Source organism: Mesocricetus auratus, unplaced genomic scaffold (assembly GCF_017639785.1).
Source record: "Mesocricetus auratus isolate SY011 unplaced genomic scaffold, BCM_Maur_2.0 Super-Scaffold_4256, whole genome shotgun sequence".
Lineage (NCBI taxonomy): Eukaryota > Metazoa > Chordata > Mammalia > Rodentia > Cricetidae > Mesocricetus > Mesocricetus auratus.
Genome location: NW_024429182.1, coordinates 40683323 through 40755411, shown reverse-complemented (window position 1 = coordinate 40755411; position 72089 = coordinate 40683323).

The following is a 72089-nucleotide window of genomic DNA, read 5'->3' as shown; positions in this document are numbered from 1 at the left end:
CAATAGTGGAGAGACCACCTCAAATGCACATTCCTGATAATGAACTTGATGTCCATCACTTCTTAATATTACTACACTGATAACCAATTTTCCAAAACAAGAACTATCAGTGAACATTCCAGTCCAAACCACAGTTCACTACATTATGACTATGTTGTCATTTTCTGAAGTTCTCTTGGATGTCACAAGTAAGTCACATGTTTTATAAATATTATATCCATGTTTTAGCTTTTGCCATTGCTTTTCCAAGTTGACACAAGAGCCTAGCAAAGTACAGGCTTGTATCATTGTTTGCCCCCAAATGCTAACATTGTCAAATGAATTAATCATCAGGCAAAGCTCTAAAATGAAACAAAACCACCCAAAATAATGCAGAGCATGCTGGAAGGCTAAGATGAGCCCCTCCTATGATTTTAACAGAATGTTGTAAATACCTCCCAAGATCTTGTGTTTTTAACTTGTTACAGAATAAAATAAATAACAAAAATAAAAAGCTTCCAGTTGAAAAGCAATAATTTAACATAGTATAACAAGACAAAGAATGTACACAAACTCCATAAAAATAAAATATGAAGGCCTTTCCTCATACACATCACTTTATACTACAGAAGCATACTTTAATTAGCATTCATATCTCTGGTATAAGAATTCTACTACTAAAACAACTGAAGATTTTTAATATTATAAATATGTATGACTGTGAAACCAAGGAATATATTCTGCTGAAAGTTCTACTAATGCTGAATATTTTAATGAAACTTAATGCATTTTATACAAGTGGTATAAATTATCCACTTTAAAATTAGATAAAATCTATTTGAGAAATAATTATGAGTGTGTGTTCATTAGGTTGCAGTTGGAGGACTGCTGCATAAGGGCATTGGGTCACATCCTCCATCTGCACTCAATTCCAGGATAATGTCTCTGAGTGTGTTATGGCAATTGAATCCCAATATTTGGACAGTCCTAATTCACTTCTATTTCTCCTTCACAAAGCTATATCACTCTTAGAAAATACTTTGTTATAGCTGATGAGTGATGATATGTGTCACATGTACACTTATTTCAGTACTGTGTCATTAGAGCAGTCAACTCCTGTTCCATAGTGGTTTAAACCCTGTAGCATGGTGCTTTTATTATTATTGCTATACTGACTATGGAGATTTAGAAGGGAAAATGAAGAGCCATTTCAATATTTTTAAAGTTTGTTCTTGCACAAATTTTCTTTCATTTGCTGGTATTTCAGAAATGCTATCTGCTTCTATCACAAAATTATTGTTTGACTTTCTTTTGGGACTGCCAGATCATAAATAATGACACAGAGACTTCTTATTAATCATGAAATCTTGGTCTTTACCTAAAGCTTGCCCCAACTTGCTTTTATAACTTAAATTAACCTGCTTCTATTTATTTACATTCTGCAACATGGCTTTTACTTGTCTCTCATTTTGTAAATCCAACTTGTTCTGCATCTTGCTGGTATTTGCCACATGTCTAAATTAATATTCAGTTCCTCTTTCTCCCCCAGAATTCCTGCCTATGCTCTCTTGCCTAGCTATTGACCATTCATCTCTTTGTTAAACCAATCAGAAGGTGCCTTAGTGAAGATACATCTTCACAGTGTACAAAAAGGTTGTCCCATGACATTTACCTTTTTTATTGTCTAAGTAAAAAGGAAAGGGTTTAACTCTAACAGGGTAAAATTATATACAATAAGAATAATTATCAGGAAACAATTGCATTCACAATGTCCAGACCATTTGCATTTGGCATATTCAGAGAAATTACTCTACTATCTAGCTATTCTTGATGAGTACCATACCAAAACCACCCTCTATTATAACCTATACTACCATCTTACAAATATATTTTTAGACTCAAAAACATTCTCTTATATAAAGAATTTATGTCTCTCAACCTTATAAACTTTACATCTCTTTCTGAAATTGGCAACAAAGAAAACTGTCAGTATAACTATCTAGTATTTAATCACATCAAAGTCCCATGAAGGATATAATATTAACTGAGTAAATAGGAAATACTGAGCAAATGACTTCCCAAAGTACAGAAATCAGAAAGATTTCTGGCTGCCTGGATAGTCACCCAAGGTTCTCTGCAATGTTGAGACACCCATCTTTGACCAACATCCCTAGAATATCTGGCAGACTTTTCTGTGAAGCAGTAATTTTGAAGGACTGTCTTACCTTGTCTTGGCAAATTTAGTAGCTGACTTTGTGTCCTGCTTATCTAATTTGGATAGCATACTGTCAGCATTAGAGACAAGGGAAATTTCTTGCCCAGTAGCTGACTTTATCATAGATAAAAGAAAACTCCATATGGAGGTCCTTCAGTGCCCATCATCCTTTTTTGAAATAAATTGGTGCTGCCAGGCACAGATGTGCCTCACTGTTACAAAAAGCCGTGTGTTATTAAAACATCTGAAATTCCATATTCTGTAGGACTCTGAAGTTTTTGAAGACCATCTATTCATCTAAATTTCATTTCTGTTTGATCTTGAAAACATACTTATGTGACTACAAATTTGATTGGTATAGATAAGTAACTACTAAACCTACATTTCTTAATTGTTCTAAGTAGTTTACAAAAAGACCTTTAACGACTAGAACTATATATTACATTTTAAAATAAACTGTATAGGTACAACATATTAAACAAGAGTAGAAACATATATACAGTATGTTAAAACAAAAGTAACCTTAAATTTGTATAATATACAGAAATCCATATCACTGCAAAATATTTGCGATTAGTTTTTTGTTTTTTATTTTAAAAGCAGGTTGAATAATATACCCTTTTATTCTATCATTCCTCTATTTTATTTAGACATAGAGGGGGAAATAGTCTTAGATTATCTTTCTGTGCACTGTGAAGATACATCTTTTCCAAGGCACCTTCTCATTGGTTTAAGAGAGAACTGAATGTTCAGTAGGTAGACAGGAGAAAATGGATGAGATATCTGGGAAGAAAGCAGAGCAGGATATGAATCAAGGCATGCAGAGACATCAGCAAGATGTAGAGACAGTCAAATATAAAGAGCGGAGGAAAGGTTTAAAAAGGTTATATGCCACAACATATATTAATATAAATAGGTTAATTTAAGTTATAAGAGCTAGTTGGAGACAAGCCTAAACCAAAGGCCAAGCTTCTGTAATTATTAAGAAATCTCCATGACATTGTTTGCAAGCTGGTGGTTCCAAAAGAAAGTCAAACAACACTCAATAGTAACTATGAAGGTGATAGGCCAGCGATGCTTATATCATGACTTGTTAATAAAATGCATTCACGTATATATTTGCTTTATTTAATCACTGCAGTAATCTTGAACAGGGATATTTATCATGTGCAAGCTTTCTGCAAGGGAATAATGGTGCAGAGGTTTAAAAAGCTTTCTAAGTTTCTGCCAATAGTATATGGCAAAAAAATCAAAACATTGAGGTTTTAGTCACAGTCGAAACAGTCCTAACTGGTTGTTCTGAATATATGATAATTTGTGCTACCAAGTTTTTGCATGTGCTGAGTACCTCTTTCCATCATCGTTGGTGCCTCCTCTCTGCATTTGCTTTGTTGTTGTTATTGATCACACTGGGCCCAGAAGTTCCTCATGTTATAATGTTAGAGATACTAACAAATCTAACACTGTTACAACAACAACATCCAATAAAGCTTACTTTTACATTACTATGAAGGTCATAAGTTACCACGTAATTGTCATTTAAAGATGAAAAATCTCTAGCAAATAATCTAAAGAAGATATTCCCAAGACTGTCCTAACCAAAATATTTTTGGAAGGTGCAATAATCTAACTTTTTAATTCATCTTAATTTCCATAAAATTTCTAAGTCATTTTATACTCTAAATCTTTTGGTCTCTATATCCTTAAGACTTGGTGCTAAAGCATTAGGATTGGAGAGAAACCCCGTGTTTCCAGAGATGGCAACAATCCACACTTACTTTATTTCAACCATTTGAAATATAATCAGGTTCCCAGCCATGGCATGATTCCTTTCAGAGAAGAGAAATTATGAGGGATGGCTGATCTGAAATGGAATGCTGAAGGCTCTTGGGCTGTCTGTCCTCTGTTGTGAGAAAGATCCCAAATGGAAACAAAATGAGCTACACTTTGAAACTGCAGTCTGTGGGGAGTGCTGTATCTGCCCAGACAGGAAGAAGTTCAGGGCACTGTTTATCAAGCTGCTGGTTAGCTACTTAGGATAAAGTCTGTTCATCTAGAATGGGAAGGAGGAAGAGAGTACTATTTATCAAATTGTATTCTTCAAAATCTAGGTATATGGGTTGTGACTGAAACATACTGAGTTCAAATTTATAAGTTTATAGTCTGTAACAAATTTCATAGTTGACTCTTATACATATTAAATTTGGAGAAGTAATTGTTTAGGTCATCTTGTACTGTAGCCATAGAGAAATTAGGACACAATGTTTCAGAACACAGTTTCTTGCCACAAAGCTGTACATACAGAATCTAATACTTCTCAAATCCACACACACATAGCTATTCCTTTCAGCCAGTTTCACCCTCTTCAATGATATGGGTTTCTCTTTCTTGATCCTTTCCAGACTGAGATGAGAAATTAATCAAGAATTTAATGTCACAGCGCAAAGAGTTAGAATTTTCCATATTCATAGATTATTTTTCATATTTTCATACAAGTTTGAAATTCTAGATAACACTAAATTCATAGATATTTTCAGTGATTTCTTTTGAAATTTTAATGTCACTGTGGGGATTAGAATACTCCAACTTCTTACGTATGTAAACAAGCTATGTGGGTAAGAACAAAAGGCCAAAGCTCACAATCCAAACACACAGAGTGAAAAAAAAAATCAAACTTTTCTGGCTATTTACTTTGCTTTTAACCAGGAGCTATGGCCAGAATTTATCTTGTTGAAACATTGAAGGAAAGTGGTAAAAGCTAAGAACATGTGTCTGTATAGAAAAGTTTGGATAACAATTCCAGAACACTGAGATTGTATTGAAACCTTGGGGAACTGATGCAGTGTGGACACTGGAATTGTACTGGCAATAGAATAATGTGTCAGAGAAAAGTGAATGTAAGTATTATGCCAAAATTTATCATTGCTCATTTGAATTGTAACCATCCTGCTTTCAGGCCTATGTGTATATTTCTATCAATATACTCTATCAAACAAATGTTTATGAGTTAATTTCAAGGTTTTCATTTCCAAAGTTAGTAGGAAAGAATGAGAAAAGTGGTAAGAGGAAGGGTGGTAGTTGATGTAATTAATAACACATTTCATGCATTTGTGGAAGTCTCAAGCAATAAAAATTAGCAAAATGCTGAAAACATGCTTCAGTTTTCACATAAAAGTTGTCTGAATGACATATTGGCTGTTGATGACTGCTGAGGAGAAAGAGTCATTTTCCATTGTGGGTGGAACCAGTGGTATGTTGCCCATAATCTAGTGAATAATCAGTTGCTATTCTCTCTGGACAATGTTAAGTGGACTCATTGAAATATATTCAATGAGTGTTTGTGTGTGTGTCTGTGTGTGTGTATTTATAGAGGGGAACTGGAAATGTTGGAGGAGGGAAATGGTGGGAAGATATGACCAAATTATACTCTGTACATGTATGAAATTCTTAAAAATAGCATTTCTTATTTTTCAAGAGTTCAAAATCCAAACAATGCACTGAAAATTAGTGGTTGCATGTCTTCACTTGAGGAAGATAATCATAAAAAATATAGTATGAACAGTTATGCATATAAAATACTGTTAACATATCTTCAGCTTTGTCTTGCCAATTTTAATTTTCTTATTAAACTGTAGCTAAAACTTTTTGTATTGAAATTTATATACTGATAATGAAACAGTTTTTTTCTTGTTTATAATTGACTCTGCTCTCATCAGTCTCTGGACACATTGCACACTTTCAGGATGCATTATTTAAGAATAACAAGAAAGAGGATGCCAGAATAAAATTCTTCTGATCCCCTGTTATGAAAAGGAAGTAGCCCTCAGGTACTACGTTTCAAGGACCATGGTGATATTTCTTTCATCTTTCTATTTTTGGAATATGGCCAGAGCCAGAAGCAGCCATCTTGAAAGGCTCTGAAAAAGAATCTCTCTTCAGCATTGTTCTGATTGAAGGCAGAAAGCTTGTGGGCATTTAGGAGACTTTTGTCTAAATGAAACTCTTGTTCCTTTTAGAAACCCCAGAGATTAAACTGCACTGATGATAACAATTTAAACTTCTGCATCTGGAGTTATGAAATGACAAATTGCTTGCATGCCATGATTTCTTTCAAACCACAAAATGCTCTTGACTAGTGTTTCATGATCCCCTGGTGTGCAAAACCATCACAAAACTCTTCATTCTCCTTTTTCTGATGATCATATCTTTTGGGAAACTTAATAAAAGATGAGTCTGAAACACATATGTCCCTTTTCCAGACTTTAGCATAGCATTTCATTTGTTGAATATATATTTGAGGTGCAAAAAACCCCATAGCAATAATGATTCATAAAATATGCAAAGACTAAAATATTTGAAAATATTGACTGTATTGTAAACTTATATTGATTGGCTGAGACTGTTCTCTGTGGTCCTCATATACTGGCTCTTACTGGTTGACTACATGTAATAGTTATCAAAACGGGTGAAACTTCATGATGGGTTGAAATTTAAATCCTCTGATCTCTCATCTCAGACTTATCCTCATTCAATTTTATATTTCAATGTTTTTCTATTCCTCTATATCAAATTTCTCCAAACATCATGTATTACAACGATAGTTGTTCATTAACAATGAGATTTTCCAAGGTTCAAGAGTTCAGGAGTAGTTAATATAGGTAGTTTGGGCTCAGGTTCTCTTATGAGGTTCTAGTTAAATTATTAGTTGGGACATCAGTTCTACAAAAATTTTCTTTGAAGTCCTGTGTGTAGGCTCAGATTGTGGCTTTTAGCATGTGATCTCAGTTTTTTTGTCATGTTGGCCACTCTGTAAAGAAGATTGTGACATTGAATATGCAGGGGGGAAGAGGGTAGGGACTAGCTCATATTGTTTGCTTTCTTTCTTCCTTTCTCTCTCTCTCTCTCTCTCTCTCTCTCTCTCTCTCTCTCTCTCTCTCTCTCTTTTGGGAGAGGGTCTCACTATTTAATCCAGTGCTTTACACAATGAACTCACAGAAAATGTGCCTATCTCTAGTATTGTCTCACAAGTATTGGGATTAAAGTTCTGTATCAAAATGCCTGACATTTCCTTTATGTTTTATTTAAGATCAAATGTCTGAGTCACATACCTTTGCTTTGATTTCTTACATTATAGTTATTAAGTACAGTATCCACTAACCAGAAGAGACAAATATCATTGGGTGATATTGTACAGGCTGCATATCATATAAATATTTTTTCTGAAATGTATGATGCATATTCTTTCTGTATGCAAATCAATTATATCCCCTGAAAGCATCACATCTTCCATTTTAAAGCATTAACTCAGTGTCCTTGATCTTGCCGGTTAAATGGATTCAAGATTCTTAAGACATCTCTTACTATAAACTAAAAAATAAAATTGTCTTCTTTATGCACTCTATCTTTGATGAAGAAGCCAAGAGAATGGCTATGTGAAGATTGAGTAAAGGAGAGGGAAGAAACACTTGCTATTCAAGAGCCATTGGATGACAGCAGGTCTATCCACCTCACTCCCTTTGCTGATTTGAATTGAATGGAACCAGTAGGCTTATATCTTTGAATAATTAGTTTCTAGTTGGTAGAACTATTTAGGAAGGCTTAGTATGTGTGGTCTGTTTGGTAGGTGTGTTTGTGCCTTGGGGTGTATTTTGACCTTTCAAAGGAATCTTACCATTACCTGTATGCACTCTGCCTCCTGCCTGGGGTCTAGATATGAGATCCCAGCACCATGCGATCATACACCCTCCCATGACAGTCATGGACTTTATCTCTCTAAAATCTTAAAGCAAATAAAATGCTTTTCCTTTATAATTTGCCTTGGTCATGGTGTTTTATCACAGCAATAGAAAAAAAATCCCCTTTAATGGATCTATTCTCCATTCGTGACTATTGATTCACCTCCCACTAATCAAATTTACGTTTTATTTCCTTCTGGCCCAGAAAGGGTAAATGAAATGAACTCACAGATGGTTTCTCTGTTTGCTGTCTCTCTGTAGAATTTAAGATGACCAATCACTCACCTCTTTAATTTATAGACTGTCTCTTCTAATCTAAATAAAGAGAATTCCTATTGCTGCTTATTTTATGATTTGTGAGTCTTCTAAAATCTGGCTGATGAGCATATTCTAACATAAATCTTGTCTACAAATCTATTAGCAATGAATATTTCTTTGACCTGGGATTCTTCTGAGGGAAAATTTTCAAAAAGTTTTGAGAATTGTTGATTGAGAGGTATTGGTAATATAATTAAAATGCTTGTACAGCCTTTCATTTAAGTTCCACCTTTGCTATTTCTGAGGTCTAGAAAATCACTATATATCATACTTTGTATCATCTTCTGTAGGGTAATGCCTTTTTCTTGCCAGTCGCTTTGGTTTTTCCACCAGTCACCTGGGCTCTGCACGTTGTAGTCCCCAAATATCACACAGGACACTGTATTAATTATGAAGCTGTTGGCCATTTGCTTGTTTCTTACTGGCTATCTCTGACTTAAGTACTTACTCCATAATTGTTAATATAAGTATTTCTCTTACTGGAGAAAGGTTCTAAACTTCTTATCCCTATGTTGGCTACATCGTGACTTCCTGTGTTTCTCTTACCCAGAGTCCTCCTTGACTCCTAGTCCCACCTATCTTGCTTCCCTATTGGCCAACAGTGCTTTATTTACATATACACAGGACTTCCCCATCAATCTTCATGTTTTGATTTCTCAAGAATTCCCTGATTTTGACATTTATTTATAAGCTGTTTCGCAACTTTAGCATTGTATACCATTGAGAGAAGTTTCTAGTGGTGATTTCTTTTTCCGTAGTGGAGACATGTGCTCAACTCCCTTCTCTATACTGAGATTGCTCTATCTTTAGTTACAAAAATCATGCAGGCTGTCACAACCATCATGAATTCATAGGTGCAATGCACTACTATGTCCAGAAGACACTGTCTCATTGTAACCATTCAATATCTCTTGACTCTTATACCCTATCTTCCCCAATTTTTCTAATAATCATTGAGGATTGTGACGAGGGGTACAATATATACATATATAACATATATATAAACATAGGAGTATGTAAATGTACACACACATATACATGGATATATTTTTAAAGATACAAAAAGATATACATCTCTTTAAAACCATAAGAGAATACTTTCAACATAAACCTTGTCTACAAGTTCATTTGTAATAAATCCTTCTTTAATGTGGGCTTCTGCTGACAGAACATATTTTAAAATGTTTTGAAACTTTTTCAACTGAGAAGTAGTAGTGCTGAGAACTCTGAAGTCTTCTATTCTTTGGCTAGTGGTGGGGGGTTTCTGGTAATGTTCTGTTATCACAATCTGCTGAAAATAGAAACTTCTCTGACTATTTTTATTTTATAATTTGCACAAATTATATGTTTAGAATACTTATAGGGTGAAAATACTGAAACAAGTGTACCTGAGACACATTACTCCTATATCCTTTGTAGTGCTCGGTTAGTGTTTATACAGCCCGTTAATCTGTTTTTATCATGGAAAGCTTTGGTTTCTCATTCAATGATTTTTAGATTTTAACTTATTATTTTTTTACTTTTTGTTATTTTATTCTATACATTTTGTCTGCATGTATATATGTGCATCACATCTACATGTGATGCCCTCATAGCCCAGGGAAGGATGTCAGTCTTCTAGAACTTGAATTTAAAACATTTGTTAGTTACTATATGGATATTGAAAAATCAAAAATGGGTCTTCTCCAAGAACAGCAAATGCTCTCAATTTCTGCAGTATTTCTTCAGCCTCTCATTTACAGAGGCTGAAGTTTTTTTGTGTTTTTTTTTATTTTGAGAATGTAACATACTTACATCAATTCAGTTCTCTTTTCTCTTTCCTCTCTCCAACCCCTCCTATATAACCCTCCTTGCTCTTTTCAAGTTCATGACATTTTCCATAAATTGTTATTGTGTGTGTGTGTGTGTGTGTGTGTGTGTGTGTGTGTACATTATACAGATAAACATTTATTGCTAAATATTCCTTGATCAGCCTGGACAAAGTTTAAAACATCTTCCTGGCTATGGTGTTCTGAGTTGACAATTGTCTTTCAGAGCTTGAACACATCTTCAGGACCTTCTGGCTTTAAATATTTCTCTTAAATCAGTAAGTTTTACTCTGGCAGACTTGTCTTTGCAAGTGGTTCAACTTTTCTCTCAGATTTTAATATCCTTTTATGCTCTGCATTTTAATATTTTAGCAATCCTATGTGTGAAATTTCTTTTATGGTTATGACTAAGTGTTGATGGCCTTTGTGCATGGATGGGCATTGCTTTATTTAGTTTTGGGAATTTTTCTTCTACAGTTTTATTGAAAATATTCTCTATGCCATTACATTGATATACTTCAAAAGTGCTCATAATCCAAAAGTTAAGCTTTTTCATGAAGTGTCACAGGTCTTTAACTCTATGTTCATATTTGTTTTTAAATTTATTGTTGACCTTTATTGAGTGAGATTATATTTTCTACCTTATATTCTATCCTTGTTTGTTTTCTTCATGGCCCATTTGTTGGTGAGATTTCCCACCCAAGGTTTGTATTTGACTTGTGTACATGTTAACATTCACCATCATTTTAGTTTTTGTTTTAATCAGCCTTTTCTCTATATATATTGACATATTTGCTTGACTTCATCTCATCCATCTTTTGTTCCCTTGGAGTGTATTCATGACTTCTTTGAATTGTTTGAACATAACTATGATCATTCTTTTAAAGTACTTGTTAGATATTTCTCCCAATTCATTTCATTAGTGTCATTGCTAGTGATTTTTTAGAGGAAACATGTCTTGGTTTTTCATGTAGTTTTTATTTCTGCACTTGGACATGTGCACCTAGAGTCAGTTTGTTGGTTGAGATTTTCATTCATTATTTAATATATTATCATTTAAAAAATTCTAATCCTTTTTTCTTCTAGTGGTGGCATTTATGGTGATTTTTGGAGGAATAAATTCTGATATTGCTGAGGCATACTTTTCTGTTACGAAACTGCAATTTTCTCTGACGGCCTAGCTTGTGCTCTGTCAGTTAAGGCTTCCTACTTGTGTTTAACACTTTCTCTTTTAGCCTTGCTGAGAGTCTAATCTTGTCTCTAGATTGGTTCCTCAGATAATTTTGAATCTCCTGGGAAAAGTGGAACTTTCTGTGCTGCACCTATGAGCCTAAGCCATTATATCAAATCTCCATCTCAGCTGACTCGGCTGTGTCCTTTGAAGTTGTTACAACATGCACAAAAACCTCATGCATCAATAAATCTTACATGGATTCAGTGCTGATATGAACCCTTGGGTTCTGAGCAATTTTTAGCCCTTCTAGGAAATTTGGAACTTCTCATGGTCCTGTTGGATTTACTCAGAGATAAATTCTGATTTCACCCTAGGTGCACAGCTTCCTCTGAAGCCACTGAATAATCACCTTCTTTCTTTAAAGTAAATATTACCACTTTCACATTAAAGTATTTAATTTACTTTTGTCTTCCAAATTTAGTAAGAAAATATAGGTTTTTAACTTTAATATCAGTTTCTTTCATTGATTCCTCTACTATTCTTTCCTCTGAGAAAAGTGCTATCTATTGAATGTTTCAAGAACTTTTGTAAAAAGTACAAGTTGTATATCATTTTTTGTGTATTATTCAAATGAGAACTTTTTGCTTAAACAGATGTCTAACAGTGCATTAACTGATCTTTCCTAATTCTGAATTTTTCCAAGTGTTTGTCAACATTATGTGTTATAAATTTTTTCTTTTCTTTTTGTCTTACTGAGAATAGATTCTTTTCTCATAGAATATATCCTGACCACAGTTTCTCCTCCCCCCATTCTTCCCTGCTTCATTCCACATCTCCTCTTCACGAGATCTACCCCCCCTCCATTCCCTATGAGAAAGGAGGAGTCCTCCAAGAGACAACAGCCACATATTACAAAACAAGATACAGTAAGACAAGGCAAATGTCCTCAGAGTAAGACTGGATAAGGCAACCCAACAGGAGGAAAAGAGTCCCAAGAGCAGGCAAATGAATTGGAGATGCATCTACTCCCACTGTTCAGAGTCCCATAAAAACACCAAGTTGACAGCCATAACATATACAAGAGACTCCTGGTACAGAGTCATACAGGATAATTGCTTGCTATTTCAGTGTGCGTGAGCCCAGATGAACCCTGTTTAGTTGATTCAGTAGGCCGTGATTTCCTGGTGTCCTCTATGCCTTCTAAGTCCTGTCATCTTTCCTTGCTCTGCTATCTTTCTAGGGGTTCCCCAATCTCAGAGGGGAGGAATCCATTGGAGACCTCCAATTTACACTTTGTCCTTGTGTCTAACTGTGAGTTTATGCACCTGCTCCCATCTCCTGCTAGAGGAAGCCTCTCTGTTGATGACTCGAAAAGGCACTGATCTATAACTATGGGAGAATATCACTAGGAATCATTTCATATATAGATATAGATATAGATATAGATAGATGTATTCAGATGCATAAGCACTTTTAAAATTTAAAACTGTCTCTCATTCTCTCCTTAGTTTCTAGAACCAGTTTTCAACGTTATTCTTCCATTAAACACACTGGTTCTTTTCAGAAGGCTCTTTACCTATAGAATACTAGCTACTCAGTATGTACATGTGAAATCTTCAGTGTGTATTAAAAATATAAAGCATTTGGGTATGTCACCTTTAACATTGCATACATTTTCATGAAAGCTTAGAAAATTTCATGCTGTATAAGGATACAGTAAAATGCAAATGGTCCTAGAAACAGATTTACATAGTGTTGATTCCCACAAATTCCTTAAAATTTCTGTACATGATATTAATGTTAGCATCTCTAGTATATATAACAAGCACAATATATTTTTGTTGACTGGTACTTTTAGCTAGTAGTATAGCTAGAACATGAACTCGCATGCTCTGTTTTCATATTCTATACTCTTTCCACAAAATAGAGTTTTCTTAAATATTTTGAGTTAAACATTCATGCCATATGTACTTTGCTTAAATCCCCATTGCTAGTGATTGTTTTGATGAGATAAGAACTTTAAAATGTTTTCATGAAACCCATGACATGAAAAAAATGGAGCTTTCAAAGCTTAACATAAATTCAACAGTTTGTTAGTAAAAGATTTCAGAGTAGTACTTTATTCATTTCTAAAATATGACTCTCTGGCATTACATACAACAACAGGTCAACAACACATATCATATCATCACATGATTGTTGACATGGTGTGAGAAAATAAACTTGCTAAGGAAAGTAGATAAAATGCCAGTTAGAATTAAAAACAGCACTGTTAAAACAAAATGTTACAGGCCTGAGAAAAAACCCAAGTTGGCATTTTTTGTTTAACAAGGTTGACATATTTTGTTCAAAATCAGCATAGTTCTATATCTGAATAACTTTGAAATTCTTGATTTGTGCAAGGATATCATTTTCCTAATATCAAAAGTCAAAAAAAGAAGTTAAAAACATTAGAAATTAAATATATTTATTTATTTTTATTTAAATTAGAAACAATCTTATTTTATGTATCAATCCCAGTTCCCTCTCCCTTCCATCCTCCCATGTCCCCCATCGACCCCAATCACATCCTTCTTCTGCTTCATAGAAATGGTGAGGCCTTCCATGGGGGATCATCAATATATGTCATATAATTTGAGGAAGGACCTAGACCCTCCCCCGTGTGTCAAGACTGTGGGGAATGGACTCCTAATGTCGACTTGTACACTAGGGATATTGTTCCACTACCAGAGACCCCATAGACTGCCTAGGTCTCCTAAATGACACCCATGTTCAGAGGGAATGTTTCCATCCTAAGATGGCTTCCCAGCTGTTAGTCTGTAGTCCATGAGCTCCCCCTAGTTCAGGTCAACAGTTTCTGTGAGTTTCCCCAGCCTGGTCTTGACCGCTTTGTTCATCACTCCTCCCTCTCTACAACTGGATTCCAGGAATTCGGCTCAGTGTTTAGCTGTGGGTGTCTGCTTCTGCTTTCATCAGCTACTGAATGAAGGCTCTAGGATGGCATATAAGGTAGCCATTAATCTCATTATAGGGAAAGTGCATTTAAGATAGGCTCTTCACTATTGCTTAAAATCTTAGGTGCATCCATCTTTATATAACTCTGGACATTTCTCTAGTGCTAGATTTCTCTTTAAACTTATAATGGCTCCCTCTTGATCTCCTCTATTCTTCCCCTGACTCAATCTTCCTACTCCCTCATGTCCTCCTTCCCCCTCCTCTTTTCCACTTCTCTTTCTCCTAACTCCCTTTCCCCTCCCCCCATGCTCCCAATTTTCTCAGAAGATCTTGTCCCTTTTCCCTTCTCTGGGGGAACTTGTATATCTCTCTTAGGGTCCTCCTTATTTCCTAGCTTTTTTGGAGGTGTGATTTGTAGGCTGATGATCCTTTGCTATATGGCTAATATCCATATATGAGTGAGTACACACCATGTTTGTCTTTTTGTGACTGGGTTACCTTACTCAGAATGATTTCTTCTAGTTCCATCCATTTTCCTGTAAATTTTAAGATCCCATTGTTTTTCTCAGTTGAGTAGTCCTCCATTGTGTAAGTGTACCACATTTTCATCATTTGTTCTTCAGTTAAGGGGCATCTAGGTTGCTTACAGGTTTTGGCTATTACAAATAATGCTGTTATGAGCAGAGTTGAGCAGATGTCCTTATTTTATGAATGTGCATCCTTTGGGTATATGCCTAAGAGTGGAATTGCTGGATCTTGAGGTAGACTGGTTTTCTTTTTTCTGAGAAACCGCCATACTGATTTCCAAAGTGGCTGTATAAGTTTTGCACTCCCACCAGTAATGGAGAGGCATTCCCCTTTATCCTCATCTTCTCCAGCATAAACTGTCATTGGTGTTTTTGATTTTAGCCATTCTGATGGGTGTCATATGGTATCTCAGAGTTGTTTTGATTTGCACTTCCCTGATGGCTAAGGATGTTGAGAATTTCCTTAAGTGTCTTTCAGCCATTTTAGATTCCTCTATTGAGAATGCTATATTTAGTTCTGTACCCCACTTTTTGATTGGATTCTTTGGTGTTTTGGAGACTAGCTTCTTGAAGTCTTTGTATATTTTAGAAATCAGTCCTCTGTCAGATGTGGGGTTGATGAAAAATGGGGTTCCCATTCTGTGAGCTGTCATTTTGTCTGATTGACTGTGTCCTTTGCCTTACAGAAGCTTCTCAGTTTCAGGAGGTCCCATTTATTAATTGTCGATTTCAGTGTCTGTGCTATTGGTGTTATGTCCAGGAAGTGGTGACAGTCGGCACCTCTTTAGGGCGCACAGACTTGTCTATTCTCATAAGAGACTGCCACATTTATTGTTACAGATTCTGAGTCACAGAACTTGTTGTATAACTTCCATGTTATGCTACATATATGTGGAGGGTGTGCCTGTGTCATATGGCATTTTCCATCATGTGATTAACTTAAAGTTTTCTGCTTATAACTCATTGAAATTCTGAAGCCATGGAAAGATCGAAGGTTTAAGATCCACATCAGATGCAAACCTCACTGATAGGTTTCTATTGCACTCTACCTTGCCCCTGTCTATGACCCCTCATACCATTTCTTTGATTTTTTTCCTTGTCTAAGTGTGATAGATTTTTCATTTAGCATAATATTATTGATAACCCCCTAAGACATTAGTATATAGCTTACTCCTTTGCATTGTGATGCTATTTTCTGTTGTTTGAAATGATCATGTTTATTCATCTATGAATGACATTTAGGTAGTTTCTAGTATAGAGCTTTTGTTTAACATTTGCATAGGTTTTTCATGGACATGTGTTTTTATTTTTCTACATTAAATGGTGGGAGAGGAATTACTTCATCAGACATAAAAGTGTGTGTTTTGTTTTATGAAAGGCTGTTTACTCACTTTCTAGAATCACTGTACCTCATGCATGCTTTCTACAACATAAGCTTAGTTGAAATAATTTGGGATGAATGATAACAAGGAACTTAGTTCTTGAGGGTTTCATGTCCTAGATGACTTTGAATTATTCAATAGCTTCAGAAAGCAGGAAGATAAATGAAATGTTTACAAGGTATTATGTTGTAGAATATTTTTAGGGGTGTTACATTTGTTTATGTTCTAGAACATTTGTTGTAATGGTGTAAAGATGCATTGTTTTTGTTTGTGCTGCATTCGTTTAACTCTGTGAATCTGTTGGTCCAATAAAGAACTTATTGGCTAATAGCAAAGCCAGAGAAAGGATAGGTGGGGCTGGCAGGCAGAGATCTGGGAGAAAAAAGGAAAGAGAGAACAAGGGGAGGAGGATATGGGTGCCAGCTGCCCAGCCATCCATCAAGTAAAAGTGAAAGAAAGATGTGGTGATATCTTGCTGGTCCAAATAAAGCCTGTCTGAATATTGGAGGATGAAGCTTGCCACTAGCTAACCATAGAGGTCTAGAGGTCTGTACAGACAGACAGGGCTGGGTGGAGAGAGGATGTAAGTGAGAAGAAACAGAAATTCACTCTGTTGTCTGTGCCCAGTCATCTCACTTCACGTCTGTCTGTATAGACCTCCAGGTCTCTATGGTTAGCTAGTGACAATCCTTGCCCCCAGAAAGAACAAAGAACAAAGAAAAAAAAGTAAGAGCAAAGAATAAAAAAAACCACCCAACTCCTTTTTGTCATTCCTTTGGGAAACTAGAGTAAAAGAAAACCCAACAATATTATTATAGATATTATCATTCTATTGGATTTTCTACTGATAAACAAACTGCAACCATAGTTGGGCATGGTGGGAAGGATTTGTCAGACCTCTTATTCTAAAAGTTTTTATAGTAAGAACAACTTGGAAGCAAATACTGAGCTTGGTGTAGCCTAATACTGCAAATAGACTGAATTATGGAAGAATTTGGGGGTAGGGATGAAAAATTTGCAATTTAAAATTTGGACAAGTGTAAAAAGAGTTTTCCAGAAGATATACTTGAAAATCAGGGTAAAATCTCAGAAAACAATATGTTTTCCATATCTCTAAATGAGGTCCAGTTTTGATTTTCTTCCCCCAAGTATTCTCATTATCCTATGCTTACCTTTTATAGCCTATGTACTTCTGTTTAGTCCAGCACACTCTGTCTCTAACCATTAGTCATTCATCCATTTATTCAGAATTTTTCCTTACCTAAGGAATATGCAAGGGAACAGAAGAAATGAGAACTTTACTCATAAGGAGATTAAATCCAGGAGAGAATCAGAATGACATGGTAGGGAATGACTGCTGTGTTTCAGCAATTGGTTGTCTAGGAGAGTAGTAGTGGCATCTTGCCTACGAACCTGTAATAGTGGCCACACCCCTTTGGGCGTGGCTTCAAGTGTGGACAAAAGGGAAAAGTGTTCTCTCTCTTTTGGATCAAGGATCTGTTCAGAACGGCAGAGAAACACTGTGGTGGTTCTTTATTGATCTGTGTAAGTTGTTCCCAAATAAAGCAGCCATTTATCATTTATCTTGTGTCTAGTGAAGTCACTGCACCCATGGCTTCAGAGTGTTCTTCAAAATGACACTGAGTAAGTTGGAATTTGAATGACTTATCTAAGCAGTTCTTAGAGAACCGAAATCTAAAACATCCAAGGTTAGCAGAGCCAGTGGAGTACAGGTGATATAGAGGGAGAGATATCAGGGCTGGTGACAGTTCATATACACATGAAAGAAGAACTAAGAGTGGAATCAGATAACACTGTGTGCTAAGATAAAAAGACATTGTTAACCTCATCATATATTGAGAATTGTAGACTATTATGGAATGACGTAATTAAATTTATATCAGCCAAAGATCTCTGTGTGGTAGGTAGGACAAGGAACAGAAGCAAGAGTACCAATGTAGAAGTAATTCAGGGATCTCAAAAGACCTGGTGGAGATGAATTTTAAAGTCATAATAGAAAATAGATGATATGGACAATATGGGATTCAGGGATGGTGTTTGAAACTGGAGGACTACTTTGTCATTTATTTATATAATACAGATACCTACTGTATTTTCATGGGGATTGATTTATGCATAAGGTCATAATGTTGAAAGAAATGAGAATTATCTGGAAATCATTTAGTGTTACTTTAATTATAAAACGTTGATTCACATAATAGAAATGTAAAAGAATCAGAATTATTGCTTTAGCCTCAGGATAAACATCAGTTAAACACATGTCTTGGTACCATTTCCTAAAATCCTCCAGCTAAGGGATGAGATTTATTATGGTGATAAGTAGAAAAGCCTGTGAAATCAGTAGACATGTGGTTTAGTTTGGATACTCAATGTCCCTTCAAAGATTCACATGGTCAAGCTTTGACCTCCAAGTTTGTGTTATTTCGAGGTGGTATGCATATTTCAGTGGTATAGTTTTATAAGGAAGAGTTCCTTAAATCAATGGAAAGTATCCCCGAAGAAGGCAAAATGATCCTGGCCCTTTCATCATTTTCTTTTCTTCTCTTGCTGTTGGAGTAAGTTTCATTATTCTGTCTCACTTTGCTGTGCCATAAGATGCCTCAGCACAGAACCAAAGCAATGAAGCTTAATGATCATGAGCTACATCCTCTAAAACTGTCAGTCAAAATCAGATCTTTTCTTTTTTAAACACATTTCTTTTCTCAAGTATTTAACTATAGTGCTAGGATATTGACTGACAAATTTTACTGATATAAAATTTATTTTAAAAATACATAAATAAATGAATTTTTATGTTACAAAATCTGTCTTCTGATCTGAATGTCATTTGACGTGTTGTCTATCCTTGCTATCTGATTCAAGAGTCATGGCTCTTAGAGATCCTGGAAACTCTTTTCCTTGTTGTCTCACGATCAATATTCTGGAACTTTACATAAGGCCTATTGACTAAAGATAAGGATGGAAATTTTATCATAATAATATATTTACTGCTCCTTAGCTATGCTTTGCTTATGTGCAAAACTGGGTGAATAATATTTATACATGTTGTTACCAGAATAAAATAAGACTTACATGGCATGAAATATGTATGGCACATAGCATGTAATCAATGAGTGTTGGTGGGTGTTATTTAATAGTAGGTTGTGGAACACATGACAGAATAGGATCCTTTCTAGAAATTCACAATTGTCAAGATCTATAGAGAACAGTCACAACTTAGTAAAAATGGAGGTACTGAGAAAAGGGAGGCAACCTAACTCCCACACAAGATAAAATTAATTATATCCTATAAAATACATACAAAGGATCTTGAGTGATTAGCCCTTACTGACAATGGGATATAGGTATGTATGATCTGAATTGATTAGAACAGCAATTGGCTGTGAAGTCTGGATCGTATTTTCTTTCTTTCTTTTTCTTCTGTGAACAACTTACTCCTAATATACAAGAACCTAGATTTGTAAAAGCATGATTTAAATTTAGCATATGTTTTTAGCTTTCATTTTACTTTATTAGCAAACAATAAAGCTTGTGAGTTCTGTGTGACCCAGGATGCCTGGAACCTGGGCATAACTGCATACACTAAGTGTCCCTAGTTAGAAGGAATGTAGGCAAGGAAGTACCAGGTTGGCTGGAGGTTGCTCAGTTTTGTTCATGAATAGATGATATCAGGTATAAAAAGCACAGCATGGGTCATCCAGTTTTATTTGTCCCAAGTCTCCAGGAACAGAGCAGTGCAATTTGTTAAAGCTATGGAGAATCACCCCAAGTTCCACACTAACAGGTTGGGTTCACCACTGTTCTTCAGAGCTCTGGAAGGAGCAGAGAATCCCACAGCAGCTTGTTCTTTGGATCTTAAGGGCAGATGTAATCTACTTTCACTCAGCATAAGTTTGGCAGTATAAGTTGATTTATTCTTCCCTTGGTCATTGGAAGCCTGGTGGAGATAGACATCTTCAAGGGGGTGGTGCCACCTGCTGTGTCATCATTCTCCAATTAACTTTAGCATAAAAATAATTGCATTTTATTTCATTTCTACCTTTCCCAGCTTAATGAAAAGACCAGATGTTGCTAAATTGTGATCTTCTTTATAGTACAAGGCAGTTGTCTCCAGGGCTTTAGGTTCAGATGCACAGCCTCTTCACAGTCCCACGCTCAGGGAATATGTTTGTGTTTGGGGTTAGTAAATATGGAGACATTAATTTTATTTAGCAGTTCCTCAGCAATAGGTATGTATTCACTGATGGCACCTTTCATCCCTTGGGGTAATCACACATTGAAACAGAAATTTACAGATTGTCACAATTGCAAACATAAGAGACCTTAACTCCTGAGTAACCAGTACTTTTCATAAGGAGGAAATGGGTGTGAACAAAATTATGATTCATATACCCTGCAGCCAAACAAAATTTTATTTTTCAAGAAGCACCATTGATCAAATTTTAAGGAAAAGACAGAGGGGGGCCTAATGCACTACTGTTGGTTTGTTAGGAGATTCTGAAATTAAAATATTAGAACAAAGTGAAATCACTTGGTATTTTGCTTGTAAAACAATTGGCCCCAAATAAATTCCTGTGGTTATCAACCTTTGGTAACTCAACTACATGTGGAGAGCGTACATTAGATTTTCAGAAGATGAGAGGATGATTAGGATGCTTAGACCTAAATAATATTTTTGATGACTGCTAGATTTTATACTTTCATACCAAAAGCATAAAGACAAACGGCCACAGTGGCCACATCATTAAGGAGTGTGTAACAGGAACATCTTTTCAACACTAAATTCCTTTATTTGTTCTGTTTGTCTTTGATCAAATTAGTGAGGTTCGCCTACTTTGATGTCCTCATTTGTATAATGGAAAAGGTTATTATTTATATTGGTTCCATAACATTTTAGATGCTTTTGTGTGAGCTTTGCAGACTCACCCATTCACCATGTTTTATAAAGGTGGTATGTAGGTTTATCTGCTTTTTTTTTAAGTGAGAAAACAAAGCTCCCTGCCTAAGAATGAGGAACTGTGTCAGAACTTCAGCAATCACATAAAAAGCCTGGAGTGAAGGAACATTTTGCTCCCAGTGCTAGATGGGTAGCAAAGCTAGGAGGAGCTTTGGTCTTGTTGGCAGCCAGCCCAGCAATATTTCTAAACTACAGCTTCATTGAGGGGCTTTACCATACAAGGTATGTTGCAAAGTGATTGAGGGGAAACACTCAATGCTGACTCCTGGCCTCCATGTACATATGCCCATATATGTGCATACATCCATATACTACACACAAATACACATGCTGTGGGTGAGAATGAGGCAGGAAAGGACTATACTGTCTGGCTCAAGGTCAAAACTAGTGATTAAAAGATCCAATTTCAGACATGATTTGGCTCCTGTTTCTTCCCCACATGTTTCTCCTAATATAAACACATCCACACATTTCCCTGTAACATCTGCTCCAAAGTCCTTCCATGGAAGTTGACAAAATGAATAAATTTACTGTTGAACTTGACTCAAAAAATACATATGAATCTGATCTTTTTCCTGTGAACCTCCTATAGTAGGAGGAAATGATATAAAAATCCTGGCGAGTTTGTTTTTTGTTGTTTGTTTGGTTAGTTGGTTGGTTTGGGTTTTAACATTGGACACGCTTAATCTTGGTTGTTAAGTAAATCGTGGCTCTTTCTGTGCCACAGTCAACCATTCCTATTAACACTATTAATTCCAACAAACAAATGTTCATTAGCGAGTTTTTATCATGTTCCCAGATTAGGTTTTTAAGATACCAGGTTTTTTTTTATCATTTGTGTGTGTGTGTGTGTGTGTGTGTGTGTGTGTGTGTGTGTGGTTTTTGATGTCCTTAAACAGAGGCTTACTATTTTCCACAAAGGTCCCTCAAAACTAGAGGGTATTTGGTAATCTGGCATTTTGGTTTTTCCAGTATAAGCTGCAGGACTGATACTGGAATGAAGTGGGTAGGGCCAAGAAATCTGCCATAAAAATCTTATGAACAAGACTTGTACAACTGTCTCAAAATGTCAAATAAAAATAACTTTTTCTTAAGCAAAACAAAATTTCAGCATTTTTAAAATTCTTTCATACACATGTTCTGGGTCCAAACCAAATTTCCATGAGTTGAGTTTCTTTCTACTTTTTCAACCAAAAATATCCTCATTTCACTCCATCCATATTTTTCTTAGAAATCTCAAGGACAAAGACAATCCTAGCCTAGAAAATTACACCTGCTACAGGTACAAAATAATGTATTTGTTGATTGATTAATTATGAAGGAGCTAACCATCACCCATGTTATTTTGCGCTAAACTTTCTTTTGTCTGTTTATACAAGAATTGTCAAGTTACTCAAGATTTCTGTGTGAATTGTACACATTGTTTATGCATATAAATAAACTCTATAGTGTATCATTGTCATCGTTTTTCTGCATTGTTAATCTGAGCACATGTTAAGTGTAAGAGGCTAACACTCCCAGCTAGCCAAAGGATGGTGTACTTTGGAATCACTCTTGCTTTACATCAAAGACTCCCAAGCATAGCAGCTGGGAGCAAGCAGCTTTCTGAGTGACAGCTCGTGTCAAAGGGAGGAAAGGGACAATTTGGAAATAAAAATGCAAGTAACATGTTAAAAAAAGAAAAGTAAAAGAAAAACAGAACAAAGACCAGAAAAAAAGAACACAGTCTTCTAGGATTCCTGGAGGGACTCCTATCCCAAAACTAATCTATTAGGGTGATATGTTAGAGCTGGCTGATAAAATCTAGGCTAGCTTAGCTTTATATTTATCTCAAGAAGTGATTAAAGACAGAAAGAAAAAGAACACTCAAGCTGCACACAATGAACAAACCACAAGATGCTCCACACGTTTATTTCACAGACAGCAGAAGTAACCCACCTGCAAGTGTGGAAATGTTTGCCAAATTTGCTTAAAATCCTAGCATAGCCCATTACTCTGTACAACTAAAATACCCAACAATCACTTCCAAAAGATTGTTAAGCTGAAGCAATTAGTTAATTTTGTCAATCCAATAGGAAAAGTACTGTTATTTGGCAATATGACAAAATATATTCTAAAGGGAAAAAGAACACATATTCTCAAACTGATGATTTGGCTGAAATAGCTCCTGTTTAATTGGTGCTTCTGTTCTGAGGCAGGCCATTTTTTATTATGTTATTTATAGCAGGCCTTACCTTCTTCCATGGTTACAGCCTTATTTCATCCTTACCTTTCTTCTTATAAAACTTAGTTGCTAGAAAATAAGGATATTTTTAGCAGCGTTTTATTCATTTTCTACCTGATACATAAATGCGTACTAAAGACAAAATAAATAAATATTTGCTGTTAGTATTTGATGTTTGCTGGAGTGGAAGACAAGAACACAATTATGAACATCATGGAAAAATTTCCAGTATCTAATTTTTGTTTAATCTAAATTTTTGTTTTGAACTTTCTCAGTATTTATAGAAAGAAAAAGAGAACCTTGAAAAAAGTTCACATATGCAGATCACTTACAATGTTTCCTTGACACAAGGTGAGTGAAAATCTCTCCCCTCTTTTTTCTAGGCTTGCCTTACAGTTTAGTAACTTAATGTCACAATAGCTTGATTTTATTCAGTCGGTGATGTTTTATGAAACATACTTGATACAGTGAAGTAACGGTGGGAGATGAGCCTGTCATATTGTCCTTACTTGTATCTTTAAGGTGGTAATGCACCAGTTCACAAGGAGCATCTCAAATCAAAATCAATTACCCTCAGCACAGTACTGCTGCCTCTTCCCTCCTCTCCTCTTTCACCGCTCACTCCAGTGCAAGATACTAGAAAAACCAGAAACTTCAAAGTCTCCTTAAGGATGTGAGCCATGTCCTTGAACTTAATGTGGACTCTTTAAATGTTGTTATAGAAAATCCTTCTGCATTGAAGTTATTTCATAGTTCAGGATTTTCCTGAGATCATATTTTCTTCTAATTTTACTTATTTTGTTATTTTTATTTTCTGAAAATTTTATACACAAGTGTATTGCATTTATATCATATCTACCTATCCTTCCTCTACCCCTTCCAATGCCTTTTGTGTTCCCTGCTATAATCCTTTTCAGATTCATAATTTTGTCTTTAATTATTACTGTTGCTTATGTGTATACATATGATATACTCTCACATTTTACATGGAATATACATATATGTTTATAGAGCTGCATATATGAATATGGAATATGCACGTACATATGAGTATACAGAAAAACATTCTGTGTTTTTATGCGTATTCCTTATATAGACATATGCTTTATATACATATATAGATGTTAGACAGATGATTGATAGCTAGATTATTAGATAAAGATAGATAGATAGACAGATAGATAGATATACTGGGTACATTTTATGTTGCTTATATGCAAATGTGTTTAGGGCTGACCACTTGGAACTTGAAAACCTATCAATGCTCATCTGTGAAGAAAACTAATTTTCTCTTCCTCAGCAACAAGTGATCACCCATAGCTCTTTATCTAGGACTGGGACCTTCTGAGCTTTGTTTCATCTAATTTGCATGTCAACTGCTGATATTGTTGGGCAGTTCTTGCTTAGGCAACCAGATTCTCAAGATTCTCTGGGTTTAACTCCCCTGTCACATCTACAAGATGGTGTTCAACTATAGATATCCTTATTTCTGGTTCTTACAATCTTTCACCCCCTCTTCCATAATTATGCCTGACCCTTATGTATACAGGTTAGAATGTAACAGCCGGGGCTGGGCACAGTATTTTCACTTATTCTGTGCATTTAACAAATTTATTTCATTGATTTTAATACAATTGGTTATTTTTTTTTGGTTTTTCGAGACAATTGGTTATTTTTAAGTACACTTACGTTTCTTGCGTGCAAATATTTAGGGGTGACCCCTCAGGATTGGCTAATCTATCAATGGGCTCATCTGTAAAAGTCTCCATGTGTTGCAAAATGGACATCCTTTGATAATGAATGAGTCCAATTAGACCGCTGTGAGTTACCCCCAAGAATAATAGTGACTATATTGCACCAATAGGAATATCTTTGGTTCCTGTGGTTTGTAGGTATTGTGGTTTGGTTGACTAGTGATTGCTTTTCCTCCCTTAGCAGCATGCATAGAAGGTTCTGATTGTTCCCAAGCTCTTCACTGTTAGCTCCATCTATTTCACTCCAAGAAGAGTCTAAAACATGTGGTTTCTTCTGTAATGGAGTCTAATCTCACAGTTCTGGGAGGTAGGTAACCAAGGGTTATGGTTGTAGATTATATCGTTTGAAGAGTGGGTTTCTCTCACCCACAACTCAAAGGGAGGTTTTCCATACTTGGCAATGGGGAATTTACAGATTAGCCTGTTGTTCCTGTGGACAGCATTATCATCGTGTGTATCATAATTCCATTTGAATTAAGTGTATGCACACACACATAATGTACTTTTAAATAAGTTTACTTACTAATACATTTCTTTATGGCTTTTTCAGTCATCCTGTTTGTCTCTCCCTTTTTATTCTCTATGTTACCTTCTCTATCTATAGTCCCCAGTCCCATCTTTCATATTTCCCTCTTCATAGCACAGGCATTCTACTATGCCCCTTTCTAGAACTCCTTCCATACTCCTTTCTATTTTCTTGAATTCTGAGTTTACTTCAGGTTATATACTCAAATCTAAAGATTAAGAGCTAACATATATATATATATATATTTAGTGTTTGTTTTTTCTGACTCTGCGTTACATTGTTTAGTCTATTCTCCAGTTCCATTAATTCACATGAAAATTTCATTTTGCTTTATAGTGGATAGAAATATGTTTTTTTCATTTTAGAAGCACTCTTATTTACATATCAATCCACCATTCCTTCATCCTCCCATCCTCCCATGCTCTCCACCAAACCCCCCCAAATCCCCTAACACCCACTCCCCAAGGATAAGCCCTCCATGGGGGACCATCAAAGTCTGTCACATTATTTGGGGGAGGGCCTAGGACGTCTTTCTTGTGTCTCGACTGCAATAGTATTCCCTCTGTACATTTTAAACTACAATAAATAAAAATACATGAGAATACATTTGCAAGAGCAGGAATGGGGAAATATTTTTCCCCAATTTGTTGATCCCAAAGGGTTGTAGTGATTACTCTCATCAGCTTTTATCAGACTCTCAGCAATGTTGATATGTTGCTCTCTTTAGTACTCATAACAAGACAAAATGTCTTGGCTACATCTTGCAGCATTTTTGTCTATACCCCATTCTATTTCTGTCTGCCCTCAGCCTTAGATGTAACATTATTTGTTCTTCACAACGGTCAAGCCAGCAGATGCGTGTTGTAGCAGTACAGGCAAGAAGGTTAGCAAAACCTTCTGGGCAATGACCTTGTCATATGGCATGCAGTATAGTTACATGATGTCAGGAAACCGCAGAAGCAGGCCAAGAGGGCTTGGGGACCCAGAATGGCACTACTCATTTTATGAAGAAAGAATTGAGATGGCTTTCAGACCAAAGAAAAGCTCTAATCCAAAGGACAGTTGTCCCATATGCCTTGTGTAGAATGTTCTGTATTTGTAAACACACATAAGAAAAAAATGTTCTGGATTATTGCTGCTATATTTGAATACAAATGAAGATAGGATGTGAGTATCTATGCTTCTCAGTGACCTGAGGAGCTTACAAGAGTTTGATACTTAACTGCAAACTCATCCAAATTCAAGTGTCTGGAATGTTTATTTTCATTAAAAGAAGGGAAGAAATTGGTATAGTGGCATGCACATAGAATCCCAGCAATCAGGAGGAAGAGTCAGAAAGACTTTGAAGCGGAGATTAGACTAGACTGTGCTGGGTAGTAAAATCCTGTCTCAAAGAACAGAATATGTGGAAGAGAATTTTAATATTTGTCAATAGACATGGTTCTCTTGTTTCTGTTGTTCTATGGCTCAAAAATATTAACAAAAGTAATTATTAGAAACACAAAATTCTAAGTAGTTAGAAGAGATGAATTTTAATATACATATTACAAATACCCAAGAAACACATGAATCTAAACATCACACTGTAGATAAATGATGTCAATGGTAAAAATTATACAGGCATTTAATATATCATACAATATTTATGTATGATAACAAATATTTATAAATCTAAAAATTACATGTGGAAAACTAACAAACAAAATTAAGGGTAGTGGGAGCAGGCAGGTAACATATAAGGGCTGTCTCCCATAAATAAAGTTAGCACCTTTATTAATGAGGTCCTTAAAAGCTGTGTCGCCATTCTGCTGAGTACATAGTCAGGAGTTTCATTTATGAACTGCTGGTTGGATCTAGTAGTTACCTTTATTATGGATGTCTAGACTTCCCTAGAATGCTAAGAAAAATTTATGTTTTTTATAACTTATAAGCTAGGGATTAGGGAATTTTCTTATACTTTCCTAACATACTAAGTATAAGTACAGCTTTTAAAAAATAAATAGGGAGAAATAAAGAAATTCTTTTCTTTAAAGAACTCATACTATAACTTTGTTTTATTTTTAAAATAATTTTTGTTTTTGAAATTTTCATACACATGTATAATAAAGTATGATCTGATCCATCTTCATTTACACTTTGCAACTCCTTCCAGACCCCATTCCAACAACCCTTCGAGAATTTATGCCTTCTTATAACCCACTTTGTCTAATTAATGATATATGGTTGTGAAGTCTGGCCAGGCTTTCAAAAGGAACGATTATTCCTTCCCAGACTCTGTCAACTCCCTCAGACCACAGCTTGGATCTCCATTATGTCCCTGGCTCACATTACCACTGAAATCAGTGTGGGTGACTAGGGTCTGGGTGGTCTTCTGAGGCTATGTTGGTGTCTGAGGGTCATACTGACATGAGTGAACTGTACAGCCACCTCACCTAGGGCCATGGTAATGTCTAGACCAGAGTAACAATGGAGAGCCAAGTCTGGTCTGTGGGTCTACCTACTTCAGCTGGGGTCTGTGTTGATGTTCTTGTCCTGTGTTAGCAACAGGGGTTATGGGAGATCTGTCCCCAGTGGTCTAGGCACCAGATAGCTTATCTCTCCCTTTGTAGATTGCCTCAATTGGAGAGCTGCCCCTATCCCCATCTCCCAAGAGAACAGGCCCCAGCGACCTGAACAGGTTGGGAGAGCTGGCCCTGAATGTGAAAATCTGTTCCTACTCTTTCTTCATCAGGAACGAGGAAGAGCTGGCCCCAGTGGCATGGGCACTGGAGAACTGGGCCTAACCTTCCCCTGAGTGGGGTGGTCCTGGTGCAGGCCTGAACTGAACTCAGCTCAGCTATCACCCAGGCCCACCCCAACATCTTCCATGTCTGTGCCCTGCTGGAGTGCATGAAGGTATCAGTCCTATGAATCTCCATGACTCCATGACAGCAGGATAACCAAGAGAAGTTTTGGTGAGGGTCTAGTGTTGATATTGAACCAAAAGCAGGTATACAGCTTCTAATGCCACTACAGTGAAGGAAAATGGGATGGAGAGGTGAGCCAGATGGAAGAGAGAAGTCATTTTTTAATTTAAAAAATTTAAATTTTTTATGAGGGGAAGCCTACAAAGGTGGCAGGAGTAGACATGAATGGACTAGGAAATGTGTGACGTTAGAGTGCATGGCATAGATTTCCCAAAGAATCAATTTTTAAAAATTACGTTAATAAAAATATTATTGATGCACACCTTTAATCCCAGCTCTTGGGAGACAGAGGAACACAGATCTTTGTGAGTTTGAGGCCAACCTGGTTTACAAAGTGAGTTACACGACAGCCAGTCCTGTCTCAGAAAAACAAAACAAAACAAAACAAAATCTATTGATGACATTATGAATTTACCTTTGATTGGAAGACATCATTTAGTCCTGAAGATGCAATTAGAATAGTCAGAAGAATATTTTTATATGTATATTACTAACTTGGGGTTTTCTTAAAGGTTAAGAATCTATAAAAACCTATCACATCTCTAAAACCAGAGATAACAATAATATCATTTTCTTAGTTTATAAAGAACTGTTATCCAAGAGAATTAACCTCCTTATTTGAATTGATAGATACTGACTATTTAGTGGTTGATAATTACTTAGTTTCCCCATTTTTAATCTTTATTTAGCAGAACAAATTACTTTAAAAGTACTAGAGATTTTCTTATCTCATAATCACAATTTTTTGGGAAATGTATTGTCCAAGTTGGACATATATTTTAATTTAAGACTCCTATAAGTTTTATTGAGAGTGCTTTGATAGTGAATGCATCAAGGATTCACAGAAGTCAGCTGAGAAAGATGAATAAGGATATATGGTGGTATAGGTGAAAGGGTAAGCCCTAAGTTGGAAAAGCATCTTTAAATTAGACCTTGTTCTCGGTCGATTTCCCATCATTTTCTTCCATTAATGTGGTTATAGAGAAAATATTCAAACACAGACCCTGTAATCTTTCCCATAGCTATTGGATTGTATCCTTAACAGGGAATGAGAGAAAGATAATGTCAAGTAGAGCAAGGAGTATTTTGACCCTCTCCAATAAGATCAGAATCTTCTTGTGAGTCAATGCCTATAAAACTTCCCAGACTAATGCATTGTCTCAATGTTGCCAAGTGCTAATTTTCAGAATCAGAGTTCAGAATGGTGAGAGGATGTATGACATGGCTGCATATAATAGACACAGCAATGCTGGCCATATTTCATTGACATAAAGCATAGAAGATATGCAGTCACTTTAGAAGTTGCTTTACCATCAGGAATTACAAAGAAATAATTATCAAGCCTGATTTTCTTCTCCATTACCTTATCACCTTCTATTTCTTGAGTCTATCAAACCTCTAATGAGCTTTGCTTGTTAAGGATACTCTGACTGCCTACTTTTCTTTATGAGAAAGAGGTATTTTAATGGTATGAACAATTGGTAGGCACGGACTGAGATTTTGACATATTAATCAGATAGAAATTATATTTTAGAAGGGAGAGGATCATCCTAATAAAAGCATCAGGTATCGATAAATATTTGCTTACTTAAGATAGAAATGGAATCAAATGCTTCTTGCGTGAGTATGTTATTTAAAGACTTGAATACTTTGCTATCGGTTTTCTGAATAGTTAATTCATTTGCTAAGGAGTTAGGACACAACATGATTAATTAGCTTAATGTATGTTAGCTAAATGCAAATACAAAGACAGCAGTGCCAAATTATTCATGCTTCACTTTCACTGGTGTTGAGCAGGGGAATACAGTCTGGAAGCACAGAGATGCCTACTGTGCCTTTTATTCTTTTATTCTTTATATATATAGTAATGGAAGTGGATCAAAAGGAAAATATTAGTGGCATTCAATAAAATATCAGAGACTTCCACATTTAAAATAACATAATTAAAGAACTGTAAGGAAGTATCCAGTTTGGTAGCATAGCAAGAACACAAGACATTATTTTTCTATGGACAAAGATGCCTTTCAATTGAGGGTTGATACTAAGAAAAGTAGAGCCTATTAATTCTAATTCTAATGTGCTTCAAGGCTGGACTCTACTCTGGTGTGTTACACTGCAATTCTGGATTTATTACTACTACATAATTGTAATTATAGTAATTTTGTACTATTACCTTTGCTTTCAGTCTTCCCTTTTCTCTCTCTTAAAGCATCCGTCAGAAGCATTAAAGCAAGAGAGCTAATGAAAAAAAGAAGGCTGGATCCTCTAACACAGATGCCCCCTGACAGTTCTGAGCACCCCAGTAACATGTGGGTGGCTGGACTTTGGTTTTTGTGATGTACAGTGGCTGTGACAATTTGTCCTGAACTACCTTGAACTAGAAATTTCAAACATGCACCAGTTTACTGGTGAAAACAGAGTTTCTTGTTTTATGCACAGTATGCTTATGGAACTCCATTTAAGAAAAAGGAAATTTTTTCCTTGGTACTTCAGAGAATTATCTACAGATAATTCATAAACATCCTTTAGTCAAGAGGTGTAAAGTCAAATGAAAATCTTAGGGCAGCTTCTGCCAAAAACCTCTTAAAGCAATGCACAGGAGTCTTCCTGTAATGTCATAATTATCAGCTGGAAGCCCTCCATACAAAATGTAAAAATAACCATGTGCCATCTGGTAATTGGTTTTCCCGGCAAATACATATGCAAGAGGGAATCAAGAGCAACAACAAAATTGAAAAGCCAGTGTGCAGGAATGCTGTGTGATGGCCAGAGTTTTAATAAGCCACTTGCTGTGAAATAAGTTTTACAATTCCATATCACGATGATAGACAGCAGTATAAGGTATCAGAGCATGGTATTATATTATATTCATGGGTGGGAACAAAGCAATTGCACTTAACATTTGCTCTTTCCTTATGATGAGGTAACATCCTTAGGAGAGTTTGCCAGTGGGTAGATAATAGCTAAAATTACCACTACATTTACCCAAAGATTGGGAGTTTTTTGTCTCCTGGATGATTTCTTATGACTGGGTTTGCTACATGACTTCCTATCACCAAGAAAAGAAAGTCTCTCTCTCTCTCTCTCTCTCTCTCTCTCTCTCTCTCTCTCTCTCTCTCTCTCTCTCTCTCTCTCTCTCTCTCTCCCTCCCTCTCTCTCTCTCTCTCTCTCTCCCTCCCTCCCTCCCTCCCTCCCTCTCTCTCTCTCTCTCTCTCTCTCTCTCTCTCTCTCTCTCTCTCTATCTCTTTGATTTTTTTTGAGACAGGGTTTCTCTGTATTGTTTTGGAGCCTGTCCTGGAACTCACTCGGTTGACCAGGCTGGCCTCGAATTCAGAGATCTGCCTGCCTCTGCCTCCTGAGTGCTGGAATGAAAGTGTGTGCCACCAATGCCTGGCTCAGAAAGTCTGTTTTGTAATATAGCTATTCATGGGTTAAGATGAGCCTGTCCACATCAAACTGTTAAATTTTATAATGAGATCATTGGGTCAATAAGAAATCAGATTCACAATTACCTTGACATAGATGGTTTGATTAGTCAGTTTGTAAACTTTATCTGTGTTGGCCTTCTGAGACATATTTTTCATTCCTCTGTAGCAAGCAAAAGGGAATTCTAAGAAAGGAAAGCTATGGGAAGTTCCAAAGATGTCACTACAATCATCAGTCATAAACCTGTTCCACTGACAGTGTTCTAAGCAATGGTAGTGCTGGACTGTGGTTTTCGTGTCTTCCTTGCCAACATCTCAGAGCACACTTTAGTTATTTAACTGGATTCCATTCAACTTTTCTCCAGAAATAAGAACATTAAACATGGTTTTCCAGGAAATGTCTTACAAAATACAGTTTATCTTTTCATTCCATGACTTACACACCTGAGAAAGAAAATTGGTGAGATTTGTTATTACTGAATGGTGAATGTTTTTCATCCAAAATTCATGTGTCTAGAATTTTATGGCACAGGAATCAAAGGAAACTCAGCAGTAGGGTCACACAATAACTGGAAATGTATCTGGATATTTAGTGACCCCCCAACTGTGATCCCAGAACAAATATTCTTTTCAGAAATGGGAAAATGAAGGACTATAAAGAGAAGCCTTCCCACCAGCCTGTTTCCAGAGCGGCATCAGTCCCAAATAAACACACAGGAGGCTATATTAATTACGAAGCTGTTGGCCTTGCTTGTTTCTTACTGGCTAGCTCTGACTTAAGTATTTACCCCATAATTGCTAATCTAAGTATTTCTCTTACCGGAGAATAGTTCCGAACCTCTCACCCCTATCACAGCTACATCTTGACTCTCTGTGTTTCTCCTACCCAGAGTCCTCCTCGACTCCTAGTCCCACCTATCTTGTTTCCCTATTAGCCAACAGTACTTTATTGACGTATACACAGGACTTCCCCCATCAAAGGACATTTAATGCTAAAACAAATTTTGAGTCTGCTGGACAATATTGCTAATTTTTTGGCATACAATAAAACCAAACCCCCATATAATCAAAAAATAAATAAATGGTCATTTAATAAAACTGATATATGCAAGGACAGTATGCAGCTGCAATGCAATGTAGTACTTCAACACTTTTGACTGCATTGTAGGCAGGCAGACAGAAACATGACTATTAGGTAAATTTGTAGGTAAAAAGAAGGGGCCTTGTTGCTAAAAAAGTTAAAAAGACTGATGGTCATTATTCCATTTTCCATGTGCTTTACTGTTAGCCTGTGTGACAGGTAGCACTTCTGCTTCATCTCTACAGCAAGAACACACAATGAAACACTGGAGGAAAAAGGGATGAGACTCAAATTTTCCATCTCCATAAATGGAGTTCTGATAATCCATGTGTTTTTATTGTTGCTGTTTGGTAAGATAATGTAAGAATAATGTAAAGCACAAACAGAATTTAAAGTTTTACTCTAAATGTTCTAGATTAAGTTTTAGAAGAGAAGCAAGCAAAACATGCTGCAGGGTTCAAAGAGGCATTTACTTTTCTTCTAAATAACAACAGCAAAGTAAGTATTTTGTGTTCTAAGCACAACAGAATTTTATTACAGGGCATTGAACTTCATTTCTGTTTTAAAGGGAATAAACCAAACATCTGGTAACCACGAATTCTGCCGGTTCCACATGGAAAAAGAAAAGATGTTATGAGCAGAGACATTGGAGGGCAATGCAAGGGCTGGTGGTCAAGAGAGGTCTCCTAAGAGCTTGCCCTGAGGTCTTTGCCTCCCTGCTGAGTTGCTGAAATCACAGTACAGGCTGATGACAGCATCAGGTATTTAGTATATTTATTTTCCCAGAAGCGCTCTTCTGTGACAGAACATAAGAATTTGCTTTTCGCAGAATAAATTCAAACTCTAACTTGCCATGTTTGCTGTGAGAAAACTATTTGGATTTCTGATTATTTCAGCAGGAAATTATGTTTCAGTTGTCTGAATTTAGTGACATTCTCCTTTTTGATAAGGAAGTTATTTTACAAACAAACAGTCAAAATAAAAGGGCAGTATATATTCTTTGAATGTGATATTGTTAGCTCATCTGTTTTCTCTAATTTTGTGTTCAAAATAAAAAAAGAAATAAACTTTTATTCAACCTGCTTCTAAACTACCTTTCTAATTTGCACTATTGTATCTCCTTACTGATTCTATCATATTCATTTTAGAAGTTATTTTAAAGCAAATGTTCTATTCTAAAATAAAGTAGCATAGTTATTGAGCCCTGAGTTTATAGGTCAAATACGTATAGTAATAGATGACAAAATGTTAACTTGAGAAAACTGAATATAAGGCATTTTAAAAATTGAAAATTTATATAAGGTTTTTCTTTATTATTAATTGAAAACAAAAATCATGAAGATTGTCATCTGTTGGTTTCATTAAGAATGACATTTCTTGGGGTGATACATTGTTTACAATCTAATAAAGTTTTCCTGGAGATCAGAATGCAAAGCTAGCCACAGCCATAGAAGCTGGGCAGTGGTGACACACACCTTTAATTCCAGGACTCAGGAGACAGAGGCAGATGAATCTCTGTGAGTTCAAGGCCACCCTGGTCTGCATGAGAGTGAATCAGTCTAAAAGAGAAACAGAGCTCATGCCCTTAATTTCAGCACTAGAGAGATTATCAGGAGGTCAGTGCAATCTCAGGTAGCAGTCTGAGATTTGATGAGTAGCAGTGCAGTTTGGAGATGAAATCTGAGGTTCAGTGGATCTCCTCTTCAGTCTTAGTATTGATAGAGGTGAGAGCTCTCTGGAGGCTTGGGTGCTTTGCTTTTCTGATCTTCAGCTTGATCCCCAAATATCTGTCTCTGGGTTTTTATTATTTGTGCTACAATTTCTCAATAACTAACTTAAGTGAAGTAATGTGCTGAACCATTGGGTAGGGAAAGAAGCAAGTGAAGAAATAGTAGGAGCTATGCTATAAAAGCAGAAGAATTTTGGAATATTCAAGTACATTTTAAGTAAGAGCATATATAACTGTAAGCTTGTTTCAAATGTAATATATAAAGTCTGACTGGCCATGTAATCAAGGGAATTATATCATTTGATGGAAATGGTTACTATGTCTTAATACTGCACTGCATTTCTAAGGCAACTAAGCATTGGAAGTTGTTTCCATTGCATTTACTGAAATATTCCAAAGATTGATATGCCAATGGCCACTTGTATTTAAGCAACAGATGGAAAGTTGGGAGAGTAACCAGATTTGGGCATTTTGTTTTCATATGCCATGATGGTATTTATTTATAAAAAGATGAAAACAAATCCCTCTGGAAAATTCCTTGTTGACACCACCAGTAATCAATTAACTCATGCTGATGGGCTGATGGTTAAAAGAAAAAGGAGCTAGGAATGTGGTACAATATTTAAGCAATAAAATCCAAGACGGAATATCTTCTCCCTAATATACCACCTTAGTCAATCAAGCAAACATATATTTAAGCAACTGTTATTATTTTGCTAGCAGATACAGAACATACTAAGAAAATGTTCTCTGCTTAAAGAAGTAGACAGTGCACTCTAATTTATATGTAGAATTTCAGCTAGGTATAGTCTATAATGTGTAATCACAATGTCTGTGATTTGACATTCTTTTGAAGAGCACCATCTCTACCAAGGAAGAGGTGGTAAGGACATCTGCATATCATCATTCACCATGATTCTGGAATCTAGAATTACTCTAGAAATTACATTGACTTTCTATCTTGTTAAAAGTATCTAACATTTGAACTATGATGATAACAGACTTTAGCAGATTGTAATGTAACCTTAGGTAATAAGAGTGAATAAAAGATAGGAAATGAGAATGAACATACAAGTGTTACATTCCTCAATGTCTCAGATGTGAGCTGAGCAGAAAATAGTTAAGCTAAAGAAAGTTGTCTCTTCAAGACATAGAGAAGTAGATGTCTTCATTTTCTCAGTTTATTTTCAAGTCAATTTTGAGAACATAAATCTATTTTTAGTCATTTAAATTTCTAACTGTTGGTTGACTTGTCTCTCAATTGCTCCATATATGCAAATAAGTAACATACGAATTTTCTTGCTTTTACAGCACAACTAACACTTCCCCAAAATCCAGCGAGCATAGCAGCATAGATGCATAAGGATCCAGGTCTTCACTTTATGATATACTCCTAGGAAATGAGTCCCCTTTACAATACCAACAATATCTAAGACAATTGCCTCAGTTAATCCACATGAGCAATTATTGTGTATTGGACACTGTTAAAATTACTGTTTACTACTCAGTGTGCTTATTTTTCATACTTTATAAGAAACCATGAACTAAAAAGAGGGGTTTCTGAAAATTGTGTTCAGATTCACAGAAATAATAAGCAGGTGGGTCATAATTTAATTCCAGGTTGGCTCTGGAAAAGATATGCTGCTCACCATACATCCAAACAAATGGTTTAAAATTCACACCTCTTTTTACACAGGAACATTTATCTATGTGCACCCCATCTCTCATAATTTATATGAAATGAAAGAGAAAATAGAAGACAGTAGGTCTATTTTACACACAGATTGAGTTCTGAAAGTATATATCCAAGTCTATGATTTGGACTTTACTTGTTAATCCTGACAATCAGGTTGATGTTTCATTTTTGTGACAATATCTAATCGGTCCCTTATCTGAAAATTGACATGCAAGGCTGTGCTAACAACATTCTAGCCTTTGTGGAGCAGACCTCCCAATGTTGTTCTGAGCAAGAACTTAAGAAAGACAAACATCCTCCAGCAATTTTGGTGAAATTGAAAATTGTTTTTCTCCTCCCTTCCTTAATGTCTAGACAGTGGTACAAGAGACTTTTTCCAACTAGACTCCAGTGATGGTGATTTTGGAAGCATCTGCATCACATTCTGTTAAAGATATAGTTCTAACAAGGTGAAAGACAAGGCAAGGAAGACGTTAAAAAAAAGTCCACAATTTTGAACAAGATAAACACAAATGAGAATCTTCTTAATTTTAAATTGTTTGGAATTGTAATTGACATAGTTAAGAAGCATAGTATATGCATTAAGAAAGTAAGGATAATCTTTTCATATAAGATATTTATTTTTCATTGGTTTGGTAATCTCTCAACTCTTTTTTTGTTTGTTTGTTTGTTTTTGAGACAGGGTTTCTCTGTATTGTTTTGGAGCCTATCCTGGAATTCGCTCGGTAGACCAGGCTTGGTCTCGAACTCACAGAGATCCACCTGCCTCTGCCTCCCTAGGGATTAAAGGCGTACACTACCACCTCCTGGCATCTCTCAACTCTTAAAGTGTAGTATTGGGTACGTATTAACATTAATGGGTGATCCCGTTCATTTTTTGAACATATTCATGCAAACATTTTCGTGTATGTATTTATTCATGTGTGTGAATATTTATGTGGAATCCAGAGTTCAGTATATGTACTCTTCAGTAGTTCTCCATCTTACTTTTGCACGCAAGGTTTCTCACTGAGCCTGAAGCTCACAAACCTAATTACATCATCCCTTGCCTTTGCCTTCCCACACCTGAGATAGCCACTACCCCAGTTTTGTTTTGCTTTAATATGGGTGTTGCAGATTCAAACCCAGGTCACAGAGCTTGTGTGATAAACATTTATTGACTGTGCTGCCTCCCCACGTCACTTTTACTTCTCATGTACTATACACTGTTGTTTTTTTGGTTTTGTTTTGTTTAAACTACAGACAAGATGAAACATGAAGCAAGAGACTCGTTAACCCACCTGGAGTTTATTGGAGGAAGGGAACAAGGTGTGGGAGGTGTTGGCCAACCAGGAACAGAGAGGGAGAGAGAAGAGGAGTGGAGGGAGGGAGAGAGGGAGGGGGGGAGAGAGGGAGAGGGGGACAGAGAGAGAGAGAGAGAGAGAGAGAGAGAGAGAGAGAGAGAGAGAGAGAGAGAGAGAGAGAGAGAGAGAGAGAGAGAGAGAGAGAGAGAGAGAGAGAGAGAGAGAGAGAGAGAGAGAGAGAGAGAGAGAGAGAGAGAGAGAGAGAGAGAGAGAGAGAGAGAGAGAGAGAGAGAGAAACATGTGGAGCTGCTCGCTTAAATAGGGAAGCTTGCACATGTGTACTGAGTCCTTATGCAGCCCCATAATACGTGACGTAGCCATGCCATGCCAAGCAACACAGGGCCCTTTGCGCTGCCTAAGTATCTGCCTGAATGCCTGTATGCGTGCTCCACCCATTGTCAGGGGGCAGGGTCAGCATAATGCTGGATTCCAACATACACTAAATTGTTGTTAACTGTAGCCATTGTGCTTTTCTCTAATGGCTTAAATATGAGATCTTCCTCTATCTTTCCTTCTCTTTTCTCTAGCTTCTGTGAAAGGGTCATTTGACCCACAAAGGGGTCCTGAATCACAGGTTGAGGACCACTGTTACAGAGTGTTGTTTTGAGTGTTTTTGTTTTTGTATTTTTGTTTTTATAAACTATATTCTTAGATTTATAAGTTGACAGTATAGCATACATTTTCCATAAAGTATTATAAAAACAGTTTAGGTCAGTATGAGTCAGGAAGGCAACCAACAAAAGCAGGATTTGGGTTTCTGTCAACTGAGGCCGATATTGGCTGTGGACTTTCTGTAAATCATCTTTGTTATGTTAAGGTTCGCCTCTAGTATCACAAAAGGAACTCAATGGTAGTTTTGCAAGTTTTTTCCCCTCTCATAAGTATTCATCTGAGCAACTTTTCTTCCTTATAGGTCTTTAACATAGATATTATGGTTTCTAATTTATATTTTTATTGGATTTCAGTTTGGGCAAATGTGTGTCTTTGCATGCATGTTTCTTGGCTCTTCTTTTTTCTGATTGTTTATATATTTTCTCGTATTCTAGTTTATTTGTTTTGCTTTGTTTTACTATTATGTTTAATATACCTGGGTGCTTTCTAATAAAAGAGAGAGAAAAGGGTATGGATTTGTGTGTGGGGAAGGAGAATCCATATATTATATAAAAACCATCTATTTTCATTTAAAAAAGAAAAAGTAATATAAAAAGAAACACACACACACACACACACACACACACACACACACATGCACACGCGCACACACACACCTGCCTTGGGGATTCTAACCTTTGTAGATGTTCTAGGTGTCTGACCCTGTATCACTTGTTTAACTGATAGGATGTGCTTTCTTGGTATCAATATGACTTAATATTTATATTTATGATTCTGGTGATGTGAGACAATATTTATTTAATTCTTGAATGTTTTAAAATCTCTTAGATATAAAACTAAAATCTTCAGCTAACACAAAATATAGGCACCATGGTAGAAAATAGTGCAAGGAAAAGGAAGTCTATATCAGGTTGCCATGCAGAACTACAAAATTTGGAATAATTTGAAACATGAATAAGGTGTACTATTTTTGTAAATGTATCCACTATAGTGAATGGAGCATACTTATATTGAATGTTTATTCATAGCTTGTTCAAACTGTTAATTTGACTCTGTAATGTGTGTTTATATGTTAAGTCTAGATGTTCTGGCTCTCTACAAAAATGACAGAAATGTTCATAGTTGCATCAAGCTCTACTTTATCTATTACATCACACTCAGAGATGCACATTGCCTTACCAATTGGCTTCAGAAGACTTCTTGGGGAAACCTCCCTACCATGCTACAGATAAAAGAGTAACTGCTGGCTGTAAACAAATGCTTTTCTCCACTGAATATTTCAGTGACCTTTTTTATTTGCTTAATAAATACATTTCTTATTTCCTTTTCTAACATAGTAGAAAAGACCGAAAGGATCCACTTTTTAAAAAGTTACTAGAATGAAAGATGGTTGTAGACTCCATATTTTTAAAATATATGGATGTTAAAATTCATTTAAAATGACTAACCATTTTCCCAGCCTTTACCACCATGAAGGTTGAGAACAAATTCATTTCTCTTCCATCCAACAATGGGAACACATGGAACCTCTCACACTAGTCTTTGCTCCTTTGGGGGCTCACATAAGACATTTTCCCTTGATCCATAATAAGAACATATGGGAAACCTTCTGGTTTATTTTTGTTATCCTCTAGACAGCTTTTCATTCTCATGTTCACATAGCAGATGACATATAGAGTCTGTCCGTCTGGGGGCAAAAATCTGCCTTCTGCCCCAAACCACTCAATGCATCCAGACTCCAACTAAACCCCAACACTTCAAGAAATCAAGGCCAATTGTGACAACAGAATGCTCTCAGGCATGCAACTTACAGTATGACCATTTTAATTAATTCAGAAAGCCAGATTCATCAGTTTCTTAGCACCGCTGCTACAAAGTGCCACAGATGGGTGTCTTTAACCATGAGAACATTTCTGAATTGTTGTTAAAGGAATAACTTTGAGATCAAATTATTGGGGGGGCTTATTCCTTCTAAGGGATAAGAAAATGATTTATTATAAATCTTTCTTCTTGACCTGGAGTTGTTTGTGTGAATCTTGGGTCTTCATATGTTTTCCATATATACATAGCTATACTTAAATTCCCCATTTTTGTAAGACACTGGATCATTTGGTATTAGGGCCCTCTACAATACACTCATTTGCCTTTAACATTTCTCTTTTAAGACCTTTATTACAAAAAACATTAACATTTTGATGTACTGCAGTTTAGGAACATCAATATATGGCACTGTATGATATTCATACAGTACAATTCAATCTAAAAAATCTAATAACATGAACCTAAATTGCTTTATTCTGTTTTCCTTTTCTTTTTATTATTTGAGAAATCTATACCTGTGTGGAATATGCTTTGGTCGAAACCCACATATTAATGCAAATCATCCCATTTTTCCCCTATCATTTTCAGTACTATTACTTCTGAATTTCATCCTTTATTTTAAAATAACCACTGAGTCCACTTACTGCTGGCAGTATGTGCATGGCTGTAGGATCATCTGTTAGACCTTGGGTAAACTATTGGCTCTACACCTTGTCCTTTAATAAAATGGACTCTTCCTAATCTACTGTCCATCAGTTTCCAATAGCTATTCAGGTGTGTACACAGCACTGTAACACCTCTTTCCTCAAATCCAGGATTTTGTTTGGCTTGATAATGCATATGTCTTCCATATGTTGCCAAAAGTGAGTTCTTATATAGCACTGCCCTGTTATGTTCAGTAAACACTGATTTGCTGTAGTCACCTAATGCCTCTGGCACTTACAATTTTTGTATTCCCTTTTTTGCTATGGTACCCAAATCTTACAAGGGTATGTGAGATTTAGATGTCTAAATTTATAGCTGAATACATCATGGTAGTTTATTTATTTATTTGTTTTTTATTTTTCTCTCATGTCTTACATCCTGACTTCAGTTTTCCCTTCCTCCTCTCTTACCAATACCTCTACCCAAATTTCCTTCTCCTCCATATCCACTCCTTCCATTTCCCTTTAAAAAAAGAACAGGCGGGACCAGGTACATCAGGGCCTGCTTTCTAGTGCCTGGGGATTGCCTGGGAACTGCACAGAGCTTCCAATCCTGGCGGGAGCCAAGCACCCCAGATTCCAGGTCTTCTTCTCGACCCACAGGACCAGAATGAGGATGAGGAATAGAAGAACTACCAGATTGTTGGACTTGCTAGCACCCACCAAAAGGGAACTCTGGTCCCCTAACCACCAGACCAGTAAGGGGCTCTTTCTGCACCCACTAGAAGAAGAGATGGGAAAGAGACAATATAAAAACACACTCAGCAACAGAAAAACAAATATGACACTGCCAGATTCTAGAGACTCAACACCAGCAAGACTCCAAAATTCCAATGCAAATGAAGCAGAAGAGAATGCCCTTACAACCACCTTTATGAAAATTATAGAGGCCCTAAAAGAGGATATAGGAAAATCCCTCAAAGAAATGGATGAAAAAAAAAACAAAAAATGCAAGAAATGGAAGAAAAAAACAAACCAAAAAATGCAAGAAATGGAAGAAGAAACAAACCAAAAAAGGCAGGAAATGGAAGAACAAACAAACCAAAAAATACAAGACCTGAAAGAAAAAGAAAACCAAAAAATGCAAGAAATGGAAGAAAAAGCAAACCAAAAAGTACAAGAAATGGAAGAAAGAACAAACCAAAAAATTCATAAAATGCAACAAATGGACAAAAAGATAAACCGAAAATCGCAAGAAAAAATTCAAACAGTGTAAGGTTTGAAAACTGAAATAGACACAATAAAAAAAACACAATCTGAAGAAAGGCTGGAAATAGAAAAGCTGGGCAAACGGTCGGGTACTACCGATACTAGCATTACCAACAGAATACAAGACATGGAAGAGAGAATCTCAGGTGTTGAAGATACACTAGGAGAAATGGACTCGTCAACCAAAGAAAATCTTAAGTCCAACAAATCCTTAACACAAAACATCCAGGAAATATGGGACACCATGAAAAGACCAAACCTAAGAATAATAGGTATAGAAGAAAGTGAAGAAAACCACCTCAAAGGGGCAGAAAACATATTCAACAAAATCATAGAAGAACACTTTCCCAACCATAAGAAAGATGTGCCAATGAAGGTACAAGAAGCTTACAGAACACCATATAGAGTAGATCACAAACAAAAGTCCCCTTGCCACATAATAATCAAAACCACAAATATACAGAATAAAGAATATTAAGAGCAGCTAAGGAAAAAGGCCAAGTAACATATAAGGGCACACCTATCAGAATTACACCTGATTTCTCAATGGAAACTCTGAAAGCCAGGAGGTCCTGGATAGATATTCTACCAACACTAAGAGACCATGGATGCCAGCCCAGACTACTATAACCGGCAAATCTCTCAATCACTATAGATGGAGAAAACAAGACATTCCATGACAAAACTAGATTCAAGCAATACGTATCCTCTAATTCAGCCCTACAGAAAGTTTTGGAAGGAAAACTCCAACCCAAGGAAGTTAACTACAACCAGAAAAACATAGGCATTAGAGAATCCCTCTCTACCAGCAGCCAAAAGAACAAAGGGGTAAAATTCTACACATAATTCCACCAGCAAAAACTACTCCAAATCAAAGAAGAATGAGCAATCAATGGTCATTGATATCCCTCAATATTACTGGCTTTAACTCACCCATAAAAGCACACAGGCTCACAGAATGGATTCAAAGACAGAACCCGTAATTCTGCTGCATACAAGAAACACACCTCACCCTCAAAGACAGACATTACCAGAGAGTTAAAGGTTGGGAAAAAATTTTCCAATCAAATGGACCCAAGAAACAAGTAGGGGTAGCAATCCTAATATCTAACAAATTAGATTTTAAAATAAAATCAATCAAAAGAGATGAAGGAGGTCATTACATACTCATCACAGGTGAAATCCACTAAGAAGTGTCTATCCTTAATATCTATGCCCCAAATACAAAGGAATCCACATTCATAAAAGAAACATTACTAAAATTAAATCACATATAAAGCCCCAAACACTTATATTGGGAGATTTCAACACACCACTCTCACCACAAGACAAGAATACCAGACAGAAACTCAACAAAGAAGCAAAGGGTCTAACAGAAGTAATGACCCAACCGGGATTAACAGACATCTATAGAACATTTCATCCACATAAAAAAGAATATACCTTCTTCTCACCACCACATGGAACCTTCTCAAAAATCGACCACATAGTTGGCAACATATCAAACCTCAGCAGCTTCAAAAAAATTGGAATAACTCCATGCATCTTATCACTCCACCATGCTTTATAATTAGAATTCAACAACAACACAAATTGCAGAAAACCTACAAACTCATGGAAATTGAATAATGCACAACTGCACCATTCCTGGGTCAAAGAAGAAATAAAAAGAAATTAAAGACTTCCTAGAATTCAATGATAATGAAGACATACATACCCAAACCTATGGAACACTTTCAAAGCAGTGCTACAGGGGAAGTTGATAGCCCTAAGTGCCCACATGAAGAAACTGGAGAATAGTTATACTAGATAATTAATAGCACAGTTGAAAGCTCTAGAATACAAAGAATCAAACTCCCCCAGTAGGAGTAGATGCCAGGAAATAAACAAACTGAGGGCTGAAATCAATAAAGTAGAAACTAGGAAAACAATACAAAGAATCAATGCAACGAAGAGTTGGTTCTTTGAGAAAATCAACAAGATAGACAAACCTTTGTCCAAACTTACCAAACAGCGGAGTGTGAACATGCAAATTAATGAAATCAGAAATGAAAAGGGGGACATAACAACGCATTCTGAGGAAGTTCAGAGAATCATCAGGTCATACTTTGAAAACCTGTACTCCACAAAATTCGAAAATTTAAAGGAAATGGACGATTTCCTGGATAGCTATCACTTGGCAAAATTAAATCAAGAACAGATAAGCAATATAAATAGACCTATAACCACTATGGAAATAGAAGCAGTCATCAAAAGTCTCCCAACCAATAAAAGCCCAGGTCCAGATGGCCTCAGTGCAGAATTCTACCAGAAATTCAAAGAACAGCTTATACAAATTCTTCTCAAAGTATTCCACACAATAGAAGCAGAAGGGATTTGCCAAACTCTTTCTACGAAGCTTCAATAATCTTGATCCCCACGCCACACAAACACACAACTAAGAAAGAGAACTTCAGACCAATATCCCTCATGAACATTGATGCAAAAATACTCAATAAAATACTGGCAAATCAGATCCAAGAACACATCAAAACAATCATTCCACGATCAAGTAGGTTTCATCCCAGGGATGCAGGGATGGTTCAACATATGAAAATCCATCAATGTAATCCACCATATAAACAAGCTGAAAATCAAAACTCACATGACCATCTCATTAGATGCTGAAAAGCCCATTGACAAAATCCAACACCTTTTCATGATAAAGGTCTTGGAGAGACCAGGGATAACAGGAACGTACCTAAACATAATAAAAGCTATATACAGCAAACCAACAGCCAACATCAAACTAAATGGACAGAAACTCAACGCAATTCCTCTAAAATGAGGAACAAGACAAGGCTGTCCACCCTCTCCATTCCTTTCCAACATTGTGCTTGAAGTTCTAGCCAGAGCCATACAACAACAAAAGAGAATCAACGCAATACAAATTGGGAAGGAAGAGGTCAAACTTTCACTATTTGCAGATGATATGATAGTTTACATAAATGACCCAAAGAACTCTACCAGGGAGCTCTTACAGCTGATTAACACCTTCAGCAAAGTGGCAGGCTGCAAGATCAACTCAAGAAAATCAAAAGCCCTACTATATACAGATGATAAAAGGGCTTAGAAAGAAATCAGAGAAACATCACCCTTTACAATTGCCACAAACAACATAAAAAACCTTGGGGGTAACGCTAACCTAACAAGTGAAAGAACTGTATCACAAGAACTTTGAATCTTTAAAGAAAGAAATTAAAGAAGCTCTCAGAAAATGGAAAGATCTCCCATGCTCTTGGATAGGTAGGATCAATGTAGTAAAAATGGCATTCCTGCCAAAAGCAATCTACAGATTAAATGCAATCCCTATTGAAATCCAAGCAAAATTCTTCCCAGACCTTGAAAGAACAATAATCAATTTTGTATGAAAAAACAAAAGACCCAGGGCAGCCAAAACATCCCTGTTCAAAATGGCAACGTCCACAGGCACCACCATCCCTGACTTCTAGCTGTATTATGGAGCTACAGTCCTGAAAACAGCTTGGTACTGGCACAAAAATAGACAGGTAGACCAATGGAATTGAATTGAAAACCCTGATATTAAGCGACACATATATGAACATCTGATCTTTGACTAAGAAGCTAAAATTATGCAATGGAAAAAAGAAAGCATCTTCAACAAATGGTGCTGGCATAACTGGAGGCTGGCATGTAGAAGAATGCGGATCGATCCATGTTTATCACCATGCACAAAACTTAAGTCCAAATGGATCAAAGACCTCAAAATATATCCAGCCTCTCTGAACCTCTTTGAAGAGAAAGTGCATGGTGCCCTGGAACAAATTGGTACAGGAGACAGCTTCCTGAACATAACACCAGTAGGACAGACAGTGAGATCAACAATTAATAAATGGGACCTCCTGAAACTGAGAAGCTTCTGTAAGGCAAAGGACACAGTCAGCAAGGCAAAAAGGCAGCCCACAGAATGGGAAAAGATATTCACTAACCCCACATCTGATAGAGGGCTGATCTCCAAAATTTACAAAGAACTCAAGAAGCAAGTCTCCAAAACACCAAAGGATCCAATAAAAAGTGGACTGCAGAACTAAATAGAGAATTTTCAATAGAGGAGTCTAAAATGGCTGAGAGGCACTTGAGAAAGTGCTCAACATCCTTAGCCATCCGGGAAATGCAAATCAAAACAACTCTGAAATACCATCTCACTCCTGTCAGAATGGCTAAAATCAAAAACACCAATGGCAATTTATGCTGGAGAGGATATGGTAAAAGGGGAACACTCCTCCATTGCTGGTGGGAGTGCCAACTTGTACAGCCACTTTGGAAATCAGTATGGAGATTCCTCAGAAAAATGGGAATAAACCTACCACAAGACCCAGCAACTCCATTCTTAGGTGTATATCCAAAAGATGCCCATTCATACAACATGGATGTCTGCTCCCCTATGTTCATAACAGCATTATTTGTAATAGCCAGAACTTGGAAGCAACCTAGATACCCCTCAACTGAAGAGTGGATAGAGAAAATGTGGTACATTTATACAACGGAGTACGATTCAGCAGAAAAACACAATGGAATCCTGAGATTTGCAGGCAAATGGATGGCACTAGAAGAAACCATCCTGAGCGTGGTAACCTAGTTACAAAAAAAGAAACATGGCATGTACCCTCTCATATATGGATTTTAGACATAGATGTGGGGAGTGCCAGCCTACAATCCCATAACCAGAGAGTCTGGGAAACAGAACCTTCATTCAGTGGCTGATGGAAGCAGAGGCAGACTTCCACAGCTAAACACTGAGCTGAACTCAAGGAATCCAGTGACAGAGAGGGAGATTTGATGACCAAAGGGGTTAAGACTTAGCTGATTTAACCCCCAGAATCAGCTGACCTGACAAGGGTTAGCTCTTCAATTCCAGGCTGATGCCTGGGAATCCGAATGGGACTGATCAAGACCCCATGAATGTGGGTATCAGTGAGGAGGCCAAGGTAATATATTGAGCCTTGGGCAGTAGGTTAGTATTTATCCTGGGCATACAAATGGACTTTGGTCTCTCGTCCAACAATGTGAGATGCACTCTCACCCTGAACTCTTGGGGGAGGGTCTAGGCCCTGCCCTGGATGAAATGACAGACTATGGACACCCCCATGGAGGTCCTCACCCTCCCTGGGGAAATGAGGGGATATTGGGGGGACTGAGGGGAGGGCACGGGAGGAGGGGAGGGAAACGGAGTGGGACCTGGAACTGACTTGTGAAGCAACCTTGTTTCTAATTTAAATTTATTTTATTTTATTTTTTGGTTTTTACGAGACAGGGTTTCTCTGTATTGTTTTGGAGGCTATCGTTCTAGCCGGCCTCGAACTCACAGAGATCTACCTGCCTCTGCCTCCTGAGTGCTGGGATTAAAGGCATGTGCCATCCCGCCCGGCTTCTAATTTAAATTTAAATTAAAAAAATACCAGACCTCCTAAGGATATCAACCAAACATGGTATAACAAATGACAATAAGACAAGACATATCCTCATATCAAGACTGGAATAAGCAACCCAATATGATAAGAATGGTCCCAAAATAATGCCATTTTGTCAGTCACCCCTCGTTTCTACTCTTAGTAGTCCCATAAGAACACTGAGCTATACAAATATATAAGCAAAGGACTTAGGTCAGATATATTCAGTTTCCTTGTTTGCTGCTTCTGTTTCAGTGGTTTTTTATTTTATTTTGTGGTATCCTTCACTCTTCTGGTTCCTATGTTACTTCCATCCTCTATTCTGTGGGATGCCCTAAGCTCTGCCTAATGTTTGGCTGTGGGTTTCTGCATCTGCTCATGTCAGTTGCTAGATGGAGCCTTTCTGATAGGCATTATAATCTTTTCTGCTCTACATATTGACATGAGTCTCTCTTTATTAACTTCCATATACTGAACAAAGAATATTTTCTGATGGGAGTTGAGAGATTCCTATTCTATTGCCATGCTTATAACTCTTTTAGGGGTTTGTTTAATAATATATTCATTTTGTACAATAATTGTGATAGGTTCTGTCCTAGAGTCTTTGACCTTTCTAGCCATACTTGGCCTGGTTAAAGGTGCAGGCCATCAGCTTTACCTTGAGGAGTAGGCCTCAAATCCAATCAGAATTGGCTGATTACTTCAGTAACATTCATGTTACTATTGCACCAGTGGATGTATCTTACCAGGTCAGTTGTTACTGTAGCTCAAGGGTTCAGAACTATGTGAAACAGATGATTACTTCTCTCATCCACTACTGTGCAGAGTCTTCCAGACCCTAAAGTGCAGGTGGATATTCAAACTCACAGCATGTTGTGATAGCATGTACAGTGCCTATACAAGCTCAGACCAGACAAAACAACAGCATGGAACAGGCAGGTGAGAATAAATCCCATAACTTCTACGAAGGGGAGAGTTAATTTTCTTTAAAGGTGTGGACCCTGTTAACTCTTATGACCCCCAATGGATGACTATGAGCCCAATAGCATACAGGCAGTATTAACTGTACATGAAGAGTTTTTAAAAGTGAATACAGACAGAAATTTGGCTAGGTATGAAATGAGGGGTAGATCTGGGAAAATATTTGAGAGGGGATGAATATGATAAAATACTATATATTCAAAGGCCTAAATAGTTTAAGAACTTCTATCCATTTGTGTTTCTCTTTAGAGAGTTTACTGTTTAGTTCTATACCCTCATTTTTGATTGAGTTGTTTCTTTACTTGATGTTTACTTTTTAAATTATTTGCATATTCTAGAAATAACCCTTAGTATTATATATAATTAGTAAAGATTTTGCCCCTATCTGTAAGCTGATTCTTCACTCAAGTGATAATATAAAAACTTTTTAGTTTCATGAGGTTTCACATATAATTTATGGTCTTAATGTTAATGAGACCCTGGGATCCTTTCCAGGAAACCCTTTCTACTGTTTCTTTACAAACATATTCAGAGAAGTGTAAATGTGGGTGGTTACACGCCCAAGAACACTCACATTGAGATACTTTATCTCTTTGGAGTTGAACTTCATGCAGGGTGAGACCTATAACTCTAGTCTCAGTATTCCGCATGTGGTTGTCAAAGTTGATAGGCACCATTTGTTAAAAATGTCTTTTTTCCAGTGTTTTTCACTCCTTTTATGATCATCAACTGAAGAGGCTGTCTTTTCTCATATATATATATATATATATATATATATATATATCCCATATTTGTAGAACATCAGATAGCTGTTACTGTGTATTTTTATATATTCCTAAATTCTCTTTGTATTTCATGTCTCTTCTTTTGTTATTCACTGCATTCATTTAGCACTGCCTGAACAAACATGAATTTGGGTTATCTACCTGATAAAATATAGTAAGTGACTCTACTACTGAAAAATATAGCTTTCACATCCCTCCAAACTTTAACTGCTATAATACCTCCAGAATAGGTGGTGTATTTTAAGGCCTTCTCCCTACTGGTTGTAAATGTTGATTGGCAATTCTTTTGCAGGTCTTGGACAGGTAGCCAATGTTTCAGTGACATCAGACCTTCCACATTCTTGTCATGTTCAAAAGAAAGCATTTTACAGCAACACTCTGCCATGCATCAACTCTTTACAATTTCTTGTTCTGCGATGCAGTGAACCTAGTAGAGGTGAGTTAAATTTCTTAGTTAGAGTGAATACCTCAATAGTCACTTGCTTTTAGCCCCTGCAAAAGAAAAAGAAACCCTCCCTGGCTGAAGCTGAAAGCAACACTGATTATAGGCATAAACTTAAATATTTAGAGAGCAGTTTGATGACATCTCAGTTTAAACATACAATAGTAGTAAGTTACTTGCTAGAATCCCATGACCTCCACAGATATACACTTTGACAAGTTTATCTTAGCAGTTCTGAGTTCTTCCTTTGGATATGGCCTGAATTGCAATCAGAAAGTTGTTATTTAATTCCAAATCATTCATGACCCTCACAACAGTGGACATATTTTCCCTGGCTTATGGTTTTCAGGGTTTGCTACTGTTGTTTTTGTTCAATGCTGATGTGTTAGTTTTATCTTAGTTTATTTAATAAATTAATAATAAAATAAATTACTACTATTCATAAAAACAAAAAATCATTCGATTTCTTTATGTTATGTGAAGGGGTGGTCATGTGTGGGTGTGTATGTGTATATGTATGTATGTGAGCGTGTATGAATGCAGGCACATGTATGCCACAGTGCTTATGTAGAAATCAGATGACAACTGTTAAGAGTTACTTACATATTTCTACCTTGTTTGTCATGCTGAATTCGTTATGGTTTTGTCACAGGCCACCTTACTTGTGAACTTCCAAGAGAATGCATGGTCTCTGTCTCTCATTTCTATATTATAATGGGATTACAGATGAAAATGAGTCTATCTTCTCATGTGGGTTCTGGGATTTAAACTCAACTTGGAAGGCATTAAGTTGTGGGTCTAGTGGGTCATTTTTCATGTTTTATATTGACAGATAAGAGAAAGAGAATCATATTTAATGCCTCTGTAAATTTTTATTAATCTCAGGGTTGTTTTTATTTTAGTTTTCTCATAGTTCTTTTTTTTTACATTTTTTTATTTTTATTTTTTTGATTATTCGAGACAGGGTTTCTCTGTATTGTTTTGGAGGCTGTCGGTCCAGCCTGGCCTCGAACTCACAGAGATCCGCCTGCCTCTGCCTCCCGAGTGCTCTCATAGTTCTTATATATGTTTTGGGGTGAGAACATTTATATATATGGCTGGGTAGTATTACAGTGTTCATATTTCTGTTGGCATGTTGATGAACACTTCTTATGCAACAACTATGTATATTTGTTAATTTTATGATTTTATAAAGTTTATTGACAAACTTGTTAGTTGCTCTGGAATATATCATGTTAATATATTATTTTTCAGTTGATACTCCTAATGCTTATGAACTATAAACAGGAATCTGTATGGTAATACTGTTTTTGAGATTATAGCTTTCATGGTTGGAAGCTACCCTCCTACACATATAATTGTGCACTGAATACTTTACTATTTATTCTAATGTGACATACTCAGCACTAAATGTAAGTATACAGAGTCCTTGTCCTCTGACTTCTACAGATCATTGCAATTAAGGACTTTTGGATCCTTTTTATTTTATGGAAAAGTAAACAGGAGAAGTGAGAAAAATTAGTTTTGATAAAAAGAACTAAAACAGAATTAGCCAAAAGGAATGCTTTATTAAAGGAGATAAATAGAACATACTAATCGAGGAAAACCACACACACACACATGAACATACTAGTTTAGTATATGGGCATGTGTGTCTGTGTATGTGAGCTCAAGTGTAAGTGTATATAGTGTATAAATTGTTTGCTGGGTTTTTTGTAGGATAATTTCTTTTTTGTCATGCCTTGGGGCTATATCCAGAAATAATATAAGTGAGTCAGCAAATGTTAAGAATGTATAGTTATATCTGATTGTCCTACATTTCAATGCTTCTCTTATAGTTAGCTAGTTTAAGTGAAATGTTGACAAAATGCATTTTTTTACATTTATTTGAGCCTTAAGTAGTGGAGAAAGTTTAAATCTTCAGTTGAACATGTATGAAGTTTATTTGATTTGATGCCTATAATGGAGGAAATATTGGTGAAGTTAACCAATAACAAGTTGGGATATAGCCAATAGACACAAAGTCATTATTCAAAATTAGAAGTAATGAGAAGATTTACTATGCAACAAAGTTGAGAGATTATTTTTAGCTACATTCCCTGTGTAAAATACCCAGTAGTACATATGATTTTAAGAAGTATTAGAGATAGATAATTAACATGTAAAAATTTTATACTAAACTTGCCTTAAAATTTGCCAAAATAACATGAAAGAAAAGCAAAATATGATAATCAATAGAAACCACTTGCTGCTGGAGAACAGAAAAGATTAAAGATTTGTTAGGGTTTAGGGTCAGAGCTCTTGTGAGAAATGTTTTCAAATTTCTACAAACAGTACTGGGTATTTGGAAAAATTAGTGAGATATTCACAAGAGAAATTGCATCTTAGAAGAGAAAGTTCCTTGTGTCTAAATGTCTGAACTCAATGGAAATCAGATGAGCAGGAAGATCCTGGCCTTCTCTAGCCTGGGGATGTGTAAGTGTCAGAAGACATCTCTTCTTCCTATGAGCAAAGAGAGATTTCTATAGGCATGTCTACATCCTAGTTCATTTTGGAACTCTTAAACTTGTTTGAGACACTAGATTTTTAAAAGTCAAGAAAATATCTAATGTAATTTTGACAAAGTAATTGACCAACAATGTCAATTCTTGTGGTTTATAGAAATTGATCCAATCAAATTTCTCATGATCTTGCTTCCCTATCATTCTCTGAAAGAGAAATGGGAACATGTGTATCTGGACCTAGACCATTATGTTAACCACAAAGGAACATATACTGTGTTTCCAAATGGAGATTCTGTACTGCCTTGTTGGAGTTCCCAGTGATCCTGGTTATAAACTCAGCCAGTACAGTGATTATCACAAATCTTAGACACCTAGAAAGTAGATTTGCAAGTTTCACAATACACTGAGAACTTGGAATGGGAGAGCCAGTGGTTTGATAATTGTGTTTCCTATCAATAAAATATAAGCAAAGACATGAACTTATTCTTAAGCATGTGGAGGTCTCTGGTCATTCACTTTATTTGAGCTTTTTCTTTTTTTTTTTTTTTTGGTTATTGACTAGATGCACATAATTCCTTGTTGGCACTTTCCCAACTCTACAAAGTAGGGCATTTTCTAAACAGGTTTAGTATAACTATTTGTATACTGTAAATGCTTATTTAAGTTTTCTTGAACAAGCTAGAGTAAATTTTATGTAAGTATAACTTAAAATATTAGGATAAAACCCACAAACAATATCAAACAGTTGTTGACAGTCAGAGTCAATGTGCCTACTTTGTTTTCAGTGATTCCACATAGATTGCTAATGTTTCCCCTCATGTAAACACTGACACTAAGCAGGCACAGTTGAAATTATAACTTTTCCATCTAAAAGATTCATGCTGTTTTAACAATTGAGATCCTGGGATTAGCAAAGAGTACCTGCAAATTTCCAGATATCAACTAGAATTTAATAAAACTAAGAAGCAGGGATCAGCATTTTCAACTAACTAGTGGCACCCTTTTGTGTGATTGAGTTTCCAACTGATCGAGAGTGTCTATTGTAGATAATGTTTCTGCCTTCAAACCCATAAGAATTATTGTGAAAGCAAGCGGAACTCATGAGAGACCAGGGGGTTGGAGTGGAAGAACCCTTACAGTGAAAGGAATCAAGGATTGTCTTTAGAACCCATGCTACCTGAGCAACCAGGTCAAAAACACTCCCTCTAATGAAGATCCATCCATTACCATGACATGCAAGCTCTAGCTGTAGATCACTTTCATGGTCTCCAAAGAAGCTGAGCAGTTATCGGTAACATTCAAAAATCCACTGGAAAGTCATTCATTTCACTTTATGGTCCTAATTAGCCATTTGTATAGTTCTATAATTAAATATGTTCCTTTCTCATCAAGTTTTCACTTTAGTAATGATACCACTGTGCCACAAACAGGCCCCATGCTGCTGGGTTTGGGACTTATTCATAGCATTTAATTGGTCACCCAGTGGTTAGCCAATAACCCCTTCTATGGGAAGCAACACTCTGAATGCTGTTAATGGGCTGGAGGCACAGTGATTGCCTCCTGGTACCCAGCAGTACTGGGAATAAAGCAATTTCCTCCACTGTGTTGTGTGCCCAATAGCTAATCCTCTCCACTCCTGCAATGCACACTATTTGGTTATAAGTATTTGTGCTGGCTTACTTACCGCTGGGTTGTTAATAGGCAGTGATTCTTCAATGCTCCTTCAGTGAAGTTACAGTCTGCTTGCTGACTGCTAATTAAAACAAGTTTGCTCTCTAAGACTGAGACTAAAAGGTAGCAAGGTCATCAGATTTAATGCAGTCACCTTTTATTTAACCATGTTGATACACATCTTGTATGCTCACATCTTGAAACCTGGCAGGTCTGTTATTGAATGCTTCAAATGGATTAAATGGAGTCACAGACAATTGTGTTTTCTTTTGAAGTGAAATTGTTGAATAAGAATTCTTTGTTTTGAAGCCCCATAGCAAAGTTGAAACTTAAGACTTCTGCAGGATTCTATTTATAAGTTTGGGCTTATGTAAATGAAAAGTTAAAAGGTGTATTTTTATGTTAAAATTCATATTCATTAAAGTAATATTCATATGCTTTCCATGTGTTTTATCTACCCCACCCCTGCCATGTGTTTTATTTTGCTTCTTATTTGATGTGTAGAAGGGCTCTACCTTAAAAAGTGCAGCAATCAGTAGATGGCACTTGCTAACCGTATGTATAGTAAACGGAATGGAATCTTAGGGATTGGATTCTGGACAATGAAATAAAATAAATCTTGGAGTAACCGGGAACAGAAAAGACACAATCATGTTAAACTTTTAGGGTGCTCACGTGTTTTTAACCGTATCTTATCTTGTGAAAATCTAGAAAAATTGTCTAACTCAGTAAGTTTTTGTTGTGTAAGTCTTCCTGAACATTCGTGATTTCACCACCAGGAATGAGAGAGAAAACTGTGTAATGCACTTTATAAGGTGTAGTGGTGCCTCTTCCTGCTTCAGTTTTTAGAGGGGCTGAAGTGTCAGAGTGAATTACTCCACGGTTTTCTTCTTCAAAGTTAAACACTGTTACACAAGAAATATCATTATTTCTCTCAATTATAACAAATAGATATAATTTTAAAATTACCTTCTAATAATCATGATGATATATTTTTATAAATATTACATTTATGCATACATGTATGCATTTATTTTGTGTGTGTGTATAGGTCAGAGATCAGTCTTTGGGAATTAAAATTTTTCCCACCATGCAGGTTCTGGGCATCAAACTCAGGTTTCCAGGATTGGGGCAAGCACCTTTTTCTATGGATTCTGTGGAGCCATCTTGCCAGATGCCCATGTTTTTCTTTATTGACAGATACTTATTATCCACTTAATATCATTTTTACAAATATCTTCATATTTTTATGTAATTATGCATCTACACAAAAACTATAAGTTTCCTAAAAAAACAGAAATAATCAGTAATGCTATTTAAAATGTCATCAAAATCTAGACCTGGTGGCTCAGCTCTGTATTTTTATCTTCTGGGGAGACTGGGGGAGAAGGATCACAAGATAATGACAGCATAGGGGAACTTAGTGAGATAGTCTCAAAATCTAAAGAATGGAGCAATTATGTTAGCTTTATTTCTCAGTATCATAAAACCCTACACACACGCACACAAACACACACACACACACACACACACACACACACACACACACACACCATCCAAATACTTACCCAAGGAATTAAATGAATTCTACATCGAAAAAAAATATATATCAATGGAGAAAACTGAAAAAATAAGCAAAGGTGAAAGATAAAAACCAACAAACAACACCTGTCTTTGTAGATGAGATAACTTTAAATGAAGAAAGTGTCTCTATGACTCCAAGTGAGCTAGAGGCTCAGTGTAATACATATCAAAATCTTAGTTAAATGTTTTGCTACAAAGATGGGTAGATCAGATCATCACAAAGCCTTGATAAGGAGAAAACCTGGAATCATCACACTTTCCAAGTTCAAAATGCCTTCTGGAGCTACAGTGGTTAGAATAATGTGATCCTCCCCATATGCTGGGTAGTCCTCCCCAGGTCTGTATTTTTAAATTCGATGATCTATGTAGTGATATTGATGAAACCATCAGAAGCTGTAAGTCATGAATGTTTGTCTTATATAAATGGATTTATTGGCCTTATTTTCAAAAGTCATCAAAAAAATCCAACCCTTTTGGGCCATGTGAAAAGACAAAAATGGCTGGTATCTGTGAGCTAAGAAGTGTTTCCTACATACACTAAATTCTCCTGTGCCTTGATGAGGACTTGCTGGTGGAAGGTTATCAGTTCACAGAACTACAATAAATACACTCTTATTAGTTATTCATCTTAACCTGTGGCCCTTCTGTTACAACAAACCTAATGGACTATGATAACAGTGGAATAAAATATGAGCTTCTTCCAACACTGAAGTAGAAAGAGCCTAGAAATCAATATGTGTATATTGTTAATCAGTATTTGTGGATGGGAGGATAAAGGGCATACAGTAGGGACAGATGCTCTCTGCAAAAAGGCATATTAACAAAGTGGATAAGCATGTGTGGGAAAGAATGCAGTTGGATCCTGACCAAATTATTCAGATATCAACTCTGAATGGGTTGAAAATTTAAATGTGAGATCTAACAGCTCAAAACCATTTAGAACATGACAGAGAAAAATGTGTCAGCAATAACCTTAGTAGTTAATTCTTAGATGTGACTCCAAAATAACAAGCAACAGAAATCAAGAGCACAAGAACCAAATGAAAAGTTCAGGGCTGCAACATCAGTCAATAGACAGAACAAGAGATGGGACACAATATCTCCAGACCATTTATCTGATATGAGTGAGTATGAAGATGATACCAAGATTTCCTACAACTCAAGTGCAAAGCCAAATCATCTGATTAGATACAGACAAAACAGGGGACAAACATTTTCCAAAGATGATACAGAAATTGGCAACAGATATATGGGAAAATACTCAGTGTTACCACTCATTAGGGAAAAAAACTAAATGCTACATAAATTGTCTCTCCACCTTTCAGGGCACTAAAGTAAAATTAAAACAGAAAGTAGCAGGAACAGTTAAGGGTGCAGCCAAGCTGAAATTCTCATACACTTAGTAGTTACAAAATGGTACAACTTTTATGGAAAACGTATAATGATATTCCTCAAGAAATTTTTTAAAATGGTATTACCTTGAAGTACAAAAATCCCATCAGCATGCATATCCCAAAGAATCACCTTAGAGTTTTGGAGAAAGAGAAAATATCCTCATGCCCAGAGAAGCAGTTTTTACAATAACCAATGTACAGAAATGGTTTTAATGTTCATTGGTGATACATGTCAAGAATATTGGTGTATGTATACAATGGAATATCATTCAACCCCCAGGAGAAGCATAAGTGAAATCACAGGACACGTTCTATTCTTTAAGTTACATTCAAGATGTACAATTTTGAAATTGTCTAGGTAGAAAGTTGAATACTGGTTGCCTGGGGCTGAGGGAAAAAAGAAGTGGAGAGTTGTTGCTCAACCAGTATAAATTTTTAGCTCTGTAGGATGAATACTTTCTTTCTGTGCTAATAGTCAAGGTTATGGTACTAGAAAATGTGATGAGGTATAATCTTATTCTATTTTTCTACCATGAAACAAAAGAGATGAAAGAAAAAATTGTTTATTAATTAGTTAAACAGAGTGGGGTACACATGCACAGATGTGCATACCTGCAAAACTCACTGGCAGTGATGACCCTTTTTGAGAGTAAGAAGTGACATCAAATATCTAAGCTGTTAATTTTCATCTGCCTTTACCAAGTTATTTAACCATGGACATGCTATTTTCTCTCCTTGTTTGTTCATCTTGAAAATATCAATGAATAAGTAATATATTTATTTTCCACCTAGTACTATGTAGCCAGTATTTCTCTGTCCTACCTGCAAGCTCCCAAATAAACATACAGAGACTTCTTATGAATTATGAAATTTTTGTCTTTAGTTTTGGCTTGTCTCAACTAGTTCTTATAAGAAATTAATGAATTTATATTAATCTATATTCTGCCATGTGACTCATGGATTTTATTTCTCCACCTGCATGTCTGTTCCCTGTGAATCTGCTGACAACTCTTTCTTTCTTCTTCCCAGAGCTGTCTCTATTCAGAAGTACCTGTACATATTATATGCTTAGCTGTTGGCTATTTAACTTTTTATTAAACCAACCACATTGCCACATCTTCAGACAGTATAAAAGAATGTTCCCCATTTTCCCCCTTTGTCTAAATAAAAAGAATTATATTCACAATGTCCATTCCATTTGTATTTGGAAAATTTAGAGAAAATACTCCATTATTTATTCTATCTTAGTTCAAAGATTCATACCTAAACCATTTTTGTCATAAAATATATTACTTTCCTAAAAGTATCTTCTTAGACCTTACCATTTATTTAGACAAGCAACTTAAACTTTTAGATATTTTTCAACCTTATAAACTTTAAAACTTATGTAAGTTTCTTTTCTGAATTTGGTAGCAAAGAGAACTGTAAAACGGTAACAATCTAGTCTTAGATCCCCACCAAAAACCCAAGAATGATAAAATATTAATCGAGTAAGCAGGAAGTTCAGAGAAAGCAACTTCCAAAACTACAGAAATGACAGAGACATCTGGCTGCCTGGAAAGTCACCCCAAAGTTCCTCTGCAATGTTTTGGCATACATCTTTGACATATGGGCCTAAATATTTGACAGACTTTCATGAAGCAGATATTTTGAAGGACTGTCCTACCTTGACTTGGCAAAGTTTGGCAGTAGTCTTCTCATGTGTCTGGCTTCTACAGTTTGTACACCACATACTGTCAGCAGTTAAGGTAAGGCCAGATTCTCTGCCCTGTGGCTAGCTTTTGCTACAAATAAAGCAAACCCCATAATGAGGTTCTTCAGTGCCCACCATCCTTTTTTGATATATTGGTGCTGCCAGGATTAGACCTCTCTCACTGTCATGATAAGCCTTATGCTATTAAAACATTTTAAATGGCATATTTGTATGAATTTGAAGGGTTTTAAGATCACCTTTCTAAAATATATATTTGTAGCATACTGAAAAAATGCCTAACATGACTAATTTCTATTGTGATAGATGACTATTAATATGTATTACTTAATTGTCCTAAATGGCTTTCAAGGACTAAAATTTTACATTACATTTTAAAATCAGCTACATAGGCACAATATCTTAAATAGGAATAGAAACACATATACAGTATAATAAAAATAATCAAATTTCTATCATATCCAAAAACCTATATTCATATAAAAATAGTTGAGATGAGTAGTTATTTAAAAGTAGATTCAACATTCCACACTTTTATTCCATAATTTCTATATTATATCTCACTTTTTTTCCTTTATAATGAGAGCCCTGAATCTAATCTCCTTTGTTTAGCTCTTTTCCTAATCATGAACAATAACAACTTTAACCAACACCCTTAAATGATAAACATTTATAACCCACTGAATGACAAAAACCACCCACATCAACTCTTCAGAATGTGATTGCTGTGTTCTCTAGACTTCTTCCTGTTTTATGGGGGTGTTGGAATCTTAGAGGACCTTGAAAAAATTGGAATAATGGTCAAGACCTGATAGAACTACCTGTTGTCCAGTTTGATTGTAATGCAAGGCTTATCTGAAGTTCTGGATAGAGACAGATTCCCCTGTGTCAGGTTTGTACCTTACAACCCCCTAAACTTGATTGCTCAGCTTGGCTGGAGATAATCCTGAGACTGAGCTTACCTGAAGATCCCACTCCTACATTTTATACCTCTTTAGTACTAGGATTATTGGTGTGTGATACCAAGTGTTGAGATCATCTTGGTGTGAGTTATTTCTCTTAGCACTGGATCAATTTCATATAGTTAGTGTGGCCTTGAACTGACAGATATTATCCATCTCTTAATCCTGAGTCTTGGGATTTAAGGTGTGTGCCTTGGTATCATGCTGAGGAGAGGCAGTAGTCTGAGGCTTGGTGGAGAGTTCTTTTTTCTTTTTCTTATTTAAATTACAAACAAGCTTGCTTCACATGTCAATCCCAGGTCCCTCTTCCTCTCCTACTTCCCCTCTCTCTACCAACTCCCCCCAAAAACCCACCCAATCTCCACTCCACTCTCCAGGGAGGGTGAGGCTCTTCATGGGGGATCTTCAATGTCTCTCATTTCATCCTGGGCAGGGCCTAGGCCCTCCACAATATGTTCAGGCTGACAGAGCATCTCTCTATGTGGAATGGACTCCCAAAGTCCATTCAAATTCCAAGTATAAATACTGATCTAGTACCTGAGGCACCATAGATTGCTGAGGCCTCCTCACTGACACCCATGGTCAGGGGGTCTGGATCAGTTCCCACACACCTAAAACACTTGATTTTTGACAAAGATGCTAAAATTATGCAATGGAAAAAAGAAAGCATCCTCAACAAATGGTGCTGGCATAACTGGATATTGGAAAGTAAAAGACTGCAGATGGATCCATGTCTATCACCATGCACATAAATCTAGCCACACTGAACCTCTTAGAAGAGAAAGTGAGAGATACCCTTCAATGAACTGGTATAGGAGACCACTTCCTGAACATAACACCAGTAGCACAGACACTGGGGTCGACAATTAATAATTGGAACCTCCTGAAACTGAGAAGCTTTCTTAAGGCAAAGGACAGTCAAAATGACAAAAAGACAGCACACAGATATTTACTAACCTCACATCTGACAGAGGGCTGATCTCCAAAATTTACAAAGAACTTAAGAAGCAAGTCTCCAAAACACCAAAGGATTCAATTAAAATGTGGGGTACAGAACTAGAGATATCTCAGTAGAGCAGTCTAAAATGACTGAGCGACACTTAAGAAACTGTTCAATATCCTTACCCATTAGGGGAATACAAATCAAAACAACTCTGAGATACAATCTCACTCCTGTCATAATGGCTAAAATCAAAAACACCCAGGACAGTTTATGATGGAGATGATGTGGAGAAAGGAGAAATATTCCTCCAACGCTGGTGGGAGTGCCAAGTTGTACAGCCACTTTGGAAATCAGTATGGAGAATCCTCAGGGAATCAGTCTACCACAAGATCCAGCAATTCCACTGTTAGGTATATACCCAAGAGAAGCACATTCATACAACAAGGACGCCTGTTCATCCATGTTCATAGCAGCATTATTTGTAATAGCCAGAGCCTTGAAGCAATGTAGATGCCTTTCAGCTGAAGAGTGGATAGAAAAGTACTACTCAGCTGAAAAAAATGGAGAGTTCTTGAATCAGCCTTTAGGTAGAGGTAAGAGCTAGTAGCCAGCTGCCCACCCTTGACACTGCCTGGACACCAGGCCTCATGTGCTTGATGACTCAGAAACATAGGGCAGAACTGAACACAACTGGAGTAAAAAAACTGTCATTATAATGATGCCTGATGATATTCTGCTATACTCATAGATTGGTGCCTAGTAGATTTGTTCGTTAACAATATTTTATAAATGCAGAGTAAAATGAATGTGTCTGTAACTAGGTATGGTTTTATTATCTTGCATCTCTTTAATTCTATATAATGAATTACAGAGAATTAAAGAGCCTCAGTTTCCCAGTGCACATATCCATCACATTAGGGAAGAGTCTTTATCACAGTAGTAACCCTCATTGAAAACACATTGCCCTCTATGCCGCTGCTTATTGGATAATTTCTGCTCCATGGAATATTTAAATAATTTCTGAACTTTCTTGAATATCTTGGCTGATTTTCCACTCCTATCCACACTTTTTATACTGGCACTTTATACTTATAAGGTATTTATAAATTGTATGTATTTAGGGGTCAAAAGGACATTAATCACTTTCTCCTTAAAATTTATCTTTGCTTCTGGCTAAAAACATACAAAACTTTCTCTCCATGTGATCAAATTTCATTGCAAATTCAATACTCCGAACTCACTAAAGTCAGTGAACATTAGCACAAGAAGTTTCTAAGTGCAGCTCCCTGCCTGTTTTAGAGTTTCAAGCTACATTTTAGCCAAAAGATAAAAAATGAAGTAAATTAAAATTGAATGCAGGTTTGAATAATGTTAATGTTAGTATCAAATCATTCTGTATTAGGCAGCTGACTTCTGGGTTCTGTAATTCCATATTTTCTGGGACTTATCACTCTAAGTTCATAATCAAAATGTCATAAATCTTTTAATCAAAACTTGATAATGGAATATTCCACTGGGGGAACTTCAGGGTTAGTTAATGAGCTTAAATGCTATTTCACATCCCTTGTCTGATTCCCTCGGCCTGAATGCTCTTAAAAGGAGCAAGTGCAAGATGGATTTTAGTAGGAGTCATTGATTGAGGTACAAGAATTATAAGGGAGAATAACATGAGGATATGAATTCACAAGGGATATGAACTCAGAAGGGCTAAAATACAAGAATATAACAACAAATGAGAAGAGACATGTGGCAGCATTCGTGTTCAATCAAAGAAAGGAAAACAGAAAAGCAAAAATAGTGAATGAAAGGACACTGTAACATTAAATTAATCACAGAGGATTGTGGAAATACACATTCTCAAGGGCTGCACAGACCTACATATCCTATGGCAAAAGCTTTTAAACCATGAAATGAATTATATTACCTAGCATTTAAAACAAAATATTTTCTTAATCATTTACCAACTGAAACTAGACATTTACTGATAAGAAACAGCAAAAAATAGAGCTCTAACTTTGAACAATAGATTAAATTTAAAAGCTTGCTATCAATATATTACCCCAGAAAATTTTAATTTTCTTAAAAATTATGTCCACAAGTACTTTTTCAAGCAAGATGTAATGCAAAAGTGTTTTTACTCAAACCCTGTTTATTTTAGGAAATTAATATTAATTGTTAATGGCAATTATTAATAGCTATTTTATTTATATTTAGCTATCAGTATATTATAGTAGCATCAGAAATATATTAATTTTCATTTTTTAATTAAAATATAATTGCATCATTTGCCCCCTTTCCCTGACCCCCTTAAGCACTCCCCATGTTCCCCTACCCTGGTTCCTCTCACATAGCCTTTTTTGTTATTATGACATACACATATACATATAAATATAGAAATACAATTTGGTAAGTCCATTTAGTATCACTGTTTGTATACTATTTCAATGTTGCCTAAAACAGGAATAACATTAATGGATACAGTAACATGGCATTGGGGGAAATCTCAAGGGCCCTCTTCCTAGAGACAACTTCAAGTAAATAAGGAGTACTAAGAACAGGATATTTAGTATTCCCAGGGATGAAATCACATAGTTGGTTATTCAGTATTAAGTTGAAAATGGAAGAAACTCAGGACAAAGAAAGATTTACCTTTATAAAAATCTAGTATAGGGCCAAAACCACAATCTAATTTAATAAGCTTAGTACTGGTTTCATAACAAACTAAGAATACATATTTAACTTCTATTACTCATTATACAATAAATGTACCAACATACAAGATGATTTTAATATCCCATGAGACTATGATAATGCTCGTCTTCAAGTTTTCAAGACAAAAAATATTTGTCCTAGAGACAGCTTTACCATGCATGCCTGAGGTGGCTACTTTCCAACTGGGGTGGCCACTGCTTGTAGACTGTGGTGAACACAAATTAGAGCAAAACTAATCTCAGGTGTAGGATTTCTCTTGCTTCCACTGGACTCACAATATTATGAATGAATAACTTTAAAAATTCTACTAGGAGCATGTCCTGTGTCTCCATCTGCCGTCCTATTCATGATAGGTATAAACATAAGCTTACTCTGAGTTCTCCTCTCTTTCACCTGACATCATGTCATGTCATAGATGATGTATGCTCAAAGATACAGAATAATCCAGTGGGATCAGAGTCACTGAAAGGTATGAGGAAAGGAAAATTCACATCTCACATGATTATCTAGCCATGCTTTCATTATTATTTCTTTTTGGAGACTTAGTATTCCAGACTTATTACTGGAACTAAAACTATATAAAATGTAAAAGACAAGTTGACATAATGCAAACCCTTTCAAGTATCAGAAGCCAACACCTTGGACAAAAACAAATACTTTCCTAAGCCGGGCATTGAGTACATCAGGTGAAATATGTTATCTGAGATGACGTGTTATAGCAAAATAAACAGTTATCAATATATACTCACTGCATTGACCACCAGCCTGGGAGACCAGAACCTTAAAATCCTTAAGTACTTTAAGGGAGAGTGAAAAATGGTTGCCAAATTTCTTTACTTTCATACTCATTTTTGTGAATTCCTTTTTACTTCAATTGTTTATAAACATTTCAAGTGGATTTCACCCTCTCGGATACAAAATGCTAACTTTTCATGAAAAACAGTCAAATTTTCTAGTACAGATATTTTTAGACTTCTTGGAAAAGCATCATAAGAAAGCAATCTCTGCCCACTGCACCTACGCAAACAAAATCAGCAAAGGACTTACTTGCTCAGTTGGATCAATATTAGGTAATTCAAAGTCTGTTGCCAAAATATTGAGTAAATATTTTATTTCTACTATCTCTACTAAAATAGTTAGGATATCTATTCACTTTGACTAACAGCATAGTCCACATTGAAGAGTTAGAGATCAATCATTCCACACAGGTTGAAGCCAGTGTTTTCTCGTTACACAGATATTTTGAAGAGCACCCTCCCCTCTTTGTCTCTGTTTCTCTGTCACTCGTGTGGGTATGTGTGTGTGTGTGTTGTTGTTGTTCATATTTCCTGTATAGTACTATAGTGGCAGTCCTTAGTTTGGAAAGTGTGTCCTCACACTGGTGAAATCAGTGTTTCATAATAGAAATAATCTTTTCTGCAAGTGCGTTAAATGTTAATTTCCAAAGTGTTGTAAATCCATGATTCCACTCTCTAACATTTCAATATAATTTGGCCAATAACTGAAGTCACAGTTAGTACTAGAAGATGGTAAAAACAACCAAATGGAAATGTGTTATATTTTCATCAGAGATAAACATAGCATATATGCCTTTTTACACACCTTTAATAACACATAGAATGGACAGAGCATTATCATTGTCTATGCATCATGCACATAAACAAACACACAAAACTGAGTAATTCTGATTGGACAAATATGCAAATTATTTCAGATTCTATCATCTGATTCTACTGGAGAGATTCTGAATTTTGGCTCAAACTTCCTTTTTGTCTTTTCTCCCCATCTTTGAAGTTTGTGGCACTGAATGCCTGCTTTAAATATCAATTTTGACTTACCTTAACAGTTGATTAATGAATAATATGTATGCAAGTAGGATTTTTAAAATGTACTTACCATCACAAGAATGAAATATTTTAGTATTTAATGATAATTTTGAAAGATTTTTATGAAAACTGCTTAATACCTTTCAATTATTTACAGAAGTAGGAAAGAAGTCGAAGAGTAGAATAGTAAATATTTTGTTAATGATTTGACTTTTATCATGGAATGTCTATATTTTAGAAGTCAGACTATTAAGAAGATAACATTTTTGATTAAAAAAGAAAATTCTTGCATCATTATGAAGAGATAAAATGGAACCATAAAAAATTCAAAGAGTCAGAGTAATCTTAAGACCAAAGCTGAAGACATTATAATATTTCATTTCAGACTATTATTACATAGCCCTGGTAATAAAAGTATGATCCTGGTATAAAAATAGATTCAAAGGTTAATAGAATAACATAAAACTAAAAGCATTTTGCATAACAAAGTGAGCTGCTAACCATGAAAAGAAAACTGAGGGAACAGTTGACTATATAACCAAACAAATTATCTTATAAGGGGATAAATCTAAAATATGTAAGAAATTATACAAAGCAATACAAAATCAAAATAAAAGTAAAACCAAACAGTATGCTGAAACAGTACACAAAATACCTGAAAATGAAAATGTGTTCATCATTAATGTTTATATTTGCATTCCATAAATTTTCAATAGCTGAATTAGATATTTTTCACAGAAATATATTTTTGTTGGTGTATCAACTATTTAGAATTAACTTTAAGTGACTTTTTTTATTTTAAATTTTTTTAGTTTTAAATTTAAATTTAAATTAGAAACAAGATTGCTTCACATGTCAATTCCAGGTCCCTCTCCCTTTCCCTCCCTTCCACACATGCCTTCCCACCAATCCCTCTAATATCCCCTCCTTTCCCCAGGGAGGGTGAGGCCCTCCATGGGAGTGTCCATAGCCTGTCATTTCATCCAGGGCAGGGCCTAGACCCTCCCCCAAGAGTCCAGGGTGAGAGTGCATCTCTAATTGTTGGATGGGTGCCCAAAGTCCATTTGTATACCCGGGATTAAATACTGATCTACTACCCAAGGCTCAATAGATTGCCTAGGCCTCCTCACTGACACCCACATTCAGGGGGTCTTGATCAGTCCCATGCTGGACTTTTGTAGAAGGAATAAAGAGTAAAATAATGCATTTCCAAATACCAAAGGCTTGACCTGGATTTATTTTCTGTTACTGCACAATGACTTTGGTTTTGGTTTCCTCTATACATTTCACTTTACCTATAATAAGATTTCCTCCATCTGACGTAGATTCATGATTAATAATGCTACTTAGGATTGTTATAAAAAATCAAGACATAATACCTAGTGTATGAAGCTAAAATGAACACATGGTGTTTTTAAACTCACCTATTCTATGGCAGCATGTTAACATTTTACTGTCAACAATCTAATTTATTGTAGGCTTAAAGTACAAGGTAGGAAACCTAATACCATACCTCATCTCAATAGTCTTTTGTGAAAAAATTATCTCAAGCATTCTAGGTCCCAGGTTTTTCTCCATCTATTTACAACCAACATCTAAACAGATCAGTTTAACATAATATTAACCCAAGAAAAATTGAACTGGCTATGTCAATTTTTCTATGTGCTCTTCTGTTTTCAGATAGATCACAGCCATGGTAGAATGGATTTTTTCTCATTTCATGAAATTTTTATACATTTCAAGTTATGATCTTAGAATTGTCTTCATGTAACAAATATCCTTCTCTGTTAGATACCAATGAATATAGCAATAAAAAAGACATAAAAGAAATGATTGTTGTCATATGAAATCATTTATGACATGGTTCAGCTTTCAAATGTTAACTATTTTACTTTAATACCATAATTCTATAGTTTGTTGGTATTCATAGCTAGTTTGGAGCATTCCCATAATTTAATAGTCTGTTTCCATTTCTTTTCTGTGGAAATATATGGATAGAATAAAATATTGAAAGAATGGAATGATATTATACATGGAAGAAGGGTAAGATGCGAGAAGCTGCAGTATCCACATATGTGGTTCCTGTTTGTATAACACAGACAGGAATTCTAATGATGTAAAGGACTTAAAAGTGGAGTTTTCTCAAGAAAGTTACAAATAGGGGATGTGTGTGTTCACTAGTCAGAAGGTAGAGGAACTTTGGGTGATGATTCAGGAAGGAAGATGTCTCTGTTGACAGGTAATATTATGTCTTTCTGGGGTATTTGATGGAGTTAAAAACCAAATAATTAGATTCTCTGTTTTCCTTAGTTATTATAGAAAGTAAATTAGGATAGAATATGGAGTATTTTCTTTAAATTTGACAGATGCAATGGACTGAATGTTGTAAATGTAATTCTGACTTGATAAATGTTTTTGTTGTATATAGTTTTACTATTTAAAGGTAAAACCTTTTATATTATTTAGACAACAATTGGGAAATGTTGTGAAATATTGTTTGAAGAGATATTACATTTATTTATGCTATGGAACATTTGCTTAATGATGAAAAGATATGTTGTATTATTATATTACATTTGTTTAACTCTGTGAAGCTGTGTTACTTTGCCTGTCTAAAACACTTGATTTGTCTAATTAAGAGTTGAACAGTCAATAGCTAGGCAATAGAGAGAGAACTAGGTGGGGCTGATAGGCATAGATAATAAATATTAGAATAGAGAAAGATCAGGGAATGAGAAAAGGAGGAAGAGAGGAGGAAATCTGGAGCCAACCACCCAGCTAAACACCAAGCCACATAGTAAGAAGTAAAGAAAGGTATGTATAATATAGAAAGATAAGATCCAGAGGCAAAGGTTTATAGGATAATTTAAGTTAAGAAAAGCTGGTTAGAGACATATAAGGCTAATACTGGGCATTCACAAGTAAGAATAAGTATCTGTGTGTATATTTATTTGGAAGTTGGGTGGTGGGCTCCGAAAGAGTAAAGAGTAAAAATGGCCAACTACATTACTAAGTATTTTTGAACTGTGTTTTTAACTTCTTATTAATAATAGTATAGAATATACATAATATAACTAACCAAATATTCATGATAGATGACAGATACACATATACATACATACATAGATGACAGATGACAGATAATCATAGATACATTGATAGATACATAGATACGTAGATAAAATACCCTGGTTTGTTTTCTATTTCTGTGATATGACCATGACATAACAGTACTGGGCCCTTTGAATATATAACATGGCTTCCAGTTTAGTGTTTTTATGAGATTCCTGAGAGTGAAAGCTAGAGAGCCTCTGATTTTTGTGCCTTCTCTTAGGCTCTTTTCCTTATGTTTCCTTGTTTTGTCCAATTCCAATGTGTTAGTTTTTGTTTAATTATATATTGATTGTATTACATTATATTAAATCTATTATATGGTATTCCTTAAAAAGATAAAGGGTATAATGTAAAAGGAAGTGTTAAATTGCCTGGACTATGTGAGGGCAGGGCAGATGTGAGAATGGGGGGAGTATAATTAATACTTTACTAAGATAAAGACAGTTTCAAAAAATATATGGAAGCATATTACAGTAGAAACTAACTCAAAATGCATATAAACATATGTAAAAACATTTTAAATTATGTTCTCTATAAATGAGCAACAATGCCCGGAAGAGACATCACAGGCCAACTATTAAAAATGCCAGTATAATGAATTGGAGCTGTTGGCTAATGAGATTCCAAACAGTCTCAATCGTTACAGATTCCTGCCAACAATCTTAGTTACCTTCTAGAACTTGACAATAAAACTTTTTGATGAAGACAACCATAGATTTGAGCCATAGAACATGAAGGCATCAAGTCTGTGTTGAGCTGGAAGATTCACCCTTACTGGGTAGCTCACATAGTAATGAATGGTGCAAGGCAATCCACCAGAGGAGACAAGTAATCAACAGCTACAGACACTGTCAGTTATAAGTGTGTGTAGCTCTAGTCAGTATCAAGAATCTGTAGCTCAGCCGGGGAGTGGTGGCACATGCCTTTAATCCCAGTACTTGGGAGGTAGAGGCAGGTGGATCTCTGTTAGTTCAAGACCATCCTGGTCTACAATAGCTAGTTCCAGGACATGCTTCAAAAACACACAGAGAAACCCTGTCTCCCCAAAACAAAACAAACAAACAAACAAACAAAAACCAAAAAACAAACAAAAATCTGTAACTCAAGAGGTCATCACCCTAGGGGGAAATGAATTACTCTTCTGCTAGCATGGTTAGAGTTAAATTCCTAATGTTATATCCATAGATAAGTACATTCCTCAACCTTTATCGGATAAGCTTCCTTTTGTAGTAGACAGCTACAAAACCAGTCAAGTTGTAGAGAGTAAGAGATTATGAAACACTCAACCCTAATTGTGACTTTATCACACCCTGTCTCTCAAGACTCAGGAATTATTTCAGAAGAAGGGGTGGAAAAATTTTAAGAGCCAGAGGCAACGGATGACTACAAAGAAACAATGTTTTCTTCCTACCTTAGGGCGTTTGCTCTTGAGAATTTAGAGCAGTTGTGGCAGCATACATAAGACCTAGAATGGAAAGGGAAGATAGACACTACTCTAGCTGAGGAGCTACTGGTAATTGACAGTTGCTGCCAGAGGGACAGTCAGTTATATTTAAAGGTGGTGGACCATGAGTAAGTGTATGGTCACAAAACTTACACTCGATGGCATCAAAAAAATTAAAAAGAGGATGCAAAATGTTGGGTAAGTAGGGAGAACAGTATTGTTCTGTCAGGATTTGGGGGAGGGACTGAATATGATCAAACCACATCATTAAAAATTCTCAAAGAACTAATCAAAAATATTTTTAAAAATATCATGACCTACCACCATTTGAAGAGAGGGTTTATCTCACTTAAACACTTCTACATCGCCGTCAATTCTTGGAGGAAATCAAGCCAGGAACTAAGATTAGGAACCCACATGCAAGAACTGAAGAGCAACCACAAAATATTGCTGCTTACTGGCTTGTTTCTCCTGCTTGCTCAGCTAACTTCTTTTATACAAGGTAGTATCACCTTCCCAGGGTTGGTCTCTTCCACATCAATCTAAAGGAGGCACTTCCTCTCCTGAGGTTCCCTCTTCCCCACTGACTCCAGCTTGTATCAAGCTCACAGAAATCTAACCTGCATAACAAATCTAAACATGTAAATAGTCATTGTATTTGGCAATATATTAATATCTTCTCGTAAGCAGAAAGCAAGGTCTGTTGACATTGGCCTCCTGGACTCTGCTTTGTCTTGCTGGGATTTTAACATCAGATGTCTGGGGCAAGCAGTCTGGTAATGAGTTACAGCCTTACTCTCACAACCTTGACTCTGATACAGTTTCTGTACTACAACCTATAGTCAATCCCCATTTACCAGTTTCTGTTCTACAACCTATAGCCAATCCCCATTTACTGGAAGAATGAACTAAAATCTCAGAAGGACATTTTTAATGAATTGGATACAAATGTCATCCAAACTCACAACTTATTTCATATTTTTTCCTTTGATTTAGCCACCCATTTCATAGTTTCTGCTCATGGACTCTATCAGTCCTTCAACCTCCAGAATAAGTATCTCTTTTAATTAACAATATTTTAAAATATGCCAGAGAGCAAATGGATATTCTTAATTTTTTAAGATCAGCATCTTCCTGATGTTGTTGGTGTTTGATGATTGACATAATAACAAAAAAGAATGCACTTGTATTCCAACTATACATACCCCAGTTGAAATTGTCACCTTCTGATCTAAAATCACTGCTTCCTTATTCCTCACTAGCTTTCCTTAACTCTTTCAATGATCCATATTTATCCCAATGGTTCTCAAATGTTATTCTATAGGATAGAGTATAACTTAAACTGTCCTTAGATTTGTTGCCAGATTTTAATAACAGTGTGAATTTTACTTTAACTAGAGGTTTTTTAATATGATACTAAAATAGCTTGACAAGCTGCTGAGCAGGGAAGGTCACAAAAAACTGTGGGGTGCAGCTCTTTCTGAGTCACAATAAAATGTAAAATTTGTATCAGAGGGAAAAATCTAGTGTGTATTAAAATATGTAAACAGTCTGCCGTTGTTGAGTAGGAGAGCAAAATATATCCAATATTGACACAGAATTGAAGGGCAGCCAATGAATCAAATTTAGTCTGTGGATGCTTTCCTAGACACTGTAAATCATTGTTATATCACAGTAACTCCAACATCATAATTGTTACTGAATTCTTTGCTTTGGCTTTTAGATTCACACTGCTTCTGTGTGTGCCTCTAATCTATCTAATATTCATCCAAAATCTCTCATCTGCAATTCTGAAATTAAAATGTTCTGACAACCAAACATTTCATCTTAATTCATTTAATGATAAATCTGATCTGAACTGATTAGTCCCATTTAAAGTGAAAAATTCATACATTCTGGTGGAGATAATTTCATGTATTTGATTATGAAATATTACTGCCAAATCTCTGGAGGTTTCATGCAATATAAAAAGCATTTATTAATTCTTTGGGAGTCCAGCATATTCTGGATCCTAAGTCATACCTGAATTGTGAATTTTGGAGATTGTGTAAGTTTATTTAAAATATCAATCAAACAAATAACTTGGAATGGCTGGTAGTCAATGCATTTTTTCCAAAAAACAATTATGACCTTCTGTGCTTCCTTAATTTCCACATGTTTCATATTGCTCTCACAACCCAAGCTCTTAGAGCAGCACACTGGTCCACATTGTTATTGTACATCAGCTTACATTTCAACCTTCTACTTTCTTCCCTGATCCGTAGTTCCCAGGAATTCCCAATATGCTCCCATATGTGGGTGCCCTAAGGACTTATCTATGTCCTTATATACAGATGTACTCATCCACTTATCCATCCACTCATGTATTAGAATCCACATTACTTTCCTATGCTGTGAACAAACAG